This window comes from Cryptomeria japonica, chromosome 2, assembly GCF_030272615.1.
Source record: "Cryptomeria japonica chromosome 2, Sugi_1.0, whole genome shotgun sequence".
In the NCBI taxonomy this organism is placed as follows: Eukaryota; Viridiplantae; Streptophyta; class Pinopsida; order Cupressales; family Cupressaceae; genus Cryptomeria; species Cryptomeria japonica.
Genome location: NC_081406.1, coordinates 677,995,580 through 678,067,668, shown reverse-complemented (window position 1 = coordinate 678,067,668; position 72,089 = coordinate 677,995,580). Strand labels below are relative to the sequence as shown.

General features: G+C 34.2%; 3 protein-coding genes and 1 long non-coding RNA gene across 6 annotated transcripts in view; 3 read left to right on the top strand and 1 right to left on the bottom strand.

The window, feature by feature from the left end:
* Positions 1 to 35,145: 35,145 nt before the first annotated feature.
* LOC131036859 (uncharacterized) lies at positions 35,146 to 39,855 on the bottom strand. Its single transcript, XR_009104152.2, has 2 exons — positions 39,481 to 39,855; positions 35,146 to 39,364 (listed from the first exon to the last, which is right to left on the bottom strand). It is a non-coding gene; the product is annotated as an uncharacterized LOC131036859 (long non-coding RNA).
* Positions 39,856 to 39,873: 18 nt separating this feature from the next.
* On the top strand, positions 39,874 to 42,750 carry LOC131036858 (protein MODIFYING WALL LIGNIN-1). The gene is made up of 3 exons (XM_057968854.2): positions 39,874 to 40,085; positions 40,204 to 40,409; positions 42,053 to 42,750. The coding sequence occupies exons 1-3, from the start codon at positions 39,990 to 39,992 to the stop codon at positions 42,339 to 42,341; spliced, it is 591 nt and encodes a 196-aa protein (XP_057824837.2). The 5' UTR covers positions 39,874 to 39,989; the 3' UTR covers positions 42,342 to 42,750.
* Positions 42,751 to 48,672: 5,922 nt separating this feature from the next.
* On the top strand, positions 48,673 to 56,102 carry LOC131036857 (uncharacterized). Of its 3 annotated transcripts, none has more exons than XM_057968852.2 (5): positions 48,677 to 49,334; positions 52,719 to 52,831; positions 53,840 to 53,958; positions 54,123 to 54,266; positions 55,775 to 56,102. In XM_057968852.2, exons 1-5 carry the CDS (start codon positions 49,142 to 49,144, stop codon positions 55,791 to 55,793), a joined length of 588 nt encoding a protein of 195 aa, XP_057824835.1. In that variant the 5' UTR covers positions 48,677 to 49,141; the 3' UTR covers positions 55,794 to 56,102. The 3 variants fall into 3 exon arrangements, with proteins under 3 accessions (XP_057824836.1, XP_057824835.1, XP_057824834.1); XM_057968851.2 differs by lacking the exon at positions 55,775 to 56,102 and adding an exon at positions 54,456 to 54,614 and having other exon boundaries at positions 48,679 to 49,334; XM_057968853.2 differs by lacking the exons at positions 54,123 to 54,266; positions 55,775 to 56,102 and adding an exon at positions 55,592 to 55,751 and having other exon boundaries at positions 48,673 to 49,334.
* Positions 56,103 to 66,312: 10,210 nt separating this feature from the next.
* Positions 66,313 to 72,089, top strand: part of LOC131036872 (transmembrane ascorbate ferrireductase 2) — a 7,544-nt gene continuing 1,767 nt past the window's right edge. The window contains exon 1 of the mRNA XM_057968879.2: positions 66,313 to 66,735. Within this exon, the coding sequence (XP_057824862.1) occupies positions 66,592 to 66,735 (144 nt within the window). The 5' untranslated portion in view covers positions 66,313 to 66,591. The remainder of the gene's footprint in view (positions 66,736 to 72,089) is intronic.

The window sequence follows — 72,089 nt, the reverse complement described above, 5'->3', positions numbered from 1 at the left end:
AAAACTTGTATCTAGTGAATCTGTTTTAGAACAAGTTCAGCCTTATCCATCGATCACTCAACCTGTCTCTACTGAAGCTCCTCAGGATACAGCACAAGGCACTGAAGGTCACAAGTCTACAACAGGAGAAGATACTACTCTAGAACAGACCTCTCAACCACCTTCGAGCACCGAAAATGTTGCAGCCGAGACACCCAGTACCGAGGCACCAAAAGACACCACAGTAGCTAATGGAACCGACCGAAGTGTTGCCTCTACCGAGCAACCTACCAAGGGTCAGCAAGCCTCTCAAGCTATTGTCTTGGTCCAACTGACCAAAGGTAAAGAGAAGAAGGTGAAAAAGCATAGTTTCAAAGTTGAGTTATCTAAACCAATAGTGTTGCCCAATGTGGATATATCAAAATTAAAGGGGCAAGCACTCATTGATTTCGGTGAACTATGCAAAGCAAAGGCTGAACAAGAAAAGCAGATGGCCATACAAAAGAAGAATAAAGTACTTCAGAAGGTGAAGACACTGCTATCAGATATGCTACCTACAACTACAGTGTCAACTGATGCAGCCATCCACATTCAACTGGATGAACTCCTTAATCAAATTGAAACATCCAGAGTTGATGCATCTGAGTATTTGAGCAAGCTAAAAGACAAGGAGCTTACTGCAAAAATGATAGAAGAGGTACAGAAAGCTCTCACTATTGGCAAAGTCAAACTTGTCAAATTCATTGTTGAGTTGTCCCCTCAACTCAAGCATATTCTTTATTTATTTCAGAAACTTTGTACATTTTTTATATTCATTAAAGATATCAAGAATAAAACTGATGCAATTGAGAAAGAGATCACTGATCTCTCAAATAAGTTGACTCCCGAGCCCAATTCAGTTCAGAATTTTTATACCAAGCTTCAACAACTCATGTCTCAACAACTGGAACTAAGAAATGAAGAACATAGGATCAAGATGGATATAATGACACTCCAGACATTATTCCTTCCTTATCTTTCATCAGTTCAAGAACAGATTAACTGAGCCACACGCCTCTCTACTACACAAGAGGGAAGCACTCTTGATGGCTTAATATCACTATTGGTTGATATTCAAGCACAAAATTCTTTAATGGAAAGTGTAAAAGATGCCCTCTCTGTCGCACTCACCGATGCCAAGACAAAGTACAAATCTATTTTTGACCAGTTACCGCCCCCGGATGGAAATTAAGTTTTTGATGTTTGTCAAAAAGGGGGAGTAATATGATAATCTTGAGAGTGATACAATATATTTGGGGAGTGATACAGTTTTAGTGATACAGTTTTGATATAGTATTCGGAGTATTGTATACAGGGGGAGTATACCGAGCAGAGTATGCAGAGTAAGCAGAGCACACAAGCACAAAACCGAGCATGCAAAATCATAGTTATGTACAATATAATGATAGGGGGAGTATATTTGAATATACTATTTCATTGACTATTGTATATACTTTCAAAGATAGTCATTTTGCAAAGTATATAGATTTTTGAGTTATGACTTTGAAAGTAGTTTTTGTCAAACATCTCAACTAATGTCAAAAGGGGAGATTGTTACTACTTATCAAGTTGCCATTAGTTTTTATATTCAAAGTCATACTATATACTCTAGTCGGTTAACACTACCGAATCATGCAATCAGTATACATAGAGAAGTCGGTATGCACAGTCTAGTTGGTTATAGAAGAAAGCAGTCATAGAATGCAGTACACACTGAGCTATCTATCGAGTATCTTTTTATAGCTACCGAGCAACAAAGATGACACACCGAGTTGATATACATCGAGTGAAACGTGTTACCAGATACATTGAACCTGGGCATGCATATGAAAACGTGTTACAAGATCGAGGCACATCTAACCATTATCACATTGGAAATTGCACTAGAAGATTGTGTATGATTTTGAGATCAATCTAACCAATGAAATATTTTGTATAGTTATTCATTCGAGGAATCTTGTTTGTAAGATCAAAGCAATGAAGTAGATCACTGTCTTAAGAGATCTATTTATACAACATGAGTTAAGGGTGTATGTATGAGTGTAAAAAGACTGTTACAGAGACACAGAGGTCACCAAGAAGATTTTCAGAGAACAGTCGAAAAACAGAGTAAACAGAAGGGTTTACCAAGTTACTATATGGGTTACCGAGGTATGATATAAGCAAGATAATCTATTCTGAGCATATAGAATCTGCTATAACATTTTAGATGTAAAGTTGCAAATATTTGTAATAATTTTATTGTAATATTGTGAAGTTGTAAGAGAAACCTTTAACAGGGTAAAAGACTCTAATCAAGTCTATAAATTGTAAAGCTTCTAACTAGGTGCAACATTCAGAATAAATGTTGTAAAATCCTTTAGCAAGGTAGATCTAACAGATCTTGTTACTCCTAACAGGGTAAGCTATCAGAAATAGCTAATATGTAGCTCTAACCGAGCACTTTTTATTATTGTAGTAGTGAAGTTGTGGGTGCCATCCCCACCGCAGTTTTTCTCTCTAACCAAGATTTATGCGTAACCAAAATATATGTGTTATGGAGTGAATCATGTATGATTGTTATCTATTTGTTTTAACTTTATTTTATGTTATTGCACTATTTTGTTTATGCATAACAGTAAATTTATTATTCAAGAAAAGTTTTGAAGTACTGATTCACCCCTCCCCTCTTAGTACATTAGCTTTCCATATTGGGCCTAACACAAGCTTCCACAAACCAGGTTCTTTTATTTTGCATTCACTTATTTACATATGAGAAATTTGTAATATCAAAAAAAATATAGCTTTTATCCTTCTCTTAAATCTTCATTTTTTTATTAAAAAAATATTTAGATATATTTTGATTGTTTCAAAACAAAAGTAAATATTTTCCCCTTATTTAGGGATAAATATTAAAAGCACTTTTTCAAATAATGCATATCTTTTTTTATCTAATTTTCTTAAGGGAAAAAGAAGAAAAACAGATCTTGTTTTGCTTTCTAAAATTTTTGATGAGTGCAAAAATCATATCTTTCTTATTTAATTTTCTGAATCTTTTCTCTGTGAATAAATGATAATCACCTATATTTGAATCTTGCTTATTATTTTCTAAAAAAAATTATGAGTGCAAAAATCATATCTTTTTTATTTAATTTTTTGAATCTTTTTCTCTATGAATAAATGATAATCACATTTATTTGAATCTTGCTTATTATTTTCTAAAACTTTTGATGAGTGCAAAAACCATATCTTTCTTATTTAATTTCCTGAATCTTTTTCTCTGTGAATAAATGATAATCACCTGTATTTGAATCTTGCTTATTATTATTTATGTGAAATAAACTCATCACTCTCCCTCTTTGAATGTGAATTTTATCATTGGAATACCTAAGTCTTATTGCTCTATGAATTATTTCACCTCTAAAAAATAAAAAAACGAGTTCTCTCTCTTTGAATACTTGATCTGAGTGTAATCTTAAAACTCCAATTAATTCATAAAATTTCCCCTCTCTGTGATTACAACAGCGTTTAATTAATAAGTTACTTTCATATACCCTCGTGAGAAACTTTATGGTAGAAATTCCTTTATATATCCAATAACCTTCTCTCAAAAAAAAAAAAAGTAGTATACCTCTGCCATCATTTTATATCCAATAATAAAATAAAATTCCTTCGTGTCTGTAACTTCCTCTCCTTCCAGATTTTCATTTTATTTTATATTTATTAGTTCTGCGATCATTTTATATCCAATAATAAAATAAAATTCCTCCCCATGTCTATAACTTCCTCCCCTTCCAGATTTTCATTGATTCATTTTATTTTATATTTATTAATTCTGTGATCATTTTATATCCAATAATAAAATAAAATTCCTCCCCGTGTTTGTAACTTCCTCCCCTTCCAAATTTTCATTGATTCATTTTATTTTATATTTATTAGTTTATATATATATATATAACCCATAATGTATTATTTTCAAATTAAACTTGGGAACCATTATAAATTCATGCGAGGTGGGGTTTTATTGCACGCAGGGGTAGTGGAGGGCCCGTGGGCCCCAACCCTCCCCTCCTCTCCTTATTTATCACATAGAACATTTAGGGGGGGTGGGGGTTACCCATTTTGATTCGATAATAAGTTATCTATGTTTCAATTGCATTTGCAGTATAAATAAATAAAATGATTGATAGAATTTATGCGTGTGGTTTTATTATATTAATATGAATAGATTTTTAATACTATTTAATAATTATAAGTTTTATTAATATAAATATATATAAGTAGATTGCTAATTTAAATTGTAATTCAAGTTTTATTATTATAAATATTTAAATAAATTGATAATTTTATTAACATTAATTATAAATCTAAATAGATTGTAAACATTAAGGAGTAATTTTTGGGAATTACATAACTAATTTAGATTAATTAGATGGGAAAATAATTTTGCCAAGTGATTGGGAAAACTTTAGTAAGAATAATTCATTTGCAATAAATTTAATGTTAGAGTTCTTTAAGTAGTTTTATTTAGTTAGATGATTCATTTTATTTCAATTTTCTTTTTGGATACATTCAACAAATTAAGATTTTTTTTTTTAAGTTAACTCAATTTATAGAGGATATATTGTATTGAATACTAGATAAGGGATATTTGTAGTACTGATGATAAGATAGTAAATTCAAACAAGAACCAAAAAAAAAAATTCTTCTTAAATAAAAAATAAAATAAAAAATAAAAGAATGAATGTGATGGCAAGCTTATTTTTTGATAGTTAAAAAAAGTATTTAAGATGTACTCTAATTCTTGTTGTAGAAGTTTATAATGTCCTTCCAATAAAGGGTGGAAGCCTTTTAGACCGTGTAATTTGTGATAAATACTACATTGTAAATAAAGGGTGGAAGTAGTATACCTTTTTATTAAATCTCCATTGGTTGTGTTGGACATATAGAAAGATGTATATTGGACTTGAAAAGCCCATTATAATAAGGGTAAGATGTGAAAGACGCTCTATGTACATTTATAAGAAAGATACATTGTAACAAGTAAGAACTAATATTAATTAGGGTGCTAAGAAAGTTTATTTGAAACCAAATTAGTTTTGGCAAAAGAAACAAAAACTGAGATCCCTTTTCATAAGGATATTAAACTTGACTTATTTGGATAAATCTCAAATTTTACACTCAACTTTTGTTTGTAATGAACTTAGTTTTGAAGCTGAAATAAAGATAAAATCTTGTTGTTCTAGTTTATTGGAATTCTCATCCTTATCAATCAAAGAAGTTTTGAATAAACCTATTCTATGATCACTTAGAGAATTAAATTTGAGTAAATTTTAGGAGCAAACATTAACTCGCTTTTAAGAATTTTGAAATTGAAAGAATTATTATTTAAAAATATCTAAGGATAGAGTCAACGTTGCTTCAAGTGAAAGAAGTAGTTAGTTATAATTTTTGCAAATGAATTGGTATTACTCTAAGAGTAATTATAAGTAGGTTGATTAGAATTGTTTGGGAGCCTTACTTACATTGATTAATTAGAAAGTAATTAGACTCTCTCCTAATCCTATTTTCAACATTTGTAATCAAGCTTATTGTTAACTAGCTTTCCCTTCAATATGTAAGTATTAAATTCATTTGTTACTTAATAATTTCTTTCTTTCAAGCAAATTAGTACCTTTCTAGTATTAGGCTTCATAATTAAAAGAGTAATAGTTTTTGGTTCCAAAACAAATGGCATCTTACAAGTAATACAAATCATTCTCACGAGTTATAAATTATCTCTTACAAGTACCATAGTTTGCAAGCAATTAGTACTTTCATGTATTTAGTTCAAGTTCTAAGGTTTTAAATATTATCTTGGTTTTCCCTTGAAGAAGTTGATTTGTTATTTCCATTCTTATAAAATGTTCCTTTCAACTATGCAAATATATTTCTTAGTTCAATTTCCAGTAACAGTTCCTTACACGTAATAGTTACATTGCTCATAACTTTATTTTAACGTAATGAGATTTCTTGATTTCAAAGTTAATTCCTAGTTAGACAACTAAACAAGAGGAGATGAAATATATATATATAGCAGTGTTCAGTATCTATGGTGCCTCTAGGTCACGCTTACGGGTAATGTCATCGTGTTGAACTACTGCACTTAATGCCTAATAAAATCACAGCAATGACGTCTGTGGCATCATCCCTATAAATCGTCAAGGAGAAACAAGGGTCATCTGGAAGTTAAAATCCAAGGGGTGGGTAATCCCCCTTGGATCGATAATCTAAAAGATTAATTTTAAAATGATTTTTCATTCGCTCAATTAAATCCTAGAAAACCCCATTAGGGTTTGGTTGTGTGTGTTGTTTGGAATTTATTTATCTTGATGACTTTTAGTGAATGATAATGGGTCAAGGGTGACACATTTGATAGGAAATAGGACTTAGATGTTTTAGGCCACAAGAAGAGGGCCACCTTGAGCTTTTTTTTCTATAAAGCTACCATCGTGGGTAGCAACCGTAGAGAAACTGTGTGGGACAATGACCCTAGAAAGGTTTGTGTACCCACCATATAGTTTACATTAAACCATAGTTTAGAAACCAAAACTACATACTTTATGCCTTGATCCTGTGTCGAAACGGGTATGTAGGTAGTCTAGGGACGAATTTTTCCCTTGTACTCAGGTGTTCGGGGATGGGGATTAGGATTTGGTTATGTGTGAGTAGTTGGATCTTGAGGCTCCTTGGTCTTTTAATCAAATAGTGCAAATACTAATTGAAAGGTTAAAATTAATTCAATGCATACTCAGAAGGAATGTCGTATGGATTCGCTTGACTTCCCGAGGCTTTAGGCCAAATTTTGAGGCGGAACTCAAGCTTGTTTATGTAATTATTTTAATACTCCTAAGGACGGAGACCTTGGTGCACTCCTAGTAGGGGAGTGCAGTCTTTAGAGAGTGGCTCAGGACCCAAATGGTCCCGATGAGTCTAAAGTCTCTAGCCAGAGCATATCCTATTCTTATGAATAGATGCCTACCCCGTTTGGGTAGATGCCTATCCCAGATTGGATAGATGAAACCTCATGTCCCGTATGGGCAGATGCCTAACCCGTATGGTTAGACGCCTAGTCCCGTATGGATAGATGCCTAACTCGTATGGTTAGATGCCCATCCCGATTGGATGGATGCCTATCTCGTTTGGATAGATGTACCTAAGTATGTGATTGAATTAAAAAAAAAAAGAATAAGTAAGAATAAGAAATCAATATTTTTATATAAAAAAAAAATCAGTTGAGTTTTTGGATTAAGTTAAGTGGGTTATTACAATATGTATATTTACACACACACACACACACATATACATATACATATACATATACATATACATATACATATACATATACATATACATATACATATACATATACATATATATATATATATATATATACATATACATATACATATATATATATATATATATATATACATATACATACATATATATATATATATATATATATATATATATATATATATATATATATATATATATATATATATATCTGTGTGTGTGTGTGTGTACACACATATATACAGTAAGCTTCTTCAAAGCTAGTTCTATCTTCAGCTAAAGACAAAGATGCAATTCTCTATAAACAACGATTCCAGTTCAACCCATAGAGATTTCAATTTCAACAGAGAATGATACTAATTCGACAGAGAAAAAAGATTTCAACTTAAACTTCATTCTTAGAAAGTAATTTGTTTATAATTCTATCAAAATGCAAATTATCGATTTGGCCTACCTTTGTTTTAGATTCCTAAGTCTGAATGAGCAATGACCTATCGGTTTGTTATCAATTCCTTCTTCCACGTTCTTTTCTGGTCTTTTCTCTCTATTCGACTGAGTGTATTTTTTTCCTCTTGCATGCCTTCTGTTTTAGCGTATCCTTTTTTCCTTTTTGCTCTGTTTGTTTTTAACAAATAATGGCTATCTCTCTTATCTTGGCTGGGTGATCCTATTTTTATGCATTGACTACCACTAACAACAGTTATTATCACGGTTATTAGGCACGTTGCCCCCATGTAAGGGCTCATCACTTTCCATATTGTTGATGTGTATGTTTTAGGCGCCACATAAGTATGAGTTACGGTTAACACAGTCCCTCTTCAACTCCTATGCAATGAGTTTTGAAGAGTTTTAAAAACCTTGCCATGTCGATATTCATATATCGACTCCTTTAAGCACATTAACAATAATTTGATGCTTACAATGAGTGAAGCATGTAACATGCAACACACACACACACACACACACACACACCATCTGCATGAACAATGTAAATAACAATCATCAAAATACATGCATAATCATTTAAAAGCGTTCAAATCAATCTTTATTTAAATCAATGACATCAATTATTAGCACTCTCTATGTAAAAATACATCATTTGTATAAAGTAAATATTCATTTATGCAAGATGCATTCTATGCAACTAATGTGGTGTATGAGATTCCATCTCCATACCAAATTGAAAAAGCTAAAACAACTCTATCTGAACCAAGTTCTCGCCTTCATCCACGTTCACCTCTTCCTGCATTCACTTGCACTCGATTGTTCATTAGCAATGACAATCCCCAATTTTCACAATACAATAATTTAAATCATTCATTTGCATTTAAATTTCCATTTCCATTCAATTTCATTTCATTATCCATCTAATTTCAATTTCGATTTATATTTCAATCTCATCCATATAAATGAGAAATACATATCATTTTCCTAATTTAATAATTACAATTAAATATACCATATCCTAATGGACACTTCACAGTGATTATTGATTGACTCAGGTGAAGGTGTAGGAGCAGTGTAGATGCAAGAAGGAAAAGTGGTTGCTTTTGAGTCTAGAAAACTAAAGCAATATGAGTTGAACTATGCACCACATGACTTAGAGATTTTTGCTATTTTTCATGCATTATAGATGTGGAGGCATTACCTTCTAGGGAAGGCATTTGAGATGAAGACAAATCATTTAGGACTGAAGTACATATTTACACAACCTAACCTTAATGCAAGACATAGAAGGTGGCTTGAGTTCCTAAGTGAGTATAATTTTGGTATTAAATATATCAAGGGAAAGGAAAACAGAGTAGCAGATGCTCTTAGCCGAAGAAGACATCTATCTTCTATGGTTACAACAAGGTCAAATTTGAAGCAACAAGTGTTACAAAATCTCCATGAAGATGAGCATTACATAAGGGTCAAACAAGCCTTAGAGGTAGATCCTTCAGATCATCAATTTGATGGATGTGTTGGAACATGATGGTATTTTGAGATACCAAAGGAGGATGTATATTCCCGAAGCTGGAGACTTAAGGAAGATGATCTTGCATGAGGTGCACAATACGCCTTACTCAGGAAATCCTGGAGTAACGAAGATGGTAGCTGAGTTGAGGACTTTGTACTTTTGGGCTAAACTCAGGAAAAATGTGATAGAGTATGTGGCACAATGTTTGGAATGCCAGAGAGTGAAAGTTGAGCATGTTCATCCAGCAGGACTTTTATTTCAACATGGCATACCTGAGTATAAGTGGCAAGAAATCAGTATGGATTTTATTTGAGGATTAACTTTGAGCAAGAACAAACATGATACCATATTAGTAGTTGTTGATAAGTTGACGAAAGTTGCACATTTCATACCCGAGAATCTTAAAGACGGATAATTTATTCTTGCAAATAAAGTTGTGCAAGAAATGTTCTGATTGCATGGTGTACCAGAAACCATTATATCATATAGGGATACTAGGATGACGTCTAGGTTTTGGACGACACTGAATGGAACTCCATTTAATTTCAGCTCAACATATCATCCTCAGATAGTGGCCAAACAGAAAGGGTTAATCAGGTAGTGGAGGATCTTCTGCGAATGTACTGCATGGATCAACAATACAAGTGGGAGGAATTTTTGCCATTGGTTGAGTTTGCTTATAACAAATCATTTCATGCATCCTTAGGGATGACACCTTTTGAGACACTCTATGGACAAAAGTGTCACACACCCATTAGTCGGGATAGAATGGAAGATAGGATCATCATTAGTCCTGATTTTCTCAAGGAAATGGATGAGTAGATGAAGTTGATCAAGAGTAGGTTGAAGGAGGTAGTCAATAGATAGAAGAGCTATGTTGATAGAAACAGGACTTTCAAACACTTTGTTGCGGGAGATAAAGTCTTTTTGAGGGTTAAGCTTAAAAAGAGCTCTATCTCATTTGGAAAATCATCAAAGTTGGCACTGAGATATGTGGGACCCTTTGATGTGTTGGAAGTCATTAATCTAGTTGCTTATAGATTAGATTTACCACTTTCTCTAGCTCGAATCCATAAGGTTTTCCATGTTTCTTTGTTGAGAAAATATCATCCTGATGCATCTCATATTCTTGATTAGCGATCTTTATAGGTACAGGATCCAGAGGTGGTGCTAGTGCAACCCATCTGAATCCTAGATCGGCATAGCGTTAAGATATGTAGCAAATATTTTACTCAGTATAAGGTCTAGTGGGACCAATATTATGAGAATAGTGCTACAGGGGAGGATTCTAAGATGATTGACCATCAATTTCCTCATTTGCTTTCATAGATTAGTATTTGTTTATTGCATGAGATACTTCGATACTCTAATTTTTATTCACATGTTGTAAACTTTGATAGCATGGATGCTATTGTTTTTGTTTATATTTTGATTTGAGACTATGATGCGTGGTTGTTATTTCATGATGTTTGAGATACTATTTTCTTATTGATGGATTAATTAGACAACAAGATGTTGCCTCTTCCAAGTAGGGAAGGATGTCATGTATCATTTTTATCTATATTTAATTTCAATTAGGAAAATGATATATACTTCTCGTTTATATGGATGAAATTTTAATAGAAATGAAATTGAAATTAGATGGATAATGAAATCAAATTGAATGGAAATGGAAATTTAAATGCAAATGAATGATTTAAATTATTTTATTGTGAAAATTGGGGATTGTCATTGCTAATGAACAATCGAGTGCAAGTAAATGCAGGAACAAGTGAACGTGGATGAAGGCGAGAACTTGGTTCATGTGGAGTTGTTTTAGCTTTTTGAATTTGGTATGGAGATGGAATATCACACACCACATTAGTTGCATCGAATGTATCTTGCATAAATGAATGTTTACTTTATGTGAATGATGTAATTTTACATAGAGAGTGCTAATAATTGATGTCACTGATTTAAAGAAACATTGATATACACATATACATATAGCATGTTACATGCTTCACACATTGTAAGTGTCGAATTATTGTTAATATGCTTAAAGGAGTCGATATAGGAATATCGACATGGCAAGGTTTTTAAAACTCTTCAAAACTCATTGCATATGAGTTGAAGAGGGACTGTGTTAACTGTGACTCATACTTATGTGGTGCCTAAAACATACACATCAACAATATGGAAAGTAATGAGCCCTTACGTGGGGGCAATGTGCCTGGCAACTAGGATAATAAATGATGTTAGTGGCAGTCAATGCATAAAAATAGGATCGCCCAGCCAAGATAAGAGAGATAGCCATTGTTTATTAAAAATACACACAACAAAAAGGAAAAAGGATACGTTAAAACAAAAGGCAGGCAAGACAAAAAATATACACTCAGCCAGATAGAGAGAAAAGACTAGAAAAGAAAGTGTAAGGAGGAATCGATAACAAACCGACAGGTCATTGCTCATTCAGAATCAGGAATCTCAAACAGAGGTAGGCCAAATTGATAATTTGCATTGTGACAAATTTATAAACAAATTACTTTCTGAGAATGAAGTTTAAGTTGAAATCTTTTTTCTCTGTCGAATTAGTATCATTCTCTGTTTAAATTTAAATCTTCGTGGGTTGAATTGGAAATTGGAATCGCTATTTGTTGAAAATTGCAAGTTTGTATTTAGTTGAAGATAGAACCAGCTTTGAAGAAGCTTACTGTATATATATATATATATATATCAGAAAGAGAAAGAGAGAGACATATATATATATATACGTATTGATTTCAACCCAAGAAACTGTTTCTTCCAATATAAGCTGAATTAATATACACTTTCAGATTTCGATTTAGAAGAAGTATAAACGAATGAAGACATACCAGAATACATCTCTGTTAAATTATTTGCTTTCTTTTACATATATATTTATGTGCATGTTGTCTTCTTGATTTCAATATACATTGAAGATGAATGCAACGTTGTTTATATATATTCATTTTGAGTAAATGAGAATCTCCATATTTGTTGTTATAAACATTCTAAGATTTAAATCTGAGAAGAAACAACTTGTTGAAACTTACCAAACTTAGGATATTATTCATTAGAACCTGTAGGAAACATATAGAAGTAGATGGTTAGTTTCAATGCAATAATAATACTATCATATAAACTTGAAATTCTGGGAACAACATACTGTTATTGGAACATATATAAACCTAAATTTTGTGATTTCATCCATTGGAAAACTGAAAACATAGAGGATGAATAATTAAAATAACGAGTTCATACATGTTGAAAATAAACTCAGACCATGCGAGGAACATAGATTTAAAGAACGCGTACTCAAAAGTTTCATTTTTTGTTTTCTTTTATATATGCAAATACATGTGTTACAACTTTTTTATTTAAAATTAATTTAATTTGTGCTAAAAACAGAAAATATTGTTTTTACTTGCGAAATGGATTTACGTTTAATTGTTGTCAAACTATGAATGCTTGTGAATGGAAGTGCATGTTATATAAACTCAAAACTTGATTATCAATACCATTCAATTTAACTAACATTATACACACACACACACACACACACACACGTATGTATATATATAATTCAATGATGGATTATAAACATTGTATTCATCTCTTTTATTTTGAATATATATATGTATATGTATATATACATATACATATACATATGTATATGTACATATACATGTACATATACATATGTATATGTACATGTACATATACATATGTATATGTACATGTACATATACATATGTATATGTACATGTACATATACATATGTATATGTACATATACATATATACATATATATATGTATATGTATATATACATATACATATATCTATATATATATGTATATGTATATATACATATACATATATATATACATATACACATATATATATACATATACACATATACATATATATATGTATATATACATATATATATATATATATACATATATATATATATATATACATATATACGTATGTATATATATAATTCAATGACGGATTATAAACATTGTATTCATCTCTTTTATTTTGATATATATATACTCCATCTGGATGAACAATGTAAACAACAATCATCAAAATAAATGCATAATCATTTAAAAGCCTTCAAATCAATCTTTCTTTAAATCAATGACATCAATTATTAGCACTCTCATGTAAAATTACATCATTCGTATAAAGTAAACATTCATTTATGCAAGATGCATTCGATGCAACTAATGTGTTGTGTGAGACTCCATCTCCACACCGAATTCAAAAAGCTAAAACAACTCTACTTGAACCAAGTTCTCGCCTTCATCCATGTTCACTTGTTCCTACATTCACTTGCACTCGATTGTTCATTAGCAATGGCCATTCCCAATTTTCACAATAAAATAATTTAAATCATTCATTTGCATTTAAATTTCCATTTCCATTCAATTTCATTTCATTATTCGTCTAATTTTGATTTCGATTTCAATTTCATTTCTTTTTCTATCTCATCCATATAAATGAGAAATATATATTATTTTCTTAATTTAATAATTGCAATTAAATATAGATAAAAATGGTACGTGACAGGAGATAGGGAAATTTATTGATTTGATAGGTAGTTGATATTTTGGAGCAGATTGGACCAAGTTTGATCCTATCATTATGTCCAGAAGGCTTGAAAACCCAACAATGACTGTCAAATCGTCGATTTCTAAGATTGTCACTTGGGACATCAAGGAAACTTTTTGTCATAATTGCAATCATACAAAATTTGTACAATCATATGGATCTATACTATACAAATTGTATGGCAAAGCAAGAAAAAAAATTGCTTCCCCCCCCCCCCCCCCCCCCCCACTTCTATAATTTTTTTGGCATATTCGGCTTACATCAGCATAAAAAAATGGAAATATTCTCTATACATTCATCTTTTGCTACAAATTGTCATAGTCCTTTTCTAGCATCATTAAGTCAAACATACTTTATGTTGACTTTTAAAAAGGCTTATTATTATTTTATTTTGGCATTTGATTAAGTTGTTTGATTCTTTTTTGGGGGTTATGCACTATGGTCTTTTCCCTAAGCCCTAGGTTTTATACCTACCCATAGGGGCTCTAAGGCCTAAATGGCGTGGTCTTAGGCCTACCATCTTGTCTTCACCATGCCACTTCTAGCAAGTGGTGGTTCATTTTTTCTAGAGCATCAAATGTGGTCCTATGGGTGCCTAGGGGCTAGTCCCCTGGGTGCTAAAGAAATCGTTTTGTGCAACTATGTCTTGATGGCAAAATTTCTATAAATTCTTAATATGGAATCCTTTTTTTCTTGAAATAGGATATCGTTTGAAATTTTTCTCAATGTACTTTCTAGTGGAGTAGGTTATTTTTGTTGGTTCTACTATTTTGTGCCATTTTTATCAATTGAAGTCAAATCTTCATTTTTGGCTCTAGAGATCATAACATTTTCCCAAATTTTATGATTTTGGTGATTCCAGTGGCATTGGAAACATATTGAGGAGCTCTATACAACTATCCATACACTTTTATCCTTTACAACCCCATGTACAATTTATTTTAGATATTTTTTATGGGTACCCTAAAATGTTACTCGGAACATACTATCACGTGGGAAGGTGCTATTTTGATATTTGTACATCATGTCACTTCCAGATCATTTGTCAATTGGCTATTGCATCATAGATTCTAGGGTTGTGCCATATTGAGAATTTTCCAATTGCCTCCTGTGTAATGGGACTTGTTTTTGCTTATTATGATTCATATGACATTCACTGATCAAGATTCCTCTAGTGTTTGTGCATAGATGTATCCAGACATTTGATTGCTTAGATCGAGGGTTCAATAGTTTACTCCATAGAGTGCTTCTAGTGCTTCTTTGCAATATGTTATCTATTATGGGAGGTGATGTATCTCATATTGATCCTTCAAATGGAAGGGAGATTGTTTGAATTTGTGATGGATCCATTTCATTGTCTTTAAGGTATGCTTGGAGGACACATTTGAGGGTTTGCCTCTTCTCTTTCATGATATTCATTTCATTCCTGTTGTCAAATCATATTAGTCTTTGGATCTTGTTCTATATCAGTTTATGCATTATTCCAATTTATCACCTATACTTGATTAGATTGTAGTATTATCATCTTACTTGGACAAGGAGACACATGAACATTTTTCAAAGGCATCATCATCAATATTCATAAGTGGGAGGCATTCCTACATTTATACTTGGTTTTGTTTCTTCCTATGGGAGACAAGTTGTTTGTAAGAATTGGATCATGCTTTGTCTTCAGACTCTTCCCATTTTTGCAAGGGATTATTCATTATAGGGGGCTCCATAGCCCCTCTTTTTACCTCTTATGGGTGGCTATCAATTGTATCTTTTTGATGGATGTAATCCTTGAGGGGCATTGAAGTTGAGACCTCCATACATGACTTAGTTCATCACTTGTACATGATGATGGGCTCTAGAAATGATACTATTTTATCTATTTTATTTTATCTTTCACGAGACATCTCTACGTTTTAAAGACTTCATCTTGAACCTTGTTTTAATATAATATGTGGTATATGACATATAATAAATAAATTTATTTTCTAGATATTCGTGGCTAATATAATCTCATAATGTTATAAAAGGTGACAATGTGGATGAATGCTTATTTTAAGATACTAACTTGGAGCTAAAGGTATTAGTGTATGAGGTTGAAATATTTGTAAATTAATATTGCAGTCCTCAAAACTCATATTGTAGACTTTATAACAATTAAGCTAGGGTTGAGTGAGATTAAAGAATAACTAATAAATTCTAGGGGTTAACTTAGTCAAGAAAATTATTAGCAAACAATTAAGAAAGTTGGCTCAAATTAAGAAGAGCCACAATCTATATAAATAAATAAATTGGGTGACCAGAGTTACTTAAGGCAGCCCACCCTATCCTTTGACGAAAATAAAATAAAGACAATGCAGACGCCGACCCTTTGAAGAAGTCATTTTATCATTTACTTATTTGATCCAAGGATAAGTTGTCCCACTTCATTGAGGCGTCACATTTCCATGAAGTCACGTCCCTTATGAAGAGGCATATGTGTGGTATAAAAGGAAGAAAATATATGACAAGAAAAAAAAAAGAGGAGTAGAGGGAGTAAGGCAAACTTATATCAAGGCAATCTCAACATAATACTTCAACAAAAAATAAGATATCAATCCATTCAAAAGGCGAAATAGCGTAGGGGTTTCTAATCAAGGAAAATGATTCAATAAGCATCAAACACAAAGAAGAAGAGATAAGAAATTCAATTGAAGGGGACATATTAAAGTATTTGCAGCAACTAGTACCAAGAATACAAATACAAGATTAAGGGAAAATCATCCAAACTAGGAACGATGTCTATGGCTAGGTAGCATATTTGGCCATTGTTCTATCTCCTATAACCAACATCGTGGATATGGGCATGCTTAGACCTTTGGAACTAGTTAGAGTTGATGTCTTGTAACCATGTCAACCAAAACATACAAAAACTTATGCATACATATACATATAATATAATATAACTGAAAGCATAATTAATCATTCCCTAATAGGGGTCATATAATAATCATGGTTAGCAACATCATAGCTCACTGAATCAACATTTCATCAAAAAAGCATCATTAAGTAACTGCGTCATAATCAGTATAACCAAAATATCCTCATAATATAATCTAGACATCATTATAAAACATCATGTCACACCATCGTAGAGTCATCATGCATTTATGATCATCATTGAAACTACAAGTATAACCTACAATCCACATTAGCAATGATATCATATGAACAAAAGAATAATACTATAAGCAGGATGCACCTAATGGTGCTAATACAAAAGAATGAAATGAGCACTATCATAATATAACATATAAAGAGTCAATCTTGGATCAAATAAGTAAATGATAAAATGCAAACGCGAGAGTCATTACATCCTCCCCCTAGGACTAGGCTTACTCTTGGAAGCCTGCAAAAAGATAGGGGTACAACTCTCTCAACCACATAGAATCCTCCCATGTGGTAGAATTATCATCACTCATGTCCCATTAGACCCTTACCTTCTCTATGTCTCTACCCCTGAGGGTCAACCTCTGATGTTGAGGGATGTGCACGGGGTCCAAAGAAAGTTTCTCATCCTCAACCTGTAAAGCACCCCAATCAAGAACATGTGTCACATTGGTAATATATAATCTAAGAACTGAAACATGGAACACAACATGGATATGAGATAGGATAGGTGGTAGATCAAGGTGGTAGGTAACATGACCAATCCTCTCTATGATTTTAAAAGGTCCAACAAAAAGAGGTGCAAACTTAGAGCCTTTCCCATAATAGATAGCGCTCTTTTGGGATGCACTCTCAAGAACACATGATCACCTACCGAAAACTAGCAATCTACTCTATGGGTATTAACATACTTCTTCTACTGATCTAGAGCTGTGGTTAAATGCTCTCTGATGCAAGCTACCTGCCACTCCATATCCTAAATCATCTCAATACCCAAAAGAACATGGTCATCTAAACTATCCCAACTCAATGAGGTATGACATAGATGACCATGCAAAGCCTAAAAAGGTCGCATGCCAATAGAACTATGGTACCCATTATTAAAGGCAAACGCAAATAGGTACAAATATTACTCCCGACAAGACTATTGATCCATCATATACATGCAAAGAATATCCTCCAAAACCTAATTAATTCTCTTTATCTGACCATCGGTGTTGAGATGATATACAAAACTAAAACTAAGTTGGGCCCCCAATGCATGTTGTAGAGAAGTCTAGAACGCAGAAGTAAACATTTATGAGAAAACCTTATATAAATGAAGGGCCCAAATTGATTCTAAATCAACATCTAAGATAAATCAAATCGAATTGATATGATCCTATGAGGTATCCCATACAGTCGTACAATATCCACCATGAAAACATGTGTTATAGAAGTAGCTATATAGGAAGATCTAATGGGAGAGAAGTGTGCCACATTGGACAACATGTCCATTATAACCCTAATAGCATCATGATGACATGAAGACATAGGTAGCCCCACTATAAAATCCATAGAAATTGTGTCCCATTTCCACTTAGGAATGAGATGCAACTGCAAGAGACCTATGGGATGATGATGTTATGCCTTCACCCTTTGACACTCTAGGCACCTAGACACAAATTCCACAATATTTTTCCTCATCCTTACCAAATGATAAAATTGTTTAAGGTCTACATGTATATTCTTGATGTTAGGATGTGTTGAATAAGGATCACGATGTGCCTCTATAAGATCAAAGTATGGAGGCCATCTGCAAGAAGTACATAAATATGACCAAGATGTTGCAAAATTCCATCCAGTTCCAAAGGATATCTTCAAAAATGACCCTCAAGGACTCTTCCTGACTCAATCTCTACTCTCACCTCATGATATAATGCATCACTAGGAAGTGCTTCAAGGATGCGACTTTGCAAATCTACACCAAGAGTAATCACTGAAATCTCATGTCTCCTCCTACTCAAAGAATCCGCAACAACATTCTCTTTACCTCATGTCTAGTGGCCATCAAAATCATACTCACATGGGAACTCCATCTAGTGATGTTTCCTAAAATTTAGGTTTGACTAAGAAAAGATGTACGAAAAACTACAATGATCACTATGAAACTCAAACTAATGACCCAAAAGAAAGTGCTTCCAATACACAATTGTTTCTAACTCTAAGTCATGGGTGGGGTAATTTAACTCATTATCCTTCATCTTATGAGACTCATAGGCAATCACACATCCATCTTGCATGAGAACTATCCCTAAACCCTCTAAAGATGCTCGATGCAAACAACAAAATATCCTATTGAATTTGGCACTGCTAAGATAGGTGCATTGGTCAAGTACTCCTTAAGACCCTAAAAAGCTACCTCATAATACTCTGACCAAACAAACTTCTTCCCTTTCCTCTGAAGATAAGTAATAGGATGTGCCAATCTAGAAAAGTCCTTCACAATATTATTGTAATATACCACCAATCCCATGAAACTATGGACCTCTAAGACATTAGTTAGCATTGTCCAATCCACAATAGTCTAAATCTTAGAGGTATCTACTGAAATAATCTCTCCAAAGATTATATGACCCAAAAATCTCACTCAGTTTGAAATAAACCACGCTTGGATAAGTTTCCATATAAATGGTGCTCATAAAGATAGTGCAAAACTTGACACAAGTGGCCCTCACGTTTCTCCATCATCGTCGAATACACCAAAATATCATCAGGGAGCCTAAGGACAAATTAGTCAAGGTAGGTATGAAACACTCCATTCATCAAACTCATAAATACTAATGGTACATTGGTCAACCCAAATGGGACAACCGTGAACTCAAAATGTCCACAATGGGTGTGAAATGTAGTCTGATGAATGTTAGACTCATGAATGTGAAGCTGATGATACCTTGACTTGAGGTCTATCTAAGAGAACACTCTAGCTCCCTTCATTTGAAAAAAATAAATCTATCCTCAACAATCGACATCAATTGTTCACTCTCACCTTATTGAACTTTCAGTAATCAATGCACGAGCAAAGAGATCCATCCTTCTTCTTAACAAAGATGTCAAGTGCTCCCAATGGGGAAGCATTAGGACAAATGTGGCCTTTAGCCAACAACTCCTCCAACTACAAACAAATATCACTCAGCTCATGAGTGGTCATATAATAAGCTACCCTATAAATTGGATCAACTCCTAGAACAAGCTCAATGTGGAAGTCTATGTCATGCTTAGGCAACATTACTAGGATCTTGATCGGAAACACATTTACAAACTCACAAAGAATTGGGTAATCATCAAGAGATACCTCCCAACTCTCACCCTCATCAAGATAACTCAATAAGACCACAAACAACTGAAAACCATGCTACGTTATTTGTTTCAGCTACAAAGGCGAGATCATACACAAGGAAATGGGTCTCTAGATCCCTACAAGATCAACCCTCTCTCCATAATCATTCAAACACTTCACTAACTTACGTTGGCAATGAATAAAATCCTCATGAGCATCCAACCAATCCATGCCCAAAACAAATCCATAGGACCCCAAAGGAAGAACACGAAGATCTATGTTAGTATTGAAGGTGCCCAAATCCAACACACAACCACAAACTAGGAAATCTAGCCAATTCAACCTGCCAACTATCGTCTTTCCTAATTGCCAAAATCCCATATCACTCCACTAGATAGCGAGGTATAAAAGAATCTGAAGCACCAAAATCAAATAAGATAAAGATAGAAATCCCAAATAACACACCTAAAGTCTCAATGATTTACAGTTATCAACTGCCAATACCAAAGAACCCTAAAGGATATGATAAAATCATACAAGGAAATGTTTTTAAAAGTAATTAAGAGTGAACATACATAACATATACACAAACAATGCTCAAACCTCAAGATTAGGTCCAATTGTAGCTTATCGACTACACACAAGCAAAAGACTAAATACTCAAAACATCAATTTAAAAAGGGGAAAGGCAACCCAAACCTTATTTCAAGGTTTGAGAGGTGTCTAGGACCACACATGACCATTCCCCAAATTTCCAAGCTCGATTTGTAAAACTAGACAAACTATTAAGTCCTAGGTGTCATGAATGGGCCTTAGTGAAACCCTAATTGCAAATAAATTCCCTTGTCATTAATCAAACTCACTCAAAACCTACTCAAACCACCTCCAAGGGATTTTTAACATTTCTGCCTTCTCAGTGCAACTGAAATGGAGTCAAACGAACAAGATACTTGCATGATTGAGGACATTGGACCTAGACTACGCAAGTGTCTAGGACATTGAAGCGAGTCTTCACAAGTTTCTTGAGAAGACACTAGCACATATTGAGAACACTAGTGCAATGTGCAAGTGTCCTTGACTCATGCACGCATCCTTGGGATGTGTTGGCATCCTTCGAATACATTGGCATCCTTTGGATTAGTGAACTTGCAATGAAATCCCTAAGACACATGTTCATCCAAAACTAGTGAGCTTCTCAGACGAGCTTCATGAAGCTCTGGACACCCTAAAACCCTAAGCAAAGTTGGAATGTGCAAACAATCCCAAAATTAGGAGAAAATGGGTCAAGTGACATTGGGTCACCGAAATGCTCCTACAAGACAAGGCAGAGTCCAAGTGGACTCATTTCGCCACAACTCAACCCACAACACCCATAACTAGCACATATAGACACATAATAGCCCAAAACAAGAAAAAAACACAATAGGACTCCAAGACACACTTGTTGGGTGGTTTCAGTAAAGCCTGGGTTGGCCCTAAAGGGCTCAATCCTATAAGGTCTTATTCAATGACTTATGATCACAATAGAAGATAACAAAATCAATCTTTGAAACTCTAAATAATATATCTATGTTCATTTTAAATAAACAAACAAATTCTTACTATGATAATGTCTTAATGATGCAAGAGCATCCCCGATTCTTGGTAATCTTGCATCAACCAAAAACATTTCTTTTTAGTTTGTTTATGTTTTGCAGTTTCAACATTTATTTATGTACTTTCTTTCATTGGCTCACCGGGTCTTGCGGAGTTGGATTTTACTTTAGGACATGATCATCATCCTTATTCCTAAACCACGAAACATTTGGATCATTTTCTAGCAAGTTATCGATTTTGGATTTCGACACAGTTTTTCTAGCTTAGGACACCGGAGCCGCTTGGACCTATTTTGCTATTGGTGAATCTTGTAGATCTTTTTCGTAGCTTGTGGAGCCCCAATTCATTGATTCCAATGTTCCTTGGCATGTGGCCGACCTTCCCTTTGATCCGCACTTCATCCTTTGGATTTTTCGGAGGAATCTCTTTGGTAGAGGCCGACTTGATGGTTTTACACGTTTGACCTTGTTCTTCGGCATTTGATCCCTTTTGGACCGACCAAATCTCCTTGGATCATATAAATCATTATAATTGAGCATTAGAATTCAATCAGATACAACATAGAAGACATATCTTAAGATTTAGAGATTCAAAGTTGACCAATTTTGTAATTGAGCATGTATGTGGTAGGCCAATGAGCTGAATCTTATAACTCGAATGTTACCAGTTGTTTTCAATCCATTTTCATGAGATAATTCATTTAGTTCTACATTTCCTCTATTGGTCATTACAACTGGAATGGTAACTAGGTAATAAATCACAATTCAGAGATTGAATATTCTTAAATAGCTAACTTTTCCTTTGGAAAAGGCTCATTTAGTTATCAACCAGGGATGTAAACTTGAAATGGGTCAACACTGTATGTGCACCAAGTTCATATTGCAACCATATTTTATGATTGTAGAAAAGGGAATTCTTCTCAAAGTAAACACACAAAATCTTAAATGAACTAATACGTTAATCTTACAATTGGAAATTACTTTAAACAACTACTGTTAAATGATAAAGTTCTGGCAGGCAACAAGAACTACTCTGTTGTTGTGGCTGCAGGAACAGACACATGAACTGTTTCCTATGGTTGCAAGAACATACAACTATAGAAACAATTGCTACAAAAGTATAAAACTAACTTAAACATACAAAGGATTACTCACCAAGTGGTCCCCCTTGCGTGAGTATCTTAAGAACTTCAGATTATAATTATCTAATTATCCAAAATCGCATTGATCTCTTTATTTCATCTTGACTAAAAAATACATAAAATAGTATCAAAAGACTATGTATTACAAAATACTATGGGTGTTCTCTGATATCCCCTAGAAGAGAGAGATCCCTTTATTTATAAGAAAACTTATAACAAACTTCTAACCGACCAACCAAATTCCTACAGAATACGTGAACAAGATTTATTAACAAGAGAAGAAGTCAGCGCGGGACAATAGAACAACATCTGTCCTGCAGCTGAGAAAATATAGCATGACTAGCCTCCTAGATATAAGATCCACTAAGAATGTTCATAAATCAATCTTTTGAAGAAGCGGTCAAGTGGTTTTGATCATTAGTGTATTTCTTTGGTTGGGGCTGTGTTGCACTTATGCATTTGATGATCTTTTGAACCGCCATTTGTCCTTACTTCGCCTTTGCTGACCCTGCATCATGATATTAATGCACAACAAACATGTGTATATACTAATGCTAACATGACATAATGCAAACCATATTAATAATTATTTTCAGATATTTGCATAGATAGATCATTACATGACATCCTTAGGTATAAGTTAAACCAGTTTAGAAACACTGAAAAGGTATCAACTTAAAAGAGTATTATAATCCAAATGTCATCTAATAATAAGACCTAGGCAAGAGTATTGTATCAAAAATCTATCAAGATAGAGCCATTATTTAGGCTCATCATCTCCCCCTAACTTAACTTCTTGTTGATCCTCCAACAATAGGAAAATTCCAGATTTTGGCATTGACTCAGAAATTGTTTGGGGTAACCTATCCAAAACTGCCTGTAGATAAGCTCCAGAAGAATCCTTTCATTTACTCCAATCTTTTCCACCTGGTACGTTCTATTGCTTCACTGTATGGTGGATCATTGTCCCTGCATCCCATCAATGACCCTAGGAGGATTGGAGGTTGAAAGTTGAGAAGCAGCCAATGCCCTCCCTTTGTTCTTCCCAAGTGGATATATTGGGTGCTTTGTTTAATGTTGCATGGTAATTTTGTGCAGAGTGTGGCTCAGATTGTTTCAAATCATCTATTAGGTTGTTCTAGCGCTGGACTACATGTCTTATTGCCTCTTGTCCTTCCCTTGGAGCCATTTGTTCATATTCTCTATAAACTTCTCCCCTTAAGGGTAGGATTTATTTTTCATAATTTGTCTCGTATACAATCTTCTGCTAATCAAAGTAAAGTCGCCTGGGTTCTCTTGATTCAGACCTTAAGGGTAATGAAAGCTCAAGCTCTTCCTTGTGATGCACCTGAAACTGTTCTCCCCTTGATATCTCATTCTGCATCTAGGACATAAGAGCCCTCAATTGGATATCTCCAATGTAAAGGAGAGGGTTCCAATCAACATCATCAGGAACAACATAATTATGTAAAGGAGAGGGTTCCAATCAAAATAGTTCACAAAGTAGATTCTTGATTGCTGTAGGAGATGTCTAAAAAGCACTGTAAAATTCTTCTGGTGTTTGTAATGAGGGACTTAAATATCTGACAATCCTCATCATCTGGAAGCTAATGTGTTGTTCTTTTAAGTATAGAGAGTATGTTGGATACTCTTATATCTCTAAGAAATGAGATATCAAGGCACTAATTCAAGGAGAAAGATCGTCGGAAGAACATATGCATCATCTCACCGACACGATCCAATGAACTGAGGCAACCATGAATGATAGCAACATATTCATGCAAAGTTTAAACTTGGTTTTGGCTGATACATTTCAGATTGTAACCAACTGGTTACAAACCTTAAGGTGAAATTTTGCACTCGTTTGACAATTTTTGACAACCTTTGTCATTGATGTCAAAGGGGGACTAGTGGATAGAGAAAAATGGCTATTCAAAAGAGATCATCTACTCAAGGGGAGCACATATTTTTGGTAAAACTTTTGGACTTCTTTTTTGGAAACAGTTTTAGATTTTTCTCATGAATTTTGCCATCAATGCTAAAGGGGGAGATTATTGGAATTCTACACTCTAGTGAGAAATGATGGTGTTGTATTTGATGGCAACCTACCTGGAAACCTTCAGGAAACCACCCGGAATTCATCTAGTAAACCACTGAGAGGCACCAACACCGACATACACTTCACTAGCAACAACAACAATACATACCGACACTCCATCCGACAAGAATAAACTTTTGTTTATTGTATTTAATTGTAAATATCTTTTTGTAAAGATGACATGGCATATTGTAATAGACTCATATATGTATAATATCTTGTAAATTATTTTGATATGAGAGATGTTAGAGAGGATATAGAAGATGAGATATATGTGAATGCATAGGACAAATTTTGTATAAGGTTTATGGTTATAGTATGAGATTAAACTGATACTGAACCTGGCATAGTTGATGTTGATTTGAAGCAGTACATTGTATTGGATTTTCATAATCCATTTTGTAAGTAAGTGAGACTTCTATTTTGTAGATTGAGCAGTGAGCTCTAGGTCGTTGGCCTTCCTGCATGTGCAGGCCCCTCATTGTAAGTAATATTTATTCATTGGCTAGTGAGTGAATATTGTGGGTCACAAATCCCACCGAGGTTTTTCCCACACTGGGTTTCCTCGTTAAACATCTTGTGTTATGGTGTGTTTTCTATGTTGTCTTTATTGTTCCTATTTACTGCATTAATTCTTATTTACCGGTACACTGTTTTGGAATGCAAAATACTTAATAAGGTTAAATATTTTGTTAACCAGTTAGATACTGATTCACCCCCCCTCTCAGTATCTTTGGGAATATCATTAATCATAATAGAGTAAACACGAGGAGGAGCTCGACATTGCATCAGTTGTGGTACCATGGTGGCTACTATTTCCACCTTAGCTTTAAGCTGGGCTATTTCCTCATCCTTTTGCTCAATAACTTTCTTTTGGTAATCAATTATCATTTGCATCTTTACCTTTTCAAGTTCCCAATCCTCATAAAGAGCAAGTCCTATTGCATGACTAGTGTATGCGGGAAAAGTGGGTCAATAAAACTTGAAATGTGAAAAATGAAGCCTAAGGAGCCTTGCTCACACACCCACGGGACTTCTTGGTGCAAGCTATGGAGTCATGAAATATGGCTCAGCTTCCCAAGGTTGGTTCCATGGTTCTCTATCTCACAAGGTCCCTCAAACTAATGTCTTTGCTCTCAGATCACTGAGCAAAGTGGTTTAGGGATGACAAATGCAAGAACGAGGGATGCTTTGGTTGATTTTAAGATGAAATGCATCCTAAGCTATGCATGATCTTATAGACCTCATGGTTACCTTAGGGGGTAAGGGCTAAGGTTAGGTTAAGATTACCCATTGGATAAAGGTTTTATCCAAAGGATAAACTCTTGTGCAAAGGATTAAGGATAACCATGGTCAAAGTAATAAATGCTTGATGAGACCCTTGGGTTACATGGAGGTTGAGTTTAGGGAAATTCTTTAATCATGCTAGAGGGTTGAGTTAACCATTAATGGTTTGGGAGACTTTCAAAGTTAAGTGGTTGAAGCCTTTAAGGGTTTTCAAAGACTTTGAGGGTTTGAGAAGTGACTTCCCCTTGCTTAGGGATGTGACAAAGTTTAGGAGATGGGTTAGGCTAATTGGAAATGATTAGAAGAGTCTAGAAGGGGGGTTAGGAATAGGGTTTAGGAAGCAAGTGGGAGATGTAGGATTTTGCAAGTGGATGGAGGGATAATAGGATTTAATTGAATAAAATGAATTTAATTCAATTTAGTTGCAATTGGGGAAATTAAATAAATTAGATTTATTCAATTTATGACAAACTATTTAATTAAATTTGAATTTAATCAAAAAGTGGATAGGGGATTTAATTGAATAAAATGATTTATCCTATTAAATGGTAAAAGAGGTCTAGTGAATTTAATTTAAATAAATGGAGTAATTTACTTAATTAAATAGAGGAATGTGAGTAATTCAATTAAATTGGATTTAATTAAATAGAGAAATGAACATAAGATATTCATTTAGGAATATGGTCATTTTTATACGTCTACAACTAGTAAGGGAAGTAGGTGGCCTATGAACAAGTGCTTTAAGTTTGTTACTTTCTACTTTGCCCCCTGCTTCAATGACTTGCTCTACAACAGATGCTAAGTTGTCTAGTCTTTCAAAACCTACTTCTTTCTTAGGTTGCTCAATATCCTGGAGTTCCCCTTCTTCCTGAAACTGTAATTTATGTTCTTCCTCAATATTTTGTGGTTCTTCTTCTTCTTCTTCTTCATGGTCTCTCTGAGGTTCATTTGGAGGAGAAGGATGGATATCATCATGGAGTGGACTATTTTGTTCTTGTTCTAGGGAGTCAATCAGGATTGTAATATGTGGCTCTGTGGGTTGGTCTCAACTTTTAAACTTTTTAGAAAGCCTACCACTACTTCTTCGAGTTTTTTTCTTTTTCAGCTGCAGGAACACTTCCTGTAGCCAATTTTTCAACTACTTCGACAGTTACTGGAGGAACTGGTTTTACAATTTTTCTCTTCTTGGCCGCAGGAAGGGGTGCATTCTCATTTTTACTTTTCTTGTCCTCATGCTCTATATCAACTTGTTTTTCTTTGCCCTTTTCCTTTTGTGTGGTAATCCTAGTCTTTCTTGAACCTTGAGGAGGAACCCCTGATTCATCTTCTTTTTGTAAGGGTTCCTCTATTGCAGGAAGATTTTGTTTTAAGGATTTCAACGAGGATGAGGGTTTAAGAGGGGAACCAGGTTCTGCAAGGTTTTCTTGTTCCTGAGATGGAAGTGGTTCCTCTATAACTATGTGCTCTATCCTAAACATTCTGGATTCAACAAATTCATTCCAGAGCATTGGAGAAATATCTCTCAAGGATTTTTCAACTAAAAGCTTAATTAGACAATGGTGAGAAATAGAGTGAGGCCTACCTTTTTGGGTCTCTGTTGCACTTATAGAAAGAAGGTTGTACAATAAGCTCGGAACATTCATCCTTCTTTTGTGGCGCAGATGACTTAGGAGCTTGAACTAATGAGAATGCAGACATGAAAACCTTCCTTCGCAGGTTAAATATTGTAAAACATACAATGCCACTGTTCTCCATTCAGGCGGAAGGGATTCTCGCCTAGCTCTTTGCCTATCTACTATTAATGGGGGGTCTCCTGGACGTGTAAATTATGCCCTTGCACTGTGTGCATCCTTGGACTTTGAGTACTTCTCCCCATCTGTTGGTAGCCCAGTTACCTCTACTATCATTTCCTTTGTAGCCACTACTCTTAAACCTTTTACCTGAGCTTCTCCATTTAATAGTGTGCAGGTAAATTCCCTCGCAATTTCTTCATTAAACTCTGTCAACTTTAAGAAATAATCCAGCCATCCACTATTCCTAAATATTGGTTCACAATCTTGTTCCTGAAGGAGAACTTCATGGACTTTCGGCTCATGTCGAATAGGTGGACCACCCATTACAACAATAACACTTTCAACTTTAAAATGGCATAAATCTGCTCAGTTTCTGCACTATGTTCTACACTATAGCATACTCAATGTTTTTACTTGGTCGAAACCTAGCTGCAGTCTAGAAATAACTCTAAGCAAACAGACAAGCATAATGCAAGATATCACCTCAAACGAGAATTAAAAAAAATACAATTTGAGACAATTTGAGAGGACATCAAAATTATTTGCTAGAGTAATTATTAGTGTACTCCCCCCCCAACCTAAGGTTCGACAGGTGTCCACACATGCAGAGGAGGATGGAGAAAGGACAATATGCAAAATATCATAATTAGAGTTAATATGATTTAATTATGTACATGCAACAAGAATAAATACACATGAGCGTACCTGACATCAAACGAGAATGATTATAGCTTGAAGATATTTGAGTCGTCATGCATGGAAAAGGATGCGAAAATGGATGGAGTGAAAGGAAATAAATGTGTGAATATGGAAGGGAATATTTATTATGCAGAAAAGTACTCCCGCCAGATGGGGAAGTATTTATTATGATTGTGCAACAAGGAGCTTAGGATGGAGTGGTGACGACAAAGCCATCTGCAATGGCTGCAGGAATCTCGATATGCTTGGTAGAGGAAAACTGCCGCAGGAAGTCATCTTTTCTCAGAGGTTTATGGTATAGGCGCAATCGATGACCGTTAACTAACAATTTAAACTTAACAGGTTCTATGGTATATAATCTGACAACACCATTAGAAAATGTTTCAATTATTTCATAAGATCCTAACCACCATGTCTGTAATTTTCCCAAATTATCTTTATACCTAGAATCATAGATTAGAGCCCAATCTCCTGCTAGAATGATTTGTCCTTTATATAGCGATCATGCCACTTCATGCATTGGTTTTGAACAGATTCAATATGTTGCAAGGCAGATTTCCTTATTTCATCTAAAGCATTAAGTTGCAGGAGCCTTTCTTCTTGTGCTACAAACAAAGTCATATCTAAAGAAATAGATGTTCTCAAAGTTTTATGTTCAAACTCTATGGGCATCATTGCTTTTGTCCCATATACCATTTCAAATGATGTAAACCCTGTTGTAGTTTTCCAGGTGGTTCTATAAGCGCATACAACTTCAAATAATCTGCTAGACCAATCTTTCCTGTTGAGTGCTATTGTTTTGGTCAAGATTGATTCAAGCTCTTTGTTAGTAACCTCCGCTTGACCATTAGCCTGCAAATGATAAGGAGTGAATTTCATATGCATGACATTGTATTCATTAACTAAGGTTGTGATCATAGTGGAAGTGAATTGTGCTCCTTGATCTGTCACTATTTCTCTAGGAACTCCATACCGAGTGAAGATTTCTTCATTTAAGAATTATGCCACCTTGTTATCTCTTGCATGCTTGAAGGCTTTGACCTCCACCCATTTAGTAACATAGTTAGTACAAACAAGAATGTAAGAGCGACCATTTGATGGTGGATCAATTGGCCCAACAAAGTCTAGACCCCATTTGTCAAATGGTGTAACAACCACTTGAGGGTGGAGAGGCATTTCATCAGACTGAGTTGGTCTGCCCATTCTTTGACATCTGCCACATTTTCTGATGTATTTAACTGCATCCTTGTGTAAGGTTGGCCAGTAGTATCGTGTAGTTAATATATTGAGAGCTGTTCTTTTGGCTACAAAATGACCTCCACAAGGTTCATCATGATAGGCATGAAGCATATCATATGTCTCACCTTCTCTTACACAATGCCTCATCACTTGATCTAGCCTTGTATAAAATAAGCAATCTGCTATCCATGACAAGTTGAAACTCTTTTCTACTAGCAGTCTTTTCTCTTTGTGCAAGAAATGTGGGGGTGTCTTATTAGCTGCTAGGTAGTTGGCTATATCAGCATACCATGGACTATGTAAAATGATGGAAAACAAATGCTCATCTGGAAAGGAATCATCAATGACCTCATTATTGTCTGGTGTGTGAATCCTTGACAAAAAATCTGCCACTACATTTGTGTTTCCTGGTTTATCAATGATAGTAATATCAAATTCTTGCATTAATAATAACCATCTTGTCAATCTATCTGTGATGGAGCTTTTGTTCATGAGGTACCTGATGGCACATGATCAGTATGTACAAAGATTTGATATCCAGTTATATAGCGTCTAAACTTATTAAGAGCATAGATGACAACTAACATCTCCTTTTTAGTAACAGTGTAATTCAGTTCTAGTCCTTGCAAATTTTTACTGATGTAATAAATTGCATTTTCCAAAACTCCTTGCTTCTGCCCTAGAACTGCTCCTATTGCAAACTCAGATGCATCTGTATGAATGTGAAAAGGAATTGACCAATCAGGTCCTTTGAGCATAGGGGTGTGGTTTAAGGCTTGTTTGAGTTGAGAAAATGATTTTTCACATGCAACGGTCCATTCAAACTCATATTCCTTTGTCAATAAAGAATATAATGGCCTTGCCTTTTTACTAAAGTCCTTGACAAATCTCCTATAGTACCCTGCATGGCCTAGAAAACTTCTCACATCCTTTTGTTTAACAGGGGCAGGAAGATTAAGTATTACTTCTATTTTGGTTGGATCCACTTGAATACATGATTGAGAGATTCGATGCCCCAATACTATACCTTCTTGATTCATCATAAAACATTTTTCACTATTTAAGGATAAATTGTGATCTTCACACCGCTGCAATACTTTTGTCAGATTTTCTAGTGCCTTCTTAAATGTAGTTCCATAAGTAGTAAAGTCATCCATGTAGATTTCCATACAATCATGAGATATGTCTGAAAATATACTAAGGACAACCATTTGAAAAGTTGCAGGGGCATTACATAAACCAAAAGGAAGGAAGGAATAGGCATATGTGCCCCAAGGGCAAATAAAGGTAGTCTTTTCCAGATCTTCTGGAGCTATTCTAATTTGATTATAACCACTAAACCCATCCAAAAATGAAAAGTATTGCTTACCTACTAGAGAGTCTAACACTTGATCAATAAATGGAAGTGGGAAATGATCCTTTTTAGTAGCAGTGTTCAGCGCCCTTTAGTCCACACAAACTCTTCATTTTCCTCCTTTCTTTGGAACCATAACCAGAGGACAAACCCATTGACTATCTAAAATAGGGTAGATGAATCCTGCATGAAACAATTTTTGTAGTTCCTCTTTAACTATTTTCCTTAAAGCAGGATTAATCCTTCGTTGAGGCTGTCTAATTGGTTTACAATCCTCTTTGATATAAATTCTATGGGTACACAATGTAGGATTTAATCCTTTCATGTCTAGGTAATCCCATGCAAAAGCTTGTTGTTGGGCTTTGAGTAATTCTGTTAATGATAATCTTTTATCTGCTACCAATTGATTATTTATATTCAGATTTCTCCCTGCAACAACTTCTATTTGAATTACTGATTCTGCATTAGATATTTCAAACATATAAGATGTTTGAATCTCCTGTGGTAGCAATGTATGAAACATATATGTGGCTACAGGAGAATTTAATAAGCCTACAGATGGAAGAAGGGTATGCAAAGGACTTACTGGTATACCCACTGACTGCTGAGTTGCTCCATAAGGATTCCTTATGATGTTAGAGAGTATTGTATCATCCTCTTGAAGTACTATGAATGGGTCCCTTGATAACATCATTAGTTGTTGAACAGAGTTAATTTCCTATGCTTCTTCTCCTATGCCTGGCCACACTACTCGTTCTTGATCAAGTTGAGGTTGTGCTGGAGAATAGAGTGCAAGTGTTTTAGTAGTAATACCATCTGAAATTGTCATATCTCCGGATTTGCAACCTATATATGCATAAGCTATTGCTAGCCAAGGTCTTCCCAACATAATTGGATATCCTCCTAATGTTGCCTTAGGAGAAAGGATTATGAAATCATCAGGATATTCCCAAGAATCTAATGTGACAACAATATCTTCAACCATTCCTTCAAGCCGAACAATTGAGCTATCAACAAGCTGCATGCCCGTTGGAGTTGATCTGAGATTAGTAATGCTGAGTTGCTGCATGACATCCTTAGTCATCACATTTATTGTTGCTCCTAGGTCTATCAAGGCATTTTTGATTTGGGTTCCATTAATAACTACCTTGACAATAGGGCTACCTGGGTCAGAGTATTTAGGGATTGCTATTTTTCCTAACATAATATCAGCCAACTGTCCTACCACATGCACTGTTTTTGGATCTTTTTTCTTCCTCCCAGGTTTCTTCAGACATGCCTCCTTAATAGCTTTTACATATATTGGAAACATTTAATAGCTTGAAACAGTGGAATTTTAACACATATATGTTTTAACTGATCAATAAGATCAAAAGCTATATCATTTTGCTGCCTAGATACTTCTACATGTAATCTATGAGGAAATGAGGGTGTTCTTATAGGTATATATGAAGTTTGAGACTGTTGAACTTGCTCAGGATTTCTAGATTTATCAAGCATGCTTTCCTGAGCAGTCTCCTCTACTGGTAACTTTGTTATGAGTGGAGGAGATGGAGTAGGCAATGTTGTCCCTAATCTCAAATGAATATAACTTATATTGAGAGAGTATGCATGATAGTTATTAAGATCAGTTGAAAAAACTTGTTGTTGTTATTGTGGTTTATTATTTGGATTTGGAACAGGCTGAGTTGGCAGTTGGGTTGGCTTGGATGAAGTGGCAGTAGGATTTGGTGGCATTAAAGCTGTTTGTTGGGACTGTTGCTATGGCTGCAGGAAACCTGATGACTTGTTTGCCCATTCTTGTCCTTCCCTCCATTGTGGTGACTGTTGCCAGTTACCTTGAGGAGGAGACCGATTCTCTTGTGGTTGCTGCCATTGAGATGAGGAATTCTAATAATTAGGCCAAGGATTCTGAGAGTTATTCCAAGAATGAGGAGTATAATTTCCAAAATTTTGGGAATATGGTCGTTGCCACTGATTGTTTTGTGCATTGAAGTTCATATAAGGATTAGAAAATGACAATGGATCTTGTGGCATACATTTTCTTGGAGGCCAAGGCCTTCGTTGTGCAACATAAAAAAGTTGTTCATCATCTTTGTAAACAGGCTTGAAATCTGGGGAACTTTGTTGGCTATCAATTTTAGCTAACATTTTGCATCTATAGTCCTTCTTCTTTTGTCGACAATGAGGACAAAATTCAGCAAGCATAGCCTCTGCCTCCTCATACTTCTTCTTTGCCTGCAGTGTATCCAATTGGATAGCCATATTATTAATTATATCTTCTTTAAAATCCTTCAACAAATGAGTTATTTCCATTCTTGAGACTGTTGAAGATGACTTGGCAATTAAAGAACCAGGCCTATAGTGTCTTCCCCTTTTTGCTGCAGTTCTTGAATACTTTTGACAGATTTGTCTGATATTATCCCATTGAACTTGAGTAATATCTCCTCCTCCCATTAGATCTAAGGAGTCAACACAATCATCATTGATGCCCCTTAGAAAAATCAACTTCATAGAATCTTCACTTAGATTACTATGTTTGGATTTGCTGACACTAAATAAAAACCTTTCCAAATAGTCTTCCAGGGTCTCATCTTCTTTTTGTGTCATTCTGAATATATCATCACCATGTCGGTCCATTCCCTTGCAATAGTCTTTATATTTATCCAAGAAGTTTATTTTCATTTCCTCCCAGGTAGTGATTACATTTCTTCCTAAACTCATAAACCATCTCAAGGCAGCTTCTTTCAAAGTAGCAGGAAAATAACTTGAGTTTATGAGAATCAGTGGTATAATCATAACTTCTGCAAAGGATATCAAATTCAAACAGAAAGGTGTTTGGATCCTCTGTTACCAACCCATGAGATTTTGGAAGTGAAGAAGCTGGTATGTTTTTCAAATTTGCATTATCATGCAGATCAGGAATGGGGAACTCAAATGTTGGATTTATAGGTGGAGGTGGAGGATTTGCTACCATTGGTCCCTGATAAATAACTAGAGGTAAAAAATTTTGTTCAGGGAGTTCATTTAGGAAGTCTAGGTCTCCTTCTGACAAACTAAAGACACTACCATTTAGCACATAGGTTTCTGCAAAAGGGTTTACTTCAAGTGCTTGATCTGATCTTATATCTTGAGTAGAATGCGAGGGAAGAAATCTTCCTAATGCATCTCTTCTCCTCCTATGCATGCAGATTAATGAAGGAAATTCAAAAAGCTAATTAAGAAAACTTAAAACTAATGGCTTACAACAGACTCTTAGCTTGACACCATCCCCGACAACGACGCCAAAAATGTTGGTCCTTACAACTAGAATGGTAAATAGGTAATAAATCACAATTCAGAGATTGAATATTCTTAAATAGATAACTTTTCCTGTGGCAAAGGCTCATTTAGTTATCAACCAGGGACGTAAAATTAAAATGGGTCAGCACTGTATGTGCACCGAGTTCATATTGCAACCATCTTTTATGATTGTAGAAAAGGGAATTCTCCTCAAAGTAAACACACAAATCTTAAATGAACTAATACTTTAATCTTACAATTGGAAATTACTTTAAACAATTACTGTTAAATGATAAAGTTCTGGCGGGCAACAGAAACTACTCTATTGTTGTGGCTGCAGGAACAGGCACAGGAACTATTTCCTATGGCTGCAGGAACAGACAACTACAGAAACAACTGGTACAAAAGTATAAAACTAATTGAAACATATAAAGGATTACTGACCAAGTGGGCCCCCTTGAGTGAGTATCTAAAGAACTTCGGATTACAATTATCTAATTATCCAAAATCGCATTGATCTCTTTATTTCATCTTGATTGAAAAATACATAAATTAGTACCAAAAGACTGTGTATTACAAAATACTATGAGTGTTCTCTGCTATCCCCAAGAGGAGAGAGATCCCTTTATTTATAGGAAAATTTATAACAAACTTCTAACTGATCAATCACATTCCTACGGAATAGGTGAACATGATTTATTAACAAGAGAAGAAGTCAGCGCGGGACAATAGAACAACATCTGTCCTACAGCTGAGAAAATATATCATGACTAGTCTCCTAGATATAAGATCCACTAAGAACAGTTATAAATGTTCATAAATCAATCTGTTGAAGAACCGCTCAAGTGGTTCTGATCATTACTGCATTTCTTTGGCTGGGTTTGTGTTGCGGTTATGTATTTGATGATATTTTGAACCGCCATTTGTCCTTACATCGCCTTTGCTGACCCTGCATCATGATATTAATGCACAACAAACATGTGTATATATTAATGCTAACATGACATAATGCAAACCATGTTAATAATTGTTTTCAGATATTTGCATGGATAGATCATTACATGACATCCTTAGGTATAAGTTAAACCAGTTCAGAAACACTTAAAAGGTATCAACCTAAAAGAGTATTATAATCCAAATGTCATCTAATCATAAGACCTAGGCAGGAGTATTGTATCAAAAATCTATCAAGATAGAGCCATTATTTAGGCTCATCATCCTCCATCATATCCTCTTGCTTCCGTTGTGTTTACTCTTTCTGCCTTGTCTGGATTGATCTCTTTGAGGTCCCTCGTAACTGGTGGCTGCACCACTTAATATGACATCAAATGAGAGCATACATAGGCATGATTATTGGTCGATTCCAACAATGGTCCACTAAAGTCTACCCTAATTATATCAATATGTTTCATTACATCAATCTCTACATGGAGTGTTCTCAATATACATTTCAACATCAATTACAATGATTATATTAAATTACATTCATATTACAACTTGAAAAGAAGAAGATGAAGAAGGTCAAGTGATGAGGAAGGTGAAGAAGCTCTCCAAAGTGCTCGCGAACAAGTGCACTAGTCCCCAATGATGGCATGCAACACCACCCAACCATGTGGTGTCCATAGGTCCACCCCACCGTGCTTGTGGAGATAGTCACAAGGCCCAAATGCTAAAGCAATGCAAGCAAGGATACAAGGTCTTACACACACACCATACACAAAGCATACACATTATATACTATCAACAATATGTAATGAAACATCATGAAGGGGAGATACCAATCCATGAATTCATCAAGGATCTCTACTCCAGCTACACTCAAGGCATTAGATACTAGAGTGCAATGGAGGGAGTGTCATCATATATGCTCAAGAGGACGCAACATACAAAATCGAGCATTCTCTCATGCAGACAAGAATGACAATCGTGCAAGTCCCACCACTACATGAATGGGCATTGCCTCTTCAAACAAGTCCCAACGCTCTATGTGCGAGCATGCCTTCTCAAGACATCTATAGCCATGTGATAACACTCATGGCATGCTTGAGGAATCCATATTATCTTATTAATGTTTACCACAAGTTTATTATTATGTTATCACTTATTTACTAAACTCCCCAATCGTGATTGCCAAGCGTACCACTTGTAGGTCGAAGACACGAATGGGAGCCACTCCCTACTCTTACTCTAGGACCTAATCCTAGGCTCATGCTAAGCATCTCAATGCATATCATACAATCACATTTACAATGCCAATCTCAAAGACGATACTCACAAAACACATGTAAGCAATGCATCTTAACGTCATGTTCTCAAATGCTCAAATGGCCTTAATAACACGAAATTGGATCTGAATCAATCCTAATTCAAAAATTCTATATATAATATAATGACTCCACATAATAATATCACATTTCCAACATCAAATTCTCATTTCAAACAAATGCCCAATTTGGCTAAAAATCAATCATGAAGGTCATCCACCATTGATGGATCTCCAAAAAGCTTAAATTTCACACATGACCAATTGAAAAACTGAAAAAACCCATTGATCTATAACTACACAACATCCCAAAAATGCAATAAAAACAACATTTTATCCATCCACAAAAATTTGGGCAAAGTTTCCCCATTCCATCCATCCTTTTAAAAATTTAAACTACAAGTTAAAAAAACTCAACCAAAAGACTAAATGCAAAATGTAAAAAGGATCTAAATCCATTTATAAACCATTTGCAACAAGAATCAAACATTCAAAATAATAAACAAGAGAGAAAATCAAGAAACATACCTTTAACTTGATGAAACCTTCAAAATAAAAAAGAAAGCCAAACACACTGAGAGAAGTCATGAAATCCAGAGAGCCCAAAGAGTTTCCCCGCACAAATCTTTTGAATTCCTACCCCAAAAATTCCACACCACCAATCCTCCAATCTCAACAAATCCAATTTGCCATGTAGGGTTTTAGAGCAAAATGCAGGAGAAAAAATAAACTAAGTGTTGAAAATAAAATTCAAATACAAATTATATTCCACTTTTTGGAGTGGGAATATAAAAACAAAATTTCAATTTCAATTATAAAACCAATTAAACTCCCAAAAGACCCCAAATGCAAAATCATGTAATTCTTATTAAATTAAATACATATAAGGCATAGTTCACATTTAATTATTAAATTACCACTATAGGAGTAAAATATGATTAAAATACATATTATAATAGCAATAATTAATAACTTACTAACTATGCACATACAATCTTTACTAGTCGTTCACATTGATGCATAAGGGTAACCAAACATTACTAGAATGGTAACTAGACGTATAATCATATAAATTAAGAGAAAATCATCCAAATTAGGGACGATGGCTATGGCTAGGTAACATATTTGGTCATTGTGCTATCTCCAGTAACCATCACGAGGATATGGACACACTCACTCCTATGGAGCTAGGTGTAGTCAATGCCCTGTATCTGCATCAACCAAAACATGCAAACACCTGTGCATACATATACATATAATATAATATAAATGAAAGCATAATTAGTCATTCTCCAATCGAGGCCACACAATAATCATGGTTAGCAACATCATATCTCACTGAATCGAAATTACATAAATATAACATCATTAATTAACCACATCATAATCAATATAACCATAATTTCTTCATAATATAATCTAGACATCATCATATAACATCACATGACATCTCGTAGAATCATCATGCATATATGATCATCACTGAAACTACAAGTATAACCTATCATCCACATCAGCAGTGATATCATATGAAGAAATGAATAAAACTGTAAGCAGGATGCACCTCGTGGGTGTTAATACAAAAGAATGATATATGCACACTCATAATAACATATAAAGAGTCAATCTCGGATCAAAATAAACAAATGACAAAATGCAAATGCGGAAGATATTACAATTTGGTAATTGCAGCACCTCTAACCAAGCATCCTCTATTATCATACATTGTAGGTTAGACCTTTTTTTTATAGAAATTTTCTTAATAAATGGTACAGATTGTTCTATACATATTGTAAGTCTGAAGATTTATAAATGTTATAATTTTTTAGAATGATTTTTTTAATGAAATTTTCTTCATTTTTTTGTGAATGTGTGTATTATATTTTTTAATCAATAAATTTTTGGCACAACTATTCATCAAAAATAAATAAAACAAAAACAAACAAACAAAAGTTACTTTATATATAAATGATTTCAATATTTTAATAAATAAAATATTTTATTTTTTATTATTTATGAATAAGTGTGTTTGATTCTATGAATATATAAATATACAGAGTCACAAAAAGGAGATGGGTGAACACCAGGGCAAGTGAGGGTTCAGAGAGGCAAAAACAACAAAAAAAAAAAGCTGGTAAAAGGTGACAGCAACACCAATGGGAGGCGGAAAGGGTCTTTGTCATCTGATTTACTCCATACAACAAAAAGAGTCATCCGGTTTACTCCATACAACAAAAAAGTAGCTGGTTAAAGGTGAGAGTAACACCAATGGGAAGCTCAGAGGGTCTCCCTCGTCTGGTTTACTCCATACAACAAAAAGATAACTGGTAAAAGGCAAGAGCAACACCAATAAAAAGCTGAGAGGGTCCCCGTCATCTGATTTACTCCATACATCTTGCAGATCCAAAATGATGTCAGAAATGGACCATCCCTTATCAATTGTATCTACTTCTCCTGCAATTAAAATAATGTTAAATTTATAACTAAATTTAAATCATGTAGACACTCATCCCCATAAGCTTTCATGGACGACTGAGACAAAAAAATAAATAAAATAAATAAATCTGTACCCTCAATTCCTTCCCCCGGCCCTCTTCTTCTCCCCACCCACTTCAAAAGAGATCAATGTCTATCGATGACGGTAAAGAATAAAACTTTTAAGAAAAGGGTGAAGGGACACACTCATATAGATATGGAATACGCATCAATAGCTCAGGTATGAACAACCTAGGGCTCTTTGTCTTAAAGCTAAAGTGAATATAATTTGAAACCAGGCCCACACAGGAAAACAACATTTAAGACTTTTATAAGCAGGAACTTCCATTGCTCTATCTAATTAAAACGATTGCAAAAATAAATCAAATCAAAGCAAACGACAGAGATGAAGTATAAGCAAAGCTTTTGGTAAGGGAGACAGATCAGATGGGGATTGAGTACCAACACTGATGGCCACATACGTAATAACCTGCACAAAAAGATTATTGATTAAGAAACATGATTCATTTAAGGCACCATAATTGAGATGAAATGGTACAGGAGATGAATTTAGGCCAAGAAGTGAGACAGAGTGATAAGTAATATGCAGAGAACAAAGTTGGGATTTTGCCTGTTTTTAGGACTGTTGGGTCTCATTGCCCTGTCCACTGCCATTGCTGCTGAATTCAAGCACACCAAGGTAGGTAATTAGCGCCTTTTTCTTCAAATTATGCCCCAATTGACATTTATGGCTGTTTAGATATCACTGACCCAGAATATAATTCTCTTCTAATTGTGTGAAATTACTATGTTTGAAGGCTGATCAGGTGAAATATGAGCATGGAGAATGCACTCTTCCAAGCAGCCCTGCATTGTGGTTGGGAATCATAGCAGCAATAGCCCTTGTGGCTGCCCAATTGTCAGCCAATGCAATGGGAGGCTGTGTGTGTTGTTGTACAGAGAATGTGCACAAAATCTCTTCCAGAAATAGATCCATTGCTATTCTCTGCCTCTTCGTCTCTTGGTATGAATCAATACAATCACATTACTACTGTTTTTTCATAAGTTATTTCATTTTTTGGTTCAATTAGATATGCAACTGGGATAGCTTCAATTTGTGATAGAGGGGTTTAAAAGGCTCCATTGATGTATAATTGAAATATGAACTGATCAAACTCGAATGTATGATAACCAGTTTCAATTGGTGACTCATTCATATAGCTTCGATTATGTCAATTGGGCTTGTGGGGTTTGATTGGTCTCGACGAATTCAATTCAGTGTATTACTGAAAATTTGAAGCTAAGAGAACACCAATTTACAGTAATCAATTATGGTTGTTGAGGAATTGGGTTTGTGGGGCTCAATCAGAGTCATCTGATTCTATCCACTGTATGATTGAGACCACCTGACCTGTGCTAATTAAATGCATCTGTGGAGTAATTGGGCAGCTGGAGTTCATGTGAATTGGATTTGTGGGGCTTTTCAATTAATTCAATTGGATCTATACTCGCTTTTTCTATTTATTGGAGGATGCTTTTGCTAGGAGTAGGTATAACAACAACATACAGTAGCAGTTAAACCAGCTTTGTCTCCAACAAGGAAACACTCAAAAGCCAATCAACACATCAAACAGTTAAAACTTAAAACAAAAATGCACTTAACTAGAAAAGGAAACACCCATAAGAAAAGTACCATATATAAGAACAGGAAAGCTCATAAGAAAAGTATCATATATAAGAACAGGAAAGCTCTAAAGTGGAAAGTCTATGAACTACTAAATTATCAAAACTCATTTAATAGAAAAATAATTAGGGAAACGGGTATCCAGTCATCAGGATGAACTATGACATTGAGGGTGGGGAGTCGTATGTCTGTAAGAGGCGGCGGGGAAGTCTTGAGCGAACCCGAAGAGATATCGGAAGGAAGTTCCACCAGAAGGATGCTGCATACCTGAAGTTTTGACTTCTCATCACGGAAAATCGTTTGCACCTTGTTCACTGTAAATCGTCTCAAATGTATAACAACAAACTTCATCAATAAGAAGTCAAAACTACAGTTATATAACATCTAGCCATAGATACTATGATTCATCCCACAGTTGAATGACTTTAATTCTTGTTAATTGGGTTTATTGGGCTTTGTTAATCTCAACTTTCAGTCAGATGCATGATTGAAAGCAATCGAACCCTTACTGATATTGACTTATCTAATTACAGTCCATTCTAAACCGTACACATCATGTATGATTGTAATATTGAAAGCAGGAATGCATGTGTTCAAGAATAGATCAATGAGACTGTAAAAGACAAACGAAGTACAGTGTTCCTGGTAACATATTCATAAAACAAAGTTAAAATCGGAAAAAACAACACGGACAAGACAATTTGCCCTATATATGTTTTCAACATTTCTAACATGTACTTCCTTTGAAAAATTATCTACATTGTTAGAATAGACTAAGATGTTTCAGTATTTTTGGTTGATGGGATTTTATTGAACATATTAACTATATTAACTTTATTGATTGTTTGTACATCAGCAGGATTGATTTGCAGAAGTCAGTTTGATTGGGCAGGCTGTCCCACAAATTATGTTTAGTCTCGTGGGCATTGAAATTATCTTCTTCTTCTTTCAGTATTTTTGATTGACGGGATTTAATTGAACAGGTTAACTTTTGGATTTGCACTTTTTCTACTGGTGGCTGGGGCAGGCATGAATGAGAGCCAGCCATACAAAAGACAGTGGATGGATAAGGAGTGTTATGTTGTTAAAACTGGAATTTTTGCTGCTGCAGGAGCCTTGTCTCTGTTCACAGTAATGCTTTCCATGGTTTTTTACTTGGCTATAACTACAAACAAGGTGGAAGATGAGAGAGTTGAGAATGCTAATGGTGGACCCCATGAACACATAGCAGCAGTTGATGTCGATGGTACTAAGGAGCTACCCTCCAAGTAGTGGGAAGTGTTCAATTTTTACTTGGCTATAACTACAAACAAGGTGGAAGATGTGAGAGTTGAGAATGTTAATAATGGATCCCATGAACATATCCGAGTTGATGTGGGTTATCCTAATGGTACTAAGGAGCTACACTCCAAGTAATAGGAAGTGTTCGAACCACTCAAGTAGAAGCACATTTTTTTAATATAGTATAAGTATTGATGATATTACCTAATAATTGGGGGCTTTCATTTTATTTTTCTTATTGGCCAACATAGATTTTATATGTTAATTTGTTAGTTGAAAAACTATCATGCTACGATGGGAAGCATTTTCCTATGATGTATTTTTCTTATTTTGTTTTTCCTAATTGGAAAAAAATAAAATTATATCATTTTTAATGATATTTGAAATATATTAAACTTTAGTTAGACTTCAATTTGTTAATAAATATAATTTTTTATTATAATATTAAAAATAATATACCTTTCCTTTTTCTTTTTCTTTTTGGATTCAAGTTGATGGGGCCGTCTTTTATGTGATGGTTAATAGACAAGTGACACATTATAGTATGAAAGTTGGCAAATAACTATAACATTATCTAATTTCACTCTCACTTTTTAAAGGATTGCTCATGATTCTCAATTATCTATTTACTCTCCCATGCCATTTATACAATCATATGACTAATCCAAGTCAATTCTATAAATTATAGATCTGACAGTTCTAAATTTTTAATTTTCAGATTTTAAAATTGGACCTTTGCTAACTTCTCCTTATTAATCGTTATAAGCCAACTAAAGCATGAAACTCCTTAAAGGTGTTCCTAAGCATAACTAGTCAACAATTGTAGGTCACATATATTAAGTTGAGCATATCATTGGGGTCTAATGAAAGAACTTTAGATCTATGAGCTAGGTTAAAATATATGCACATGGTAGTTCTATAGTCATAAAAGCGAACTAGATTAATAAACAATCATTTTCTTAGCTCCAAAAGATTCCTTTAACATGCCTTTATCTTTTGATGCATTGGCTTGAGCCATTTGACAACATATGACACGACAAGATTGACATCAAACCTAGAGCTAAGTGTATTTATTTTATTTATTTGAATTATGTGTTTATTTGTCTTGGTATTTGTTATGCACCGATTTAGTTCAATTAATTTACCTTCAAATTTTTAATGCAGATGCCATATTTTCCACAATTTTTTTGGCAAATTTTAACTATCTTACAACCCCTATGGTTTTTTCCTTCTACATTAGGGCTTTAATCTAATTATTTGTATCATCTATATGTTGTCTCAAGTCTAGTTAGGGTTTGGTTGCCCATATATATGCAACATTCATGACAACATGTAAAGAGATTAAAATGATATTAACTCGTCTATTCTAAATCAAACCATATCTCAAATTGAGCTAAAGAGAGTTCAAACGAAATAAAATGCATTACAAATATTACAAATCCGAAACCCATGTTGAAGTTGATTGTTTTAGATGTGATGAATGTGGTTCCTTAAGGACTCATGCAATATTTTTGTAGCATCTACCTATCAAGCTCTAAACATTAAATTTTTTAATGAAAGTTTGGGTTGAATTTATAGATGTTTAGTTGAGGATGTGAATAGTGAGAATTTGATCTTGAATGCACGATGGAGATTGATTGAGATGAGTGGAGAATCTTCACAAAATAAAAACAGTTAAGAAAGAGTTGTGATGGCTCCTTAGTGGGCTCTAAACTAGTGAGGGTAATTAATCATTTTATTTATTTACTTTAACCAATTAGATATACATGAGTTAAAAATAGAAGAGAATCGTGGATGGATTATGACAAAATACGAGTGGATTATAAATTTTATTATTATGTATGGAGAAATATGTGAAAATGGATTTATTTATTTATTTTAGAATAAATGAGTGAGTATTAGCCTAATAAAATAAAGAATGTACATTATTTAATTAATTTATGGTGGCAAATGAAAAGGATAATTAGTATGGAAGGGGATAAATGTTGACATGGTATTAAGATCTAATATTACATGTAAAATTAGTAGGTGATGAGAATCAAGTGTCTAGATTTCCCCCTCTTTTAAATAGCATTGCAAATTAATGATCTTCGAAAGAAAATAGATACAAGCACTTAGTGGGATGAGATAACATTCCCTAAGCCTTGAGATTTTTAATTTTAGGATTGATCTAGTTTAGGGATGATCTCTTTAGAGGATAGAAAGGTTTAAAGAACATGAGTAGGCTCTCAAAATTAATGAAGTGAGATTTGATGGTTAGGGATGAGTGACAAATATAGATGGGTTTTGTTGTTGATGACATCTAGGTAGAGGGATTAGTGATAATGTATAGGGTTAGTTAAAGAAAGGACGTTATGATGAAAAAAATAGTGATGAATGAAAGGGAGATGTACATAAAAGATGAATTATCAATGATAATAACATGTACAAATAAATGTGATACATGAAATGGTTATTTTATTTTTTGGTGGTTATTAAATACACCTACATCGCCTCTCCATCTTTTCTCTCTCTGTAGTACACTTTTCTACTAGCAATTGAGAGCCTCATAATATGACCAATGAAGTCCTTGTTAATGCTACAATCCAAGCCATGAATAGCCACCTTCCTATTTTTTCAAGCCTTGGAAAAAACTTTGGAAACCTCAAGGTCATGGCCATGCGAGCATTCCATAAATGAGGTTAACCCAGCTTCCATCAAAATATTCCATACCTTGGGGCTATGACATACCCCCTCACAATTAGGTAGCTTAACCATGCTTATCTCACCTCACATTTTTTTATCACTATTATTTCTTCTATTCATAGTTACCTTCAAATATCTATTAATATTCTCTTTCATATGCTTAGTAGTCTCCTCACAATGATAACTTAGCTATAAATAACACAAGAACCCTCATATTAACCAACTATAAGTTGTTATGAATAACCATTAAATCCCCCATCTTGGCATAATTACTCATAGGATGAAATTCACCTCTTACCATAATATCATTATCTTGACATGACTTTTCAAGCATGGGAAGGGAAGATAAATATTTCCAAATCTGCTTTTGATCAAGAGTGACATCAATGTTAATGAGGGAGTTGGCCAAATAATTGCCCTTGTATAACATGTGTTGAAAGGTGCTACCAACAAATCCTTGTGTGATTTTGATGGAGTCATTTATAAGATCATCAATCATCCACAAAGGCCTTTGAATCCCCCTTAGACATTGAATTTTATTCAATGGGTCCCCTTCAATATGATATTATTAATGTTGTGTCGTTAGAAATCAATTTACCAATTTATAAGATCAATTTTTTTAAAAATCAATTTATAAGGGTCTTTTGTGATGTTGAATTCTTCAAAATTGTAAAATTTTGATCTAATACATTGGTTTTCTCATGTGATCACAAAACAAATATTATTGAGTGAATATATAACCTATCTATGGATCTAAACAAGTGTATGTGTGTGCGCATTTAATTTGTGTTGATCTGTCTATTAAAATTGTGTGTGTGCACACACATCTAATTTGTGTTGATCTATCTATTAAAATTATGTTCACTTCAATGTATTCAACCTATGTTTTAAAGTGTTAGTGTCTATAGACATGGTCAAAGAGATTGTTCTAGCAAAGAGGATTACCCCATGGTCAAACACTACTACTAAGTCAAAAATACAAAACTAAAGATAAAAACAATAGATATAGATGCTAGGATGCCTAGGAATGATATATTTATATGATGCAATGTTGATTCTCTTATTATGATCTCTATGTGATGATGCAATATGGAAGGAAGGGCTCTCAGATGCATTTAAAATGATTTAGAGTTTTTTAAGTATAACAACCTAGCACACAAGTTAATATTTTTTTGTATTTTAGTCATCTCATAAAGGATAGTTGGAGTAAATCAATGAGAGCCCAAATTTAAATTTATATTTTAATATTTTTGGGGTCATTTTTACATCTGTGAAATTTAACTAGTTCAATTTTACAACTAAAGATTTGGCCTAAGTATATGAGTGAATTTAGTGGAGATTGAAACTAAATTCTTAGAGCTGTGAATAGATAAAATCAAGTAAAGATTAGGTTATTTGCTAACTTCCACACTACTATATGCCACTTGGAGACTAATCATTTCTTTAAGAACAAACAATTCAAAGTGGCTATAAAAGAAAGGGGGGTAATTCATGGTAGACATTTTCACCATTACAATATCATATATTATTTTAATTGTCACATGATAATGTAACTATTGAACCTTCATATCATATTTATCATTCTAAGGACAATCAAGCTAAACTAGGTCCAAATTTAAGGGAAACTGTATAATACATTTTTCATTGCAATATCATATGTTATTTTAGTTATCACATTATAATGCAATGTAACTATTCTAACTTCATTTCATATTTCTGATTATATCAAACTTGCACATATGTTTTTAAGGGGAAATAACCTCTCTCCATGCTTAATATCGACCAATATAATCAAATGCATACAACTCAATATAAATCACCTTAGATTAATTAGTAATTAGTTGTGGGAGATAAGTAAACTACTAAGTGCTAAGATAGGAAATTAAATGCAATTTCTACTTAAATTTAGGAAGATGAATTAGAAATATCATGAATGCATTGAATTTCACCTATCTTGGAAATAAAAATGGTTCTTATCTATCTATTGGATCTTGTTACCATGGGCATAGGTCTATCTTTCAGCCCACATATCTAATGTAGTTAAATATGCTTTCTTTTCATTTTATTTTCTTGACTCTCTTCCCTATGCTAATTGTCAAGGATGGGTGGTATTGAGGAGGTTGAGTAAAGTTCTCCTAGTTCAACACTCTTGAAATATTCATTTTATGGTCATGGAGATTCTTGATGACAACAATCTATAGTCATGCAAGTTCTCTAGAATGAGGATGTAGATCTAGATTTGTTTTTAAATATTCCAAATTGAAATATTCATATAGTGAATGCTCCTTAAATGATAATGATTTCTCAATGTTTTTTTGGTTATGAGAGGATATGCAAATGAACTTAATTAAATACCTTTAAATATAAGGAAATGGACATAAGTGATGCCATTTGTTTACCAAGTCAATGTAAGGTGGAAAATAAGAAACATATACTCAATTTTAATTTTAAAATTTTAGGGGTTAGATCTATACGTGCTCGCAAGATTGAGATTAATATAGGACATGGGAAGGGGAAAATCAAGGTAGAGAATATATGTCTAGATGTGGGTAGCAATAATGAACATAATAATGTCATATATGTATATGTATATGTATATGTATATATGTATATCTATATGTGTGTATATATGTTTAGATATGTGTGTGTGTGTGTGTACACACACATACATAAGATGTAGTAAAATATAGAGAATGTGTAAATGTATGAGAAAAAAATGTAGAAGAATCAAATGAACTTTATATAAGAACATGAGATTTCTCAATATATGTTAGATTTTTATATCAAAATGAACCAAAAAACTAAATAGAATTAACATAGATGTGCAAATTACACCATTACATGGATAAATAACTAAATAATATTAGAAAATATAAAATCATGTAAAAAATGTTTCTTTAAGATTTTAATAATATGGGCAACTTTTTTTGTTATTTACAATAAAAAGAAACTTTTAAAGTGAAGAAAGAAGACATATTGTCTTCTTTGGAGAGAAAATATAAGAGCGTCTTCTTTATTCTAAGATAATTCAAGATTACAATTGATATTAGAACTCATTTATTCTAAAATTTGCAATACAAATTTTAAAATAAATATTTTAGGCGTTGACTTTACATATATGATTAAAGCATCATGAAATATAAAAATACTTAACTATGAAATATACAAGTACCTAGTAATTTATCAATTATATAATATACAAACATTCAACAACAACAAAATTATAATATATAAACTTATCTTTAACAAATTATTAGTTTTTTAATAATAATTAACATGTATAATAATTAAAATGAAATTTAAGTGAACTTTTAAATAATGTGAACAAGAATTAATATGACACTAATAAAAAAATATATTGAGTTTGACCAATAAAATATTAAATACATATTATCTAGTATTATAAATTTCATTTTAATTAAATATAATAATAAAAAATAAATTCATTTTAATTCTATTCTTTATTTGCATCTATTGCTAAACCTAATATTCTAGCGCCATGAGAACTAATAAGATCTCTGCACCAATCAATGCCACCTGTCACCATAATGTACATTAACAACACTCACTAAATGGCCTCAGAACAGATACATGTGGTTGGTATTTGGTAAACTCTTCCTATTCATTTTTTAAACAAACGTCTCTGTTTTTGTTTCAAGATTCCAGTTTGAAATACCAATCAAATTTTCTTCGCTGGTTTTTTGAGCCGCTCCTTTGACCGTTTCATACATTTCTAGGTGACAAATGTTGGCATGCGTGTTTTAAGGGCATGACTTGATCACATCATGCTCATTCTTCTTTGCAATCCACTTGGCTTCATCTTATTCAGCTCGCCTCATCAGTTACTATAGATGCGCCAATAATGGATTCCTATTATATATATGTTTATTATCACTCCTTGCATGGTGGTGATGTAGATAAGAGAAGAGGCAGAGTCAAAAAGCTTCTGCAATGAAATAGGCGGAAAATTACGGTGCTTAAGATGTGGGTAATAGATTAGAGATACCCATATGACTGTACAGAATAGTGGAAAGGAAATGAAGAACATAATTGGATGGTGTGAATGAATTGGCAGGGGAAAAGAAGAAAAGAATTGGATGGTGTGAATGAATTGGCAGGGGAAAAGAAGAAAAGAATTGGATGGTGTGAAGGGAGTTATGGCAGTGGAGAAGATGGTGGTGGTGGTGGAGGAGGTGGAGGCATCCAAAACAGCTCTGGTTTGGGCACTGCAGAATGTTGTCAGGAGTGGCGATGTCATCACACTTTTGCATGTATCCCCCTCCTCTGAAACAACTCCAGGTCCATGTTTTCCTTATGATATGGCAATTGATTTTAAGTTTAACATTTGGGTGACTGAGAAACTTGGTATGATTTTTCCAATTAGGGTTCTTTAGTTTACTTGCAAGGTTTGGGTTTCTGTTTTTGTTTATTTCTTTAGTTTTAGTTTATCAGCTCATGATGGTGTGTTTGTTGATTAAGACATTAGGTCATTATGATGTGTTGGGTGATCAAGAAATTAGCTCATTATGGTGCATGGTGTATTGGGTGATGAAGAATTTAGCTCCAATGGTGGTTTTAGATGATTGAGAATTTAGCCCAGAATGGTGTACAGTGTGATCAAGAAATTAACTCAATATGCTGTACAAGGTATCCTTAAAAAAATTAAATATATTGCGTGATTGAGAAATTAGCTCGATATGGTATATTGGATGAGAAGGTAATTAACACGTTAAGGAGAATTGGGGAATAAACTCACTTTTTCGTCATGGAGTATTGGGTGGTCAAGAAAATTGTCATGACTTAACCAATTTGGGTACCAGTAAGCTTGGGCTTTCTATTTTGACTTGTTTTCTTTCTGATTAAGACATTAGTGATTATATTTCCATTCTATGGGCAAGCAGGAATGTTCTTACCTTGTATAGGCCACGGTGGTAAAATTACATATCAGAATACAATCCAGGATACAGATTGTGCGTTGGTTTCATCTAATAAATTGCCCCTCCCTCATTTATTCCCGATTGGCAGCTTGGAAATATGTCCCTTGTTGTTTCTTTAGAGCCTTTCTCTGATCTGTTTTTGATCTGTTCCTGTTTTGATGTTCTAGGCAGTCCCATTGCTATGTTTCTTATTGGCAACTTGGAAATATATTCCTTTACGCCATTGTTTTTTAAGAGGTTTATCTAGCTCTGTTTTTGTTTCATCTCAGTTGCGATACAGGAGGTGGTCCCAAGGAAAATATGTACCTAATTGACAGCTTAGGAATATGTTCCTTAACGTTGGTGTTTCTTCAAAGGTTTTCCCTACCGTTCTCATTCATATCCTTATTTGTTATATAGATTATTATAGCATATCCTTTCTATCACTTATTTCTTTATACCTAATACATTCTAGTATAATTAATTGTCTAATTCTAAATTTTGTTGTTTTATCCCTTCGTCCTCTTTTTAATCCCTCATTTTGTGGTCATCCTATCATCCCTCCAACCCTACCTCCTTTGAAGTGGGAAGTCTGTGATTCAAATTCATAACTTTTCTCTTCCTGATGATTGATCTCTGAGTCTGATCTGAAATGTCTTAACTCTGAAGTGATGGAGAACACATGCAGTTGAATCCAAAAGCACTCTTACCTGTTATTTTCAGACTTTTTATTTTCTCTAGTAGCATAGGACATTATTTTGTTAGTGGAAATTAATATCTAAATAAAATCCAGATTTCTTCGTGCTCTTTTTGGATTTGATTGTGAATATTATGGACTGCGGAAAACTGATGTCAAAAATCAAGATTTGTCTTTTCTTTTTCAGATTATGTATTTTTTAGAGTAGCATATGACATTATTTAGCAAGTGGAAATTAATATCTAAATAAAATTAGATTTGTGTGTGTTTTCTTATTCAAATTTGTATGTTTTCACCTGAACTGGTCATCGCTTGGTGGCGCAGCAATCTAGCTTTGTGCAAATTTTCACTTCGGTGTAGTAAAGTGTCAGAGCTTAATCATATTCTGGTTCTAAATGTCTGCTCTTAGTGTTTACTGTGAGGTATACCCTGTTACTATTGTCGGGGTATTGATGGCGACCCTAGGGGAATTGAACTTCTCAACCATCTAGGTGATCACAAGAACAATTCAATACTACCCATGAGTCTGGAGCTTTCAAGACAGTGTCGTATCTGCTAAGCTGTTTGAAATTGCTTTAGCATAGACTTCCTTGGAGATTTCTGCTCAAGTCCCCAGCAATTGGAAATTATTGGAGTCTTTTCCTCCTCCAATTTTGACAAGAAAAGCAAAATCAAATAAACATTTTACTAAACCTGGAACATAATTTTGACTATATAGTAATTAGTACATCAAATCAATATATCTTCCTATTCTTGATGATATTTGTCTAAGAAGGCTTGACATGTTGAAGGGGAGACGGTGGAAGAGAAAAATAGTTCTAAAATGAGAAATCGTTAAATATGTTGACTGCAATCTAACAAATGAATCTTTCATATTATACAGAAGACTATAATTAGAAGGTGACCCACAAAATCTGTACATAAAAATCATTTTTTACTTGAAAAAATTGATAATTAAAAGATCATGGAAAGGCAAAGAGGGAAAATTTTCTCACAATTAGAAAGCAAGAGATAATATACAATGATTTTCTACATGACAAAAATGTCTAAACAAGGTGTCCCTATAGATATCAGAGGATGAAATGAATCGATCAGAACAAAAACTGAAACCATACTCAAACATAGAATATGATTTTCTTCGATTGGATAAAGAATAAGGCAAGGGCCTATCAAAACAACTGAAAAATGGATATCAGAAAAAATCCACAGATCCAGAATTAAACAGAAATGCTTAATTTGTTTTAAAAGCAATGAACTGAAGTAAAGGAAAATAAACAAAGATGCAATTGCAATGTAAAGGAAACTCCATTGAAAATGAGAGCTATTTTTAAAAAGATAGATCTCTGAGAAGAGATGTGAACCTACAATATTCTATTTTTACATTCAGATGGTACTCCTTTGATAGCTTTACATAGTAGAAAATGAAAGATCAAAATAAGAGTGTCAGATTCTCTTCTATGTGACAAGTAATCACCCAGGGAAGTGAAGAATACCTGTCGCAACATGGAACTCATTGAAACATAAAATTATGGTTTGGAAAAGCAAAATCTGCAATTTGGGATTTTGGGGGCAGACATACCTTTAGAGCAAATCCTAAGTTTTTCAGCCTTATATTATGGTTTCAAATTCTAAGCAATTGTGAGGAAACTATTTCCCCTGCTGGGGCCATATTAGTATTTTATGGTTTCTTTTTTAAATTCTCTATGGAACTAACACTCAGATAACCTCATTAACAATCTTTCTATGCTACAATAGGTGGACTGGATAATCAAGGCCACTAAACTAACTCAGGAGGCAGGAATAGGTTCGTTAGAAAACTTATCTCTTATGTGAAAACATGTTGTTTTGAAAATGATGGATTGCAGATAAATATTAGAAGCACCAAGAAGATGTAACTTTTATTTTAATAATCGAAGGAATGTGAAGTCTACTTAATTTCTACTCAATAAGCTTGTTTTGTTGAATACCTTTAACTTAGATGAAGAATATGGATTTTCCTTCGTAAGTCTTTTAAAGGCTCTTTTTTTTGCTTACAGTGTTTTGACTCAATTATAGTTTTTATGTGATCAGGTCACAAGAAAATGAGAAATTTCAACATGAAGAAATCAAATCAGAGGCTATCTCGACTGAAGGGCTTTCATTTAGCTCTTTCTTTTAAAGATCTCTGTGACCGGGTACCAGATGTAAGGAATTAAAGACCTGCTTCACACTTGTAAACTCGACTGTCGATATTAATGTTGTATCTGAATTTGCACTAGCTTCTCAATGCTAATGTATTCCCTTTCTGGTTAAGTAAAGCCACATATTTTAATGTAAGGAAGTTGGTTTATTAAGTTTTATTGGGCATCCAATTCCTTCCGTGCATCATACTTCTGCAGACACCTTTTGTATTTTATAATTTATTGTGTTGCTGTATCTTCTTTTTCTCAGAAAAGTTTGTATACCCGAACTGATTGTTATTTCATTCAAGCACATTCAATCTGCAGTTGATGATCCTTTAGATCACTAGAGCATTAAGTCTGTGGGAACTACAAAACCTTCAGACGCACTTAGCCACATCCATGCACCTATGGAGTTTTCCTGTCTTTTGCTTGCTTCCACCATCCTTTGAGGCAGGATACTAGAGAGACCTTTTGTGTTACTATACATTCCCATCCTCGTGCAGGGTTTTTCAATGAGGTGAGGCAGGATACTAGAGAGACCTTTTGTGTTACTATACTTTCCCATCCTCGAGCAGGGTTTTTCAATGAGGTGAGGCAGGATACTAGAGAGACCTTTTGTGTTACTATACTTTCCCATCCTCGAGCAAGGTTTTTCAATGAGGCAAGGCAGGGAAAACTGGAAGAGAGGGTAGTGCACTTAAGCAATTGTAATTTCTTAATGCTTGTGTGCCTATAGTTTTTTCATGTTATATTTTAGCAAGGCTGTCATAATCATGTGTCGGATGTCAATCAAGAAGCTCCACAAGGCTTGAACCAATCTGTTATTTTGAAGAGCATTGTTGTAAGAATAGATTTTGCAGGGTAAATATTAATAAATGGTTCCTTTGACAACCATCTATATTGTAACAGTATTTTGTAATTGATAAAGTTCTGTTTATTGGAGGTTTCCTGATGTTTATTTGCATGGATTCCTTTGTTATAGAATTATCATACCAATTTGAAAACGAATGTACATAATTTTTCTCACAGGTAAAAGTGGATATAGTCGTGACAGAGGGTGAGGAAGGGCCAACAATACTCTCTTTGGTGAAGAAAATTGGAGCATCTGCACTTATCTTGGGTCTGCATAATCAGAGTTTCTTTTGCAGGTTAGTTGCTCTAAAGTATTAACTTGATTCCATAGTAAATTTAGAAATGATTTTCTAGCAGCTCTGAATTTTTAGTGGATTAGCACTTTCTTTCCTATTATTCTTTGCCTAATTTTTCATTATACCTGGTTGTATAATTCTTCCTTTTTTTTTTTCATTTCTAGAGTTTTTGGAAGAAAGGTTACATCAGATTATTGCATCGAGAATGCAGATTGTCGGGTTCTTGCAGTTAAGCATAACAAAACTGCAGGAAAACATTATTTTAAGCAGGATAGAATGGCCTCTGAAATTCAAATTTTGCAGTATAGGTAAGGATTTGGAGGGATGGATTTAAAATTGAGAATTCTCTCCATCTAAAAGCTTCTTGTATCATTGCTTCTAATTGAGATAAATATCTTCAAACCAAAAGGTTTAAAGTTTGGTGAATTTTATTTTATTAATCAGAATTTCAAAAGCTCTGATTTATAAAGATATCATGCTGATCCTTTCTTCTCCAGTCTCACAGAGCTTGCACATTACTGGAGTGACTAACAAAACTGCTGAAATTTCCCTCAACATCCTTTGGACAACCAAGGAGCCTCAGTCACATTTTTTATTTAGCCTGAAAAAGCTGGATTTCATAGAATTAAATTTAAATTTCACAACATGACAAATTCTTCCCTGCCTATTTAGAAAGTTTCATATGTGCATGATTGCAAATGCAAGGCTGATAAATTCTCTGTTTCAAGTGGAAAATTTTACAAACCCTTGACCTGATTATCCTATATCTGCACTTTCATTTTTCCTGTGGTGGAGTAATGCCAGGCAAATGGTCCTTGATGAAAGTTATTCTGCTATGCATATCATATCAGTGAGGGAGGTTGCTAAAGGGGGCATTCTGTTTAAAGACTTATTCCATCGAGGGCATGGTTGGTTTTCTACTTAACTCGGTTATCCTGCTTACAAGATCTAGATCTCTCAACGTACCATGCATTATTGTACTATAAATTCTTTCAGTTCAAATTAAAAAATCTTCAGCACTCACAAAATGTGAAATCCTTTTATTGCAGACATTTTGTGAAGGCTCAAGAACATGTTACCTCAATATCTTCGACTTTGTATTTTCATGCATATGAATGATTGGTCTAAAATGAAACTTTTTCTATGACATGTTATGCAGTCCAAATAGACATGTATTTAGAATCCATTAAAGGGCAAGTGTTCTAACTGAAATTCACATAAATTATATGGAATTTCATTAAAATAAAAGCAACAATAATTTGTACATGAAAAAGAAAAAATAGCAAGGATCCACAACATAAATTCTTCTGCTGAATCCTAAAGCAATCGAACTAAGAACTAGAAGTGCTCATGATTATATAGCAAGATCATAGTTGGTACTGGAAGAGCAATAAAAAGATGTAGTTCTAAATTTTCCAAGTTCTGTCCATTTTAGTTTCTAAAACTAAATTAAGTAACAATGTTGTAAAGAAGAACAGAGCCTAAATGTAATATCCACTTGAAGAGCCCTAAGCATCAGATATGAGTACAATCTAGAACATTCAATTTGATCTGATTCAACTTACAAGTCTGCAATTAATCTGTTAAATAACTTATATTTTACTGATTCTCTTTTGTTTTGCCTTGATCTTAGTTTCCTAGAGCATAAGCTGGCTGAAGTTGGTAAAGCATCTGTATTTTGCCTTGATAGCAGAAAGAGAATCATTTTCATTAATTGTTTTCACCAATAAGACCATCTTTGATGTGAAAGTGGACCTGTCTTTGTTTTAGACTCCATGGCAAAGTGATCATGGCTAAGTGGACATTTTTGTTGCAGGTCTAAAAACAGGTCTTAGATGACACCAAAATCTAAATATTATTGCCTATTTGGATTCCTCTCAAAAGTTTATGCAATTTCAAAACAAACAGCACCTCATTTTGAGTTTGTATGCAAAATATTATGGCTTCTAGTTGGAAGAGGAATGGTTAAAACTTAAAACTATTAGAGTGCAGTTGTTTCATCACTGCAGTGTTTAGTTTTGAAATTACTTTATGTTGCATTTTCTCTCTGCTACAAGGAAATGTACCATTGTGTTCAAAGTTCTTTTCTTTTAACTTTTGACAACTTTTGAATTTCAATTTGGGCTTGTGAGGCTACTTATGCATTTGCAAATGCATCATAAATATCAATTTGAAAAATTTGAAGAGATGATGAGGAGAATTGTAATGCTCTTTTCTTTTCATTCGCAACTTTGAGAGGTGTGATTGGCAACTCAATTTCACTTTTTCCTTTGATTTTTGGTTGTGACTCAGGTTATTTCTTTTCTTGGTGTGTTTGGACCACCCACATGTTTTGAGAAGAGATTCTTCAACATGTTAATTGTAGGTGTTTTCTGCATTGAGATGCATGTATGTCATTGTGTCAAGTTCCTTGCAAGGACTTGACGTATTTTGTAATGGTGGTATTTCTTAACATTAAATCATTACATATATATTTGATCTACCATTATGTTTCAGTTCATGGGCACATGCATTAATAATTATGTGGTGATTTGATGTTATCATGATTATATCATTCAAATATATTGAATTATTTTTTATATTGTTGTACCCATTGGGTGGCAATGCTATGTTTTGAATACTTATATATATATATATATATATATATATATGTTGAGCAATAAGCTTGACATGTGCGTTGAGTTGTTATAGGTACAAGATATTCTTTCACCTTTTTTCAGATTTGAGCTATCCTTTGAATGTGGTTACATTGGGAAATAAACACGTTCATTACCAAAGATTGTGAAAATCAATCCCTATCCATTAAACCAATCAAAGAATGAGATTTAAGACTTGGATAGCAGCAACATGAAAACATAAAACTCATGCAAATCTGAAAATTAAGTTACTTTAATTGTGGAAAACCCATGATTAGATCCTTCTTCTTTATGATGCTAAAAATCAGCTTGGTAACCATGCTTAATAAACCTATCTTATATGAATTTATAACAATAATAGATAGTGATTAACATTAGCATAAGATAAAAGCAATAAGACATCAATCAACAACATAACATCATGCGTAACACAAGATTTATGAGGAGAAAACCTTGCGAGAAAAAAACTCCACCAAGAAGAGAGGATAAGCTTGTACTAACAACAATAAATGTGCTTACAATTTAATCGCTTACATTCTCCTCTTTGCCTCCATCATAGGAACACTTATGTACATGTGAACAACCTCTTTATGTCTCCCATTTGTCTTTCATTCCTATAGAGAAATCTACATTCAACTATTGCACATTATATTCTACATAAAATCTACATCCAAAGGCCAAGTTTATAGAATGGCTAGAGCTCCAAAACCACCAATAGATGTTCCCAAAAAAGACCCTTCATTCCTCACAACCACAACCTTGGAATACCTCCACGCAACTCGAAAACGCATCAGTTTGGTTTTCAATACCTTTCCTCCAACATGGACACCTATATTTACAAGATAAACATTGCATTAAATGTAATAAATAACAAACCAAGAGACACTTGTTGCCTCTTCCATGCTCCCACTTGGAGAAGCTCACAGGTCACCTTTTTTCCACTTTATTAAGTCATTCAATATCTTATTCTAGACATTCATAAGTAGGGAACACAATATAAAATAATTGTGTTCACAACCCACTTTAATTGTTGTTAATGGAACCTATCACCCCTTATGAATGTATTACAAATAATGGTGAGAATTAAATATTACAAGTTAATTTTTCAATACATCTTAAGTGCCTTAGAATACTTTCCATGAATGTTGGAACCATGTCATAAGATTTACAAGGTAGGTGACACCGTAATCCCAACAAGCTATATGGGAGATGTCACATTGACTGTAACTATTTTATCTTACTCGTACTCGATTTGAGTGTGATTCACTATTATATTGACTAGTGTTGACTTGGATATCGTACTTATTATGATTTTGAAAATCATATCCATTGTGAATGCCCAATGAATGCATGATTTAAATTTAAATTCTGGATACTAATTAGGGCTTGGGTGAAATTAGGGTTAAATGTAATTAAATGGAAATGGAAAATAAATTTATATTTTATATTATTTTTAAATTTGGAAAATGATTAAATAGGGAAAAAGCATTTTTTTTTTGACAATCCTTGTTTTTTTGGAAGAAATTTTGGCTGTGCAAAAACCCTTTCCTGTGCATTCCTTGTTTTTGTGATTGGGGGAGTAAATGTGAAGAGAAAAGAGTGAGATTTGAAGTAGTGGATTAGAAGTTTGGGTGGGATCGATGTTGGAATTTTTCCTTTGTTCGACATGTGTGAAGTGTTTGAGGTTGTGAGAGGATTACTTTGTTCCACGTAAGCCATATCGCTGATCTTTGCAATGACACTCCCTATCTTGCTCTCTAACATCTAGCCCTTGTGTAGTATGAGTAGCACCTTAAAGATGATGTATTCCTTTCCATGCTCGTGTTGATTTTTATTGCATATTTGGATGTGTATTCTTTGTGGCTTGTGTGTATTCCCTTCTCCCCATGTGTCTCATGTGCGCGTGATTGGGCCATGTGACCATCTCCTAGCATGGTGAGGTGTCATGGAAAGCATTGTTGGGGATTAGAGCAGTGAGGATTGAGACTAACCAATACATCATTGTCTACATAGATTTACTTTATGCAACTAGTTACCTTTTTATTTAGAGGCAAATTATACGATTAAAGAATATTTGAGTCATATATGATGTAATTGTATTATTTTTATTAGACCTCATTGAGTCAAATGTAATTGAATTGATATATGATAGTGAATCTAAACTTAGTTGCGTGACTCAGTGTTTGAGCCAAGCACGATCATTATGGTTTGCTTTTAGTCTTATGCGATGTTAAGGTGAAAATAAAGTGAGAATATTTTCATTGGGCTTAAAATGAATCTTAATGTGTCTTGAAGTAGTCTTGGGCAGTGTTTTGAACCCGTCTTGTAGTTGTCTTGTCTCTAGGTGTGTGTCCGTAGAGTGTTGGGTCTTGTCGAACCATTTAATGACCTCTTGTAAATTCTTGTAATGTGAAAAAATGTTGCAACTCTTTCCCTTTTTTTCTTTTCTCTTAGGACAACATGGTGGAGGGTTGGGGAGGTCATAATACCCCTCCCTACCTTTCCCACATGCATCGGTGGTGGCTAGTGCTCAAGGGAAACAAACCCTCATTTTCATCTAGTTGAGTTTTTGATGTTTAAGAGTGCCTAGGTCTTGTAGGCTATTCTAGGTGGTCCTTCAATGCTTGGTGTGTCCTAGAGGCCAATCCTTAACTATAGATTGCTTAGTAGCCTATCGTTCATATTGCATTGCAACACTTGTGATGAACAATGCCTAGAACAAACTCTATAACCAACATTAGACTAAGACACCAACATCTGCGCACTAATGTCCTTCTTAGGCACTAATGTCCTTCCTAGGCACTAGTGTCTAGGGTGGGTGTTGTAGCCCTCCCATACATTTGACAATGAGCATTTTTGGACCTCAAATGACAAAAAAAAGTGAACGAAAGTTGGTCCTCATGGAATTGGGAGTCTAGATAATTTTAGAACACATATGTATGTGTCATCATTGAAAATTTATGGCATCATTTGCATCGTTTTATGTGTCTTCGTACAAGATTGTCTAATTGTTGAGCCTAGGCTTAGGGAGATTGTTGGTATGTGGTGACTACTCATGCTATTAGGTTTAAGTTTTGGAAAATTTTGTTAGCTAATTTTTTCCCCAAAATCAATCAATAGGGCAAAGCCCCTCTTGCAGGGTCTAGGGGGACTATCACCTCGGTGGAGGTTCATGGGTAGAACCCATGATAGGGGTTTGAGGGCAACACCCCCAAAGAAATAATTGCCTATTATTTAATAAAAGGAGTCAACAATTATTGTGGTATGTAAATTTACCTTTGTAAACCACCAAAAAGAGTTGATAAATAAGTGGCTACAAAATGTGAAAAATCATTAGTTTGTATTTTGCTCTTCACTATATAATAAAAGAAAAGTAGATAGCCTTTTTCTCTATGGATGTAGCCCGCATCAAATGAACCACATTAAATCTACGTTATTGTGAATTGTTATTTTTGTGTCTTTTTTATTTTGTATTGTAATTTAAATATTGTTTATTTATTTGCTCTATCTAATTGCTAACAATTGGTATTAGAGTTGTGTATTTCGACCATTTGACAAGAGGTTTTAGATTCAAATAGGGGCAATGGTAGAAGAAGTCAAGTTTAAGGTTGAAAAGTTCAAATGTCAAAACTACCATCTATGGAAGATGCAAATGGAAGACTATTTATATCAAAAGGATCTTTTCTTACCATTGAGTGGAAAAGCAAAGAAGCCAACGACTATGACAAATCCAAAATGGGAGATTCTTGATAGAAAGGCACTTGGAACAATATGTTAATTCTTGGAAGCATTAGTGGCTTTCAATATATTTTAAAAAAATTGGTGACCTAATGTTGATATTGGATAAACTGTATGAAAAACTCTCAACTTCCAACAAGGCATTTCTTATAAAACATTTACTTAATATGGAGATGTTAGAAGGTGGGTTTGCTGCTAATCATTTAAATGAGTCTAACACGATCACTAGTCAATTAAGTACTGTAAAAGTAACCTTTGATCATCGGGGCTCTCTTGATTTTGTGCTCACTACTAGAATAACTTGGCCATGTATGTAAGAAATTTTGTTTGTGATTCAAGCACTTTAGAGTTTGATGATATTGTTGGTGATATCTTAGCAAGAAAATGTGACAAAAAAGTATAGGTAAGACATCAGGTAATGCTTTGACTATGGAGAACAAAGGAAGACAAAGGGACAGGGGAAGGAGCCCAACAAATTATACAAAATCTAAGAAGGGAAAATCCAAATCTAGAGTAAGATTGGAGTGTTGAAATTGTGGAAAAAAAGGACACCTAAAGAAAGATTGTTGGTCTTGAAAAGGAAAACAAGGAGATGGACAACACAAAATAGCAAGGAAGCAAATGTAGCAGGTGATGTGTTGCAAGACACTTTAATCCTTTCTTTAGACAATATTACCGATTCTTTGGTGTTAGACTTAGGGGCTTCATTTTATGCCACATCCCATAGGAAATATTTCCTAGACTATGTTCAAGGTGATTTTGGACAAGTTTATTTAGGTGATGATGAATCTTGCAAAATTGTTGGAAGGGTAAGATATATATAAAATTACCAAATAGAAACCAGTGATTGTTGAAAGAGGTGAACATGTTCCCGATTTGAGAAGAAATTTAATTTCAACAAGACAAATGGGAAGTGAAGGTTGCACATTTACATTTATAGACAATTCCTGGATGGTCACTAAATGCTCATTGATAATAGAAAAAGGAGAAAAGGTGGGTACATTATATTTATGTACTGGTAATTTTGATTTTAAATTTTTTTTTCCTAGCTTCCATAGGAACATATACATCATTATGACACAATAGGCTTGGGAACATAAGTGATGAGAGAATGAGAATTCTTCATTCAAGGAATTTATTGCAAGATTTGAAGTGAGTTGATTTGGATTTCTATAAAAGTTGTTTATGGAAAACAAAAGAGAGACAAATTTCTTAGAGTTCGCAGGGAAAAGAAGTGTGAAAAAATAGAGCTTTTGCATTCAGATGTATGGGGACTGGCTCAGGTATCATCTCTTGGTGGCTCTTATTATTATGTTACTATTTTTTATGATGCAATTAGAAAAGTTTGGGTTTATTTCATTTAAAAAAAAATCTAGTGTTTGATTGAGAATGAGATAAGAATGAAGTTGAAGCATCTTAGATTAGATAATGAAAGTGAATGTTGCATCAAAGAGTTTGATAGTTACTATTCATAAAAAGACATTCATAGACAAAAGATAGTTCCAATAACACCATAAGAGAATGGTGTGTCTAAAAGGATGAAAAGAACAATGATGGAGCATGCAAGGAGTATGAGATTGCATGCATGATTTCTATTACAATTTTGGGTGGATGCTATAGACATTGTTGTTTACTTAATAAATAAAGGACCTTCAAGTTTCCTAGATGGTGATAATCCAAAGGAGGCATGGACAGGTAAAAATTTAAATTGCCCATTTCTAAAAACTTATGGTTAAGAAGCATTTTTCCATATTGTCATAGAAAATAGAACATAGTTTGAGGAAAAACCCAAGAAGTGTACTTTTATTAGATATAGAGTTAATGATTTTGGTTATCATTTATGAGATTATGAAAATCACAAAAATCATTAGAGTAGAGATGTCATATTTAATGAGAAGGTCATGTATAAAGATTAGTTGCAAACAAAGAAACAAGATAAGGAAAACTTGTAAAAATGGTACCTAATGAAATCTTAGAAAATTAGTTCCAAAGGTGCCAAAAAATCAAAATATTCAACCACCAGAACTTGAGAGTAGGTACTGCAAACTCTTACAAGATGACCTGCCAAGATACATAGACCCATTGAATGATACTCTCCCTCATTATATTACGTATTGTTGATTGATTTTGGTTAACCTAAAAGTTATGAAGAATCCATGTAGGTAGAAACCAAAACGAAGTGGGAGCAATACATGAAATAGGATATGGACTTTTAATAAAAAACTAAACTTGAGACTTGGTTGAGATGCTTGAAGGTAAAAGAGCATTGCATAACAAATGGGTTTACAAGATGAAGGAAGAGGATGGAGAAAAAAAAAGGTACAGGGCAAGAATTGTTGTAAAGGGTTTTACATAGAAGAGGAGGTATAGATTTTGATGAAATATTTTCTTTTGTTGTTAAAATGACTTCAATCGAAACTATTCTAAGTTTTGTGGCTACAAAAAAATTTCATCTTGAACAATTAGATGTAGAGACAAATTTTCTCCATGGGGATTTGGAGGAAGAGATTTATATACAACAACCACAAGGATATGAGGTCAAAGGTAAGGAGGACTTAGTGTGTAGGTTAAAGAATAGTCTTTATGCACTAAAGCAAGCATCATAATAATGCTATTTGAAATTTGATAGTTTTATAGTTGAACAAGGTAATAACATATGTCATTCTAATAATTGTGTTTATTTTGGAAGATTGGATAATGGTAGCTATATTATCCTATTATTATATGTTGATGAAATTCTTGTTGTCAGATCTAATCTGCAACACATAAATGAGTTTAAACACAAATTAGCAAAGTCATTTTTTATGAAGAATTTGGGTGCAATAAAACAAATCCTTGGTATGATAATAACACCAGATAGGAAAAATTGCACATTAACATTGTTTGAAAGTGACTATATAGAGAAATTTTGGAAAAGATTTTAGATATAGGATGCAAAGCCAATTAGTACACCTTTACCCAATCATTTTAAATTGATAAAGGATATTTGTCCCAAGGCACGAGAGAAGATGGTCTACATCTCCGAAGTTCCATACTCTTCAATAGTCAGTAGCTTGATGTATGTCATGGTGTGGCCAAATATTACATATGCAGTGAGATTTGGGAGTAGGTATATGAACAATTTTGGAAAAGAGCATTGAAATACATTAAAATCAATTCTCAAGTTTTGAGAGGTACTACCACTTAGGTGTTATGTTTTGGAGGTCTCAACTCTACTCTACAAGGATATGTTGATTCATATTTGGCAAGTTATATTGATAGTAGGAGGAGCACCATAAGTATGTGTTTACTGTAGGTGGACCAATGTAATTGGTTGGATTTCATGATTTCAAAAGGTTGTTGCACTTTCAACAATAGAAGCAGAATATGTTGCTACTATAGAAGCTACTAAAGATATGATTTGGTTACAAAGGTTTATGTAGGAATTAGGAAAGCAATAGAGAATAACAAGTTGTATAGTGATAGTCAGAGTGTCTTTCATCTTGCAAAGAATCCAACCCTTCATTCTAAAACTAAACATATATAGCTTAGGTACCATTTCATACAATCAATTTTAGAGGATGGACAACTAAAGCTGGAAAAGATACACATTGGCTAAAATCCTATAGATATGTTAAAAAAGACAATAAGTCAAGAGAAACTGATTTTCTAGTTTTTATTGGCCTTCAAGCTCGATAACTGTGCAAATGAGAAACAAGCCAAGTCTCGATGTGTCAAACCAATGGGAGCTACAGGTGCAATAATGTTCATCCAAGATCAATCTCTATGTGGAATAGTGTTTGGTGTGGAGTTGACCATTCTCCAAGTGGGAGATTGTTGGTATGTATTGATTGGTCATGTTGCTAGGTTTAATTTTTAGTGAGTTTGTTAGCCACACTTTCCCCATAAATTAATTAATGAGGGAGTGCCCCCCTCCTATAGGGTTTAGGGAGACTATCCCCCTAGTGGGGGCCTTGTGGCCCAAGGGTGGAGCCCATAGTAGGGATATGGGGGTAACATATCTAGTGGGGGCCGCACCCTCAAAGAAAATATTGTCCATTGTTTAATAAATGAGTTGACCTTTGTTTTGGTGTGTAAATCGACCTTTGTAAACTACTAAAAAGACTTGGTAAATAATTAGATTGTAATTTGTACATTATTTAATAAACCAGTTGACTATTATTTTGGAATTCGTCGTAGGAAAGGAAATATATTCATTTGATGATGGATTTTTTAAATATCATCAAGTTAAGATCCATGAGAAAGATCCACCAAAAGTGATCTTTGCTGTGGAATGTGGATCCTTTATGTCTCTTGTCATACATTTAGTTTGAAAAATGCACCAACAATATTCAATCACATCATGGTCAATGCATTTAAAGACTTTATTCATGACTTCTTGATGATTGGATAGTATATGGGCTCATTAAAAATTACATCCAAAAACTTTACACTATGTTAGAAAGGTGCACAAACTTACAAATTTCACTAAATATCAAGAAATGTATTTTTGTGATACCTTTTGGTACACTTCGAGGGTACATTATATGCAAATAAGGATCAATGTTTGATCATATGAGGATTGCATCAATCATGAAACTACCTCCACTAAAGATAGTGCCTAAAGTAGAAAATTTCCCAAGCTATACTGGTTATCACCACAAATTCATCAGGGTACATGTGACAATTGTGATGCCATTAGAAAAATTACTCAAAAAAAATCTAAAAAATTCATCAATTGAATATAACAATGTCAACAACCCTTTAACATACTAAAACAAAATATAGCTAAAGCACCCATTCTAGTATTTCTAGATTGGAATGCCCCCTGTCATGTTCATGTTGATGCATTTATAGTTTCTATAGGAGCATTTCTCACACAACCCCATGACAACAAAGACCACCCATAGCCTTTGTCAACCACAAAATCTCTCAAGTTGAAAGAAATTATATTGCTACTAAATGAGAGGTCCTCGCAATGATGTATGCTCTTCTTAAATTCAAGCATTACCTCTTGTCTACACCATTTACCTTCTACATGAACCATGAACCACTAAAATACCTACTTAATAGGCCACTCCTACAAGGGAGAATATGTTTAGGAATTCAATTTTAACATCATGGTGAAACTAGGACTAAATAATCAAGGTATGGACTTCTCTCATTGATACAGGAGGTGTTATACTAGCCTGTTTATTTCACGTTCTATGTTAACCTCATATCCCTCTTTTACTATTGAGTCTAGGATGTAAATACAACAAATATAGAATACTTTGGACCTCAAAACTTCGGTCTATGTTCTCCCACTTTTCTTGCTAATAGGTAGGGTATGATAATGAGTTCACACATATTCTCATTCTTTCACAAGATTATAGTTTTTTCTTTTCCTCTTATATTTGAAAACTTAGATGATATTCCTTTTTCTTGTCTTTTTCCCATCCTTATCAGATTTGGAAACTATAAGATTATATATTATAGCCCTTTCATTCAATTCATCATATTGATTGATGTTATCATGAACTTTATTTTATGCTATTTCACTTATTACATATATACGTCTCTTTAGCATTTGTATCTCTCTCATGACTAACTCTATGATATTGTTTTGATATTTGATTATTTGTATTTACAGTTTCATTGTATCTAATTCTTACCCTAGATTCTATATTAACATCTAATTTGGAGATTATAACATTGCATACATCTTTAATCACTACAAAAGAAATGATCCAAAAGACCACATTTATACATAATTTTTAAAATTATGAAATGATTGTGCAAGCTAGATTCCTTTTAAAATCTTAAATTGAAGTGCAAATATGTGAATGAAATGTGAATAACTCTTGATTTTTTTAAAGCTCCTAGTGCAATTCTTTTATAATCAAAATAAATGTATTAATTCTTTTAAATACAACGAAATAGCCATAAATCACTTAAACATTTTATTTAATTAGTAAAAGTTAAACTATTCGCGCAAGACTTAAAATGGGTAGGAAAACAAGCTTTATACTAATTGTGAAGGAGACAAGGAGAAAGCATCATAGAAAAGAAGCAGATTTGGAATTTGTCACAGAGTCGTCTTCTTTTTTAGTAAAGACCCAGTCAGCATTATGAATCGAGATCATTTTCTGTAAAAAAATTGGGAATTCCATGCTTGAGGTGCCACCAAGTCAGCAAATGCAAGATTTGTTTCTTTAATTCAAACTCTGGCTGTACCTGGTAATGAGCTTCTCATTCTGTTCTAATCTCATATAATTGGCCTAAAAGTAATCTTCCAACAATGGCGACACCGGCCGTATCATTTCCATTGATGTTGCTTGTGAGACTTGGAGGAATAACTGTGGCGTTGCTGGTGCTTATTTGGGTGATGCACTTCCGCGGAGGCATGGCCTTGATCTCTGAGGACAAGAATCTCATTTTTAATGTAAGTCTTTTAACTTGCGCGTTGCTTTTGTGATTGTGAAAATATGTTTCTTGTGTGCCTTAGATTTTTTGTGGGTTCTCTCTGTGTGTATTTTGTGTGGTTTGGTTCGATGCAAATTTGACATCTGAGATCACTGAGGTCCCCCAAATGGTTCATTGGGTGCACATCGGGGTCAGAGGAAGCCCATCAGCAAGGTGGATTCTTTCCCCTTGGATATTGTTCATGTTCTGTGCCCTGGGTTTTGACTTTACGATCAAGACAACTATGTTTTCGCAATTTACTCGAGAAAAGGAAAGGGAGTGTTTCTGGTCATCCCAAGCTAGAGACACCAATTTGGTATATGCAATCCCTGAAGGGGATTGTTTTTCTATTTTGAGTATGATGCCCCTTATGGGATCTAAAGGGGATTTATTGCTTAATCCTCGTGATGGGTCCTACAGAAAAACCCAAGTTGTTGACAAGCTTAATGTATTATGTAAGTGATTTCAGAAGATTCTTGAACAACACATTGCAAAAAGTTTTTTTAAAAGAACCTTACATATTGTTCAAATTTTGAACTGTGTTTCGCGGTCATGGCCACAAGGGGATCTTTTTCTTAATCGTTATGATGGGTTCTTCAGGGGAACCCAAAACATTGACAAACTTAAACTATTATATGGATGGTACCAGAAGATTCTTGGAGCAACACACTGCGAAACATCACTCCAAAACAAAAACTTAGATATTGTTCAAATTTTGAACTCCTGATGTTGGAGCTCATGTTCAAGCTTATTATTAAACTCAAGATTGTCAATCCATCTACATCGAAAGAAAAAATGATCAACTGTTCTATATTTGCTATTGTTTCAGGGCTAAGTTCCATGTGCTCAAACAGAAGTGGACTAAATAAATCCTTATTGCGCATCCTCCATTACTGCTATTCCAGTTACTTTCATGAATATATGGTTTCCATCTACCCAACGGTTCAACCTTTAAGGGGACAATGTGAAAGCTTAAGCATTTTTTATGTCCTGAGCCACATCAAAGCTAAGTTTATGATCCTCACTGGCAGGGAAACCCTGTTGATGAACCATGCATCCTTACCTGTAGCTTACCAGCCCATTCCAAAATGTGGCACTTTTTACATTACTGCAATTCTAGTTACTTTCATGAGCATATGGTTTCCTTCTACCCAACTTTTCAAACCTTAAGGGGACAGTGTGAAAGCTTAAGCATTCTTTAAGTCCTGACCCACCAAAGCTAAGTTTATGGTCCTCACTGGCAGGGAAACCCTATTGATGAACCATAAATCCTTATGTGCAGCTTGCCATCCCATTACAAAATGTGGCAGTTTTGTAGGACACAAATGTTTTAGCATGTCTTTTGTTGGACTTGCTGAAGCTTGAGGTCAGTTTTGGTCACCTTTTCTGTTCATCGTGCTAATAAATATGAGATTCTTCTTATCTAATTGTTTGGATCTATCTGCTCCCAGGTACTATGATCCTCTGCATTGTTTCGGCATGTAGAAATAATATTATATGAAGACAAAGTTATGCAAGATGTTGTTCCTCTCCAAATTTAAACAATTAATAAATATCTCTTTAGATGTGGCCTTTCAACTCTTAGATGCATGCAGACGTAAGGGCTGTGGACTCCTGAAATGCACATATGCATATGCCCAGACATCCTTCATTTCTCAAGGTTTCAAAGGGCCTTTCCTATATGGAAACTAATCGAATATATAGAAATTTTAAGTACCAATCACGGCTCAATCAACCATACTTATATCAGTTAAATGAAGCTGATTACAAAGCTGACAATGATGACTTATTTGCTAAAAAGTAATCAGACTCGCAATGTTTCTTGTTTGCCATAAAAATGACAGTTGGAACAAACCTAGGCGGGACAACTTTTAACCTTGAGCATCTCTTTCAGAAATTATATGACCTCTAGCAGATATCTATATATATATATATATAGATATATATATATATTTGCTTTCTATGGCCTATTCTGAAAATTTGATTTGTAGTTTGATGAGAGATTGACTAAAGATGCAGGATTTTGATGATGAAGCGTTGATCTATTTTAAATTATTAATGTCCATTTCAAAGGGAATTGGGGAAGAAGGGAGCAGGGAAAATGTCCATTTACAGGATTTTCAGTTCTCCTATCACTGTGATTTCACTAATCAAATAACAAAGAGCAGAAGTCACTTCTTGCCATCATTATAATTTGTCACAGGAATTATGAGAGGCATAGGAGCAAGAACAGTGGGATCAGATGGCACGCATTTAGCAACCTGAACACTAACAAATTTCCCTCCCATGGAGGGTGTCAATTGTAGGAATGAATTTTCCACAGTCCATGAAGACAGAAGATAACAACAAGAGCTTTTGGATTCAACCGTGTAAGTTTTTTGCATCAACATTTTGGATCTCTAGTGAAATAGAGTTGGATTGCAAACTTAGCTTTATACATAGGTTGCAATTGCAATGAATTGAGGCTATAACAACAATGTTTTAAGAAGGTCAAGTCTACAATCTGCTTAGTAAGTTTTAAACTTTTTTTCTTAGCTTCTTGAGAAGCCTTTCTTTGTTTCCTCCCATGAAGGGTGTCAACTGTAGGAATGTGTTTTCCGCAGGCCATGAAGATAACAATTAGAGCTTTTGGATTCAATTGAGTGAGTTTTTTGCATCAACATTTCAGATTACACTCAATGATCCATCATCAAGATGAGGAGTGAAATGAGAGTTGGATTGCAAACTTACTGAGAGGATTGCAAACTTGGAGTTCCTAAAATGTTGCTACAACAGCCCCCCTTTCTTGTCTCTGCAACTGATATATGGAGTTGAGTTCACAATCCAACTTTCATTTCACTCCTCATCTCGATGATGGATCAGTAAGTGCAATTGAAAACATCAATGCAAAAAAATTACACAGTTGAATCCAAAAGATCTTATTGTCATCTTCATGGGCTGTGGAAAAGTCTTCCTACTATTGACAACCTTGATGACAGGGAATTCTGTTTCAAGCTTTTTGGAGGTTGAGGATAAAACTTACTTAGCAGATTGCAAGATTAGCCTTCCTAAAGCATTGCCATGACAGCCTCACTTTCCTGCCCTTGCAACCTATTTATGGAGCTAGGCTTGCAATCCAACTCCCATTTCACTCCTCATCTTGATGAAGGATCACTAAGTGTGATCTGAAACGTCAATGCCGAAAACTCACATAGTTGAATCCAAAAGCTCTTATTGTTATCTTCACGGACTGTGGAAAACTCATTCCTACAATTTGGGTCTTGTTACTTAGTATATATTTATACTTTGAGTTCTAGTTTGGCTCGGAGAAGCTTGTAAAATTGGGATCAGGGAGTTTCTAGCTTAACACAGACCCTTCTAGCAAGAGGACATAATTTGAATGCTTCGACCCTTCTAGCAAGAGGACATAATTTGAATGCTTCCTAATGTTGGGTCTTCCATTATTTGATTATTTAAGTTTATGAAGCAGTGTTTCTGTCTACTGTATTTTGTTTTGTTTTATTTCTTGCCTCATGTGATGATGTCGTCCATTTATTTGGATTTTAAGGTGATCTCTTTCTGTAATCTTTGGAGTTAGAATAATGTGCAATTATATGCTGAAACCAATTCCCTACTGTGAGCCAACGCAGTAATATTGTATGTCATGGTCTGTATTTTAGTGCTATTATAAGTTTACCTGTGTTAAGTGTGGCTTCAGGCATGATTTAGTAAGGAATGAATATGCTTAAAAACAGTTGAGATTCTCTTTCTTGCTGACCTGGTTTGTGTTAACTGCATCTTTGGAAGGGTATATAAATGTCAGTTGGAAATCTGGAATTCAATTGCTTGAGAGATCCCGCGTTTCTACTTCCTTTGAGAACAGTCCAATTAAAGGTGGATTTCAGCTAGTTTAGGAGGCAATCGTCATGAGCATTTTTCAAACTTGCATGGAAGTTGGGAAGGGTTGGATTGAATAGATTTTGTCCTCTTTCGAGCAGGGTTTGGTCAGTCTGATGTTGTATATCAAAATCCAACATTTTAGTTAAGCAAATATGATCTAGATTCTATATACATGAGCTATTCTGTCTATAACCTCCTGAAAACTGAGTCTGATACTAGTTTATTTGTACAAGGTCAAAATTATAAATGTTGTCCTATAATTTTATTCTTCTATGGTTGACTAATAATAATGATGCTAATAATCAGTCTCTAATATGTGGTGAAATTCCTCAACTAGATGCATTCTACAAATGATGGTGCAAAGCTAGGATTTCATTTTCTGTATAAATAGGGGCCTCATCTCTTGTAGCTGTAAGTTCAATCTGTCAACACAATTTCTCATTTAGAGAGCCTCTTGAAATAGTTTGCCTCCAACATTTGGACTTGCAGGTGCAGAACATCATTGTTGTGCAGCTTACTCTTTCTATTTTGGTAACTGCTTGTGCTCATGAGATTCTATTTTCTATTATCATTATCATTTCTGTTATGTTTCAGCATTGAACGAAAACATGGTTGTCATTGCTTTTGCATTTTCATAAGGCTGATTGCATCCACATGGTTGTATATAAATGTCAGTTGGAAATCTGGAACTCAATTGCTTGAGAGATCCCGCGTTTCTACTTCCTTTGGGAACAGTCCAATTAAAGGTGGATTTCAGCTAGTTTAGGAGGCAATCGTCATGAGCATTTTTTAAACTTGCATGGTAGTTGGGAAGAATTGGATTGAATAGATTTTATCCTCTTTTGAGCAGGGTTTGGTCAGTCTGATGTTGTATATCAAAATCCAACATTTTAGTTAAGCAAATATGATCTAGATTCTATATACATGAGCTATTCTGTCTATAACCTCCTGAAAATTGATTCTGATACTAGTTTATTTGTACAAGGTCAAAATTAGAAATGTTGTCCTATAATGTTATTCTTCTATGGTTGACTAATAATAGTGATGCTAATAATCAGTATCTAATATGCGGTGGAAATCCTCAACTGGATGCATTCTACAAATGATGGTGCAAAGCTAGGATTTCATTTTCTGTATAAATAGGGGCCTCATCTCTTGTAGCTGTAAGTTCAATCTGTCAACACAATTTCTCATTTAGGGAGCCTCTTGAAATAGTTTACCTCCAACATTGGGACTTGCAGGTGCAAAACATCCTTGTTGTGCAGATTACTCTTTCTATTTTGGTAACTGCTTGTGCTCATGAGATTCTATTTTCTATTATCATTATCATTTCTGTTATGTTTCAGCATTGAATGAAAACATGGTTGTCATTGCTTTTGCATTTTCATAAGGCTGATTGCATCCACATTTAAAGTAGGTAGCAACATCTTGTCTTCTTCACTTTTCAGTTTTCCC

Bases quoted from the DNA above. Each gene is read 5' to 3' on its own strand.
- LOC131036858 (XM_057968854.2), top strand. From the start codon at position 39,990: ATGCAGAGAACAAAGTTGGGATTTTGCCTGTTTTTAGGACTGTTGGGT. The intron at 40,086-40,203 runs GTAGGTAATTAG...CTATGTTTGAAG, and splicing joins CTGAATTCAAGCACACCAAG to GCTGATCAGGTGAAATATGA. The intron at 40,410-42,052 runs GTATGAATCAAT...TTAATTGAACAG, and splicing joins CTCTGCCTCTTCGTCTCTTG to GTTAACTTTTGGATTTGCAC.
- LOC131036857 (XM_057968851.2), top strand. From the start codon at position 49,142: ATGAATTGGCAGGGGAAAAGAAGAAAAGAATTGGATGGTGTGAAGGGA. The intron at 49,335-52,718 runs GTCCATGTTTTC...TTATGTGATCAG, and splicing joins CTCCTCTGAAACAACTCCAG to GTCACAAGAAAATGAGAAAT. The intron at 53,959-54,122 runs GTTAGTTGCTCT...TTTCATTTCTAG, and splicing joins AATCAGAGTTTCTTTTGCAG to AGTTTTTGGAAGAAAGGTTA.